Source organism: Atractosteus spatula, chromosome 5 (genome assembly GCF_055471065.1).
Source record: "Atractosteus spatula isolate fAtrSpa1 chromosome 5, fAtrSpa1.hap1, whole genome shotgun sequence".
NCBI lineage: Eukaryota > Metazoa > Chordata > Actinopteri > Semionotiformes > Lepisosteidae > Atractosteus > Atractosteus spatula.
Window position 1 is genome coordinate 7,841,260 of NC_142710.1, and position 69,348 is coordinate 7,910,607.

Sequence of the window (69,348 nt, forward strand, 5' to 3'; positions counted from 1 at the left end):
GGAGCCTGGATTGAATATGACACCCAGCTGCAGTATCCTCCACAAACAGGTTTACTTCAGTGGCTTTACAGCCCAGAAGCATGATGTCCTGTTGCACTTAAAAGAAGGACATTTTATACTTAACACCTGCTCTCATACAGAAAAGTGTCTAATAACACGTTGTCCACTCTCTGGTGGTGTTAATCTACAAATATCTACATTATTACTCTATTATATAATACAAATATCTATAGACACCAGTGAAACAATAATATTCAATAAATCAAATATTTTATCAGTGTCTTGTCCTTAAAAATATTTAATATATGTATATTTGGAAACCATATTGTGCCATTCTTAATTCTTCTCAATTACTCTTACTCTACTTTCTCTACTTTCCTGCTTATTAGCTTCGTCCCCTGTGCAATATCGATTAACTCCATCTGCACCAAAAACTGCGTTTTTAAAAAGTTATGCCTAATATAAAGTTATAAAGTTAGTCCGTATTAGGAATACAACTACGAAAATTAACTGGTTAAATGTTACCACTAAGAACACACTTTTCACTTTGAACAAGACACTCACGTAATAAACTTGTCATCTACAGTCGCCTTCCATCTTTATGCCTAATATCAGCCCGTGAGGATGTATTGTAATATGGGTGTACTGTATGTGCTGGCGTTGCAGGTCATCAACACAGCGAGATCGTCGAACACATTGAAACTTACCGCGATCTGCATTACAGCAATCATGACGTGAAAACTCATTGTGAAATTAAAACGCGTCACTGTGAAATCTGATCAACGGCATTTCATCACGCTTTAATACATATTATTTTCAAATTGAATTAAAGAGATTAACGGATCCGCTTTGCTGTAACTTTTTTTTTTATTCTTGTCAAGGTTATATTTTTATTGTCTCAGTTTAGACTGATGATACTGTACAAGAACAAATTGATCACGCAGCACATCCGGGCAGTCAAGCTATGTCACGTAATTTCACTCTCAACACCGCGTCCGAAACTTCAGCTTGTGAGAATGTTCTGGATTTCCTTACCTGCTCCTGATTGGCCCACAGGACAGCGCGCGTCTCAGGGCCTGTATATAAGCCCCAGCAGCAAAAGCGGTAGTTATTCTTTCTCTAGAAGTGTTTTTGAGTGAACAAGGGGAGAGGATTGGGTGTGATGGATTTCCTATTGCCTGGATTGTTAGCATGGCTCTGTGTTGCAGTGGCCCAAGCCCAGCTCAAGGATCCAGATGCTGTTTTTGGTGAAGAGGAAGGTTATGATGGTTTTGAGCCAAATGTGGGTAGTCCTGTATTCTGGGAGACCCCACCAGATGAAAATGATGGTTATTTTGCTGGAGAGATGAGAGGGGTGCCAAGTAGGGCAGAGCAGGACTTGATGGAAATGGGCTCTGATGCTGAGGGGGAAGAGCTGGATAAGGACTCTAGTGCTGATGTGCAGAGAGATGTGGCAGCAGTGACAACTGGTCCTTCTGGAGCAGATCCTCCTTCATCTGACCCTGGTAGGGAGTTTCTGCAAGTCTGTGGACTGAATACAAGTGCATGGTAGTAAAGTAGCTCTGCTGTATTTCCCTTAAAAGGAAGTCTGCAATGCATAGGAATGGTCATGACCAGTGGAATATCCACATAGTGCTTTCCATATGGCTGCTCCTTCTTTCCTTTAAGTGGGTTACAGCAGGAACTCCTTCTAGAAGATTCCTTCAGAGTGAAGTGTGTTCTTGTAGCTCTTCACAGGAACAAGTAAATGTTTATTCCATGCTGAATAGAGCCATTTCAGCTGTGGAGCCTTCACCTGAAGACGGTTCCACAGCTGGAACTGTTTTTCTTCTCTTCAGCATGGAAGAAACCTGTACTTGTTCCTTTGCTGATGCAGCTACCAACTTGAAGGTCTTGTACCCAGTAACACTTCTTGCTGTCCTCTCTTCCCTCCCAGAGTCTCAGGGTGACCCCGAGCAGCAGCAATCCCACAGCCGCCCCCTGCTGTCCTGTGGCAAGAGCAGCATGATGCTCAAGTTCTCTGTGAGGAGGTTCAGCCGAGTCTACCTGCTGAAGGGTGAGGTTCTGCCCTGCCTGTACTTGCACTAGCCCTATACATGGACAGGTTGTGCCATCCTCTGTTCAGGAGATCAAAACCTGTTCATGTGCCATCTGAGCTGTAAACCAAAGGATTGTGCTGCAGTGGTATCCCCAAATGTAGCAGGACAACCCCTCTAAACAATTGTCCCTGTACCTCAGTGGGTAGATAGACCTCCAGCACATTTTGCTTGTCTTTGAACATCGCACACTTTCATGGGAATGGGTAGGGAAATCTTGTCCCATACAGTGTATGGGGAAAGTTATAAGCTGAGGGCCTCAGTGGGTAAATACGCCTCCAGAACATTCTGCTAGTCTTTGAACATCACCAGCTGAGGACTAAATACTTCTGTGACTATCCCTCCTAATTCTACGAGGTGTACAGTGCCTCCAAATGTGCTTTTTGCTCCATGGGTTGTATGCCATGTAGTGGGTTACTTGCTCCATAGCTGTAACTATGAATGGAAGAGTTCCCACAGGAGATGGGGGAGGGTGTGAAATACAAGTGGAGAATAACCTCAACTTCATGATGGTTTGAGCTGTACCCTCACTAAATGGGTACATCTGTGCATGAGGTGCTTGAAACCAGACCATGTACCAGGGAGATGAGCTCTGCTAGGTTAGACCAATACTAATGCTTATGTTTCTATGACTTTTTTTTTGTGAGGACATGAGGAGTGTACCTTTGTGATAATTCTCCAGTTTATGATCTTTCAAATGTATCCATGGAAAACCTGCATGCATTCCAGATCAGTACCTTTTGATCAGTTAGATTGAGAGAAGAGCAGGCAAGTGTGGAGGACCAGAATTGGGGGCATGATGCAGTAGATGTCCCTTGCGAAGGGAAGATCTGTGCTTTCTTGATTTCTGGTGCTGTACAGAGCTGCTGTGAAAGACCACTTGCCTGTAAGCCTCTAACACTTCACCTTTGCCTTCTTCCAGGCAAAATGGCTCCTCTCTCGGTCAACAGCCTCCCAAAGCACTGTGGGCACAAGGTGTGGACCACCAGGAGCTGGCTGGTGCTGGTGGCTTCCTACAAAGGGTGTTACATCAGGACCTGGGTAAGGGCAGGCTTTGGGCTTGGACTGGCTGGGAACTTGTGTGAGCAGTAGTGCCTTAGTCAGTCCAAACAGCTCTACATCAGTGCTTTTAACCTGCAACCCTGTTCCCCACCACAGAGGAAGAACCAGCGGCAACACTACTCCCTGACAGTGAGATACTATGACAAACAGCAGAGGAAATGGGTGACTGGCACTGTGTCCTGCCATGTTCCAGTTGTCCCTCCACCCCCACCTCCCAGAGGCCTGACCATCTCCTGCAGTGAGGTGTGCATGACTGTGACCCTGCCTGCTGGCCCCCTGGAGGAGATCAAAGTTCAGAGTGAGTGACTGGGGAAGGGCTTTTACTGCTGGTCCCTGGTAATGCAGGAGGCTTTTACCTAGCAACAAGACTGCTGCTTGTTGGCCACTAATGGAACAGGGAGCTTGATGTGGTGTTTGGAGCAGTTCCAGGGTTCTCTAAATGTGCCTTGAAATTGTGGATGATAGCATTACCCTGTCCTGATAGCTATTTGGAGCTTTATGATGCAAGATGCACCTTGAAATGATACGGCTGCCTCTATTCAGTGTGCTGTAATCTATTGCTGAGTTTGCTTTTTGCACCTGCAATATATAAAATCCTACCAAAGACAAATTGGACTCTTGTGTACCCTGTGCAGGTTCTTCTGGCAGCCTGGTGTCTGTGCTGGACACTCCGTCCTGTGGATACTCTGTGACTGCAGGGCGGCACCTGAACACCCTGACCATCCTGTACACTGGCTGCCATGTTCGGCTTGTGGTGAGGCTGAGCTTGAGCTTTGTTTCCTGAGTATTATACATGCCTGAAAGTAAGACCTTGTCTAAACCAATGAGTATTGGTAGGATTGTAAGCCAGTGGTCTACAAGAAGTTGGTTCAGATGACCAGTGTTAATTTGGCCTGTCAAGTCCCCAAGAGTCAGACTAAATTAGAGGGCAACTAGAAAGTGACTGTTAAGCTAAATATGCACTCATCTTCTTAGATGACTAAACGGTAAGGCTAGTTTTAGTCATACTAGTGAAGTAGCTTAACTTTTATAGCTGTTAAGCACAAACCTCTGTGTAATCCCCAGGAAGGGCAAATCAATTACAAGATGAACCCTTTGCTGCACGGATCTTCCTAATCTCTTTTGGTACACACGTATGGAATTTTGTCAAGTTTCATTATTATAAATTTGAGGCTCCTATCAATACAGAGTTTGCTAATAACTGTAGTAGAATGACTGCTTGAGTTAGTTAAACCTATTAAAACTGGGCAGGTAACATCTGCATTCTTCACCTCAGTGGTATAATAGTTTTTCTGACAAATAACTAGCCCTTTTGACACTGCCAGTTCTCTTAACAGTGACGGGCCTGAGCTTCAGGTGTCACAGCTCTTTAAGCTCGTGTTATTAAGAAATGGGTGAATGCCAGCATGTGCTGAAAATGTTGGTGCCATGATCCTATTTCTCGCATAGCTTCACACCCAGCCACACAAGTATGTTGTCCTCTTTTCTAATGGTTATTTCATGCTGTGTGCACTCTACTTCTCCGAGCACTTTGTCCTGGTTCTTCATTTTGAGAAGATGAACAAAAACTGCGTTTTGATGGTGCCGTTAGAAAGCTGAAATGCAGAACATGTGGCATGTTAAACCAATATTCTTTAAGCATAGCTTCTTGCACTGATCTCCAGTCAAGACACTTGTTTATTCCTGCTTAGTCTTCTGGTTAACTTGAGCACAAGCAACAGTGCAGAAAGTGGATGTTTTAATACAAGTCTCTGCATGCTGTGCCTCAACAAGCACGTCAGTATCTTACAGGAGCCTTTCCTGCTTGGCTTGTCCTATATAAAGTACTGCCAGACTCCAGATTGCTTTCTTCCTGCTGAAAGCATGGAGCACCACGAGCATTGCTTCCTTCCGTGCCTTTTCATTTTGTAAATACGAAGGTGTTCTAGTTCTTAATTACTAGTGTAGATGCCGATCTAGGTACCAATCAATTAAGCAACCATAAGAACTCATGACGTGAGGTGTGGAACGGACTGGCTGGAATTGTTTATCTTGCAGCCAGCCTGCTATCTGTCAGACAAGAAGTAAATGTATTGTCGCATGAAGTGCACCATTCACACATTTCAGTAGGAGTTTTAGATGGAATGACCTGTTAGATGAGTCTGGGTTCACTCCAAGATGCAACTTCCTCTCGGTCATGCTCATTGTGGAATATTTTTGTGAGTATTTAGTCTTTAAAATAGGATGGGGTGGAGGGTGAATTAAGACTGCAGATCATTCACCTTCAGGATGTTGGTTACAATCGTGGCTGTAAACATGCCTTCTACTGTTCTACAGAACAGCTCTCCTGAAAGTTCCTGGGTACTTTCAGATCTGCCGATTGCCAACCCCACTTCCAGAGATTGCCATCACAAGTTCATCTGTCTTATCCTTTATTTTTGTTGCAGGACCAGCACTACACTGTGAAGGTGGTGTACCATCCCAATGATGGCCCAAGAGGGGAGATTGTGGTGTCCTGTCCCTATCGCCCCTACAAACCAAGGGAGGGTGAGTGTATAGGTTTGAGAGCTGGTAATTGGCTACACAACTGTGTTGATGGATCCAATCTGGTCTCTCCAGGATGTAAACTACCCAGGAGCCATCAGGTGGCCTGTGGTCCAGGGAGGATTTCTCCAGCCCACTGCGTGGCCAAGGGATGCTGTGTGGACCCAGAAACATCCTCTTGCTACTATCCACTGGAGGGTAGGCCCCTCCTTACCGATCCAGTCCCAGGCACCTTCCTGACCAGAATAATGAAGATCCTGACATGTTCCTCTCTCCCCAGAGTGCACTGCTGACAAGCACTTTGTCTTTGCTGTCCCTCGGACCATCTCTGTACCCCCTGTGGATCCTGCCAGCCTGGTGGTTGCTGGCAACGCATCCTGCACCCCTGTCATCTGTACCTCAGAGTTTGCCATCTTCAAATTCCCTGTCACTGGCTGTGGGACCCATGCTTTTGTGAGTACACTGATCCCTTTAAAATCAGTTCTCCTAATCCTCTATATAGGAGTGTCTAATTCCTTTATTAGAAGTAGGAGGGACCTGCTCAAGAGGCAGTTGCTGGTTACTGACCTTGCTCTCTGCTCAGGTGGTAGGAGAGACCACCATCTACTTGGCTGAGGTGGAGACACGGGCAAGACGCAATATGCAGAGCTATGGAGTCATTACCAGGGACAGCCCCTTCAGGTGAGCAGGGTTTTGATCATCGAGATCTATTGTGCTGGCCAGCTTACCACATGGAGGAATATGGCTTGGCTACGGCTTCCCCTCCTCCTGCTCTCCAGGCTGCTGGTGGAGTGCCGCTATGCTGAGGGGAACCTGGCCAGCACAGGCTACCTGGTGAAGAGCCCCTACCTGCCCTCTGCTGTCCTGTCCCACGGAGTGTTTGGGGTGCAGCTCCGGATTGCTACAGGTGAGCGGTTGATTATCAAACGGCTCCTCACGAGGGGAGTATTTAATGCAACGTGGCTTGAGGGGTAAGAAATGACTGTTCCAGAGTGAAACATTTCTGACTAGACTCCACTATGCAGTAGCTTTATGGTGCAGCTGCAGTATACAGCTCTACCCACCCCTTCTCCATCTTCTAGACGAGAGCTACACCAGGTTCTACCCTCAGTACCACCGGCCCCTCCGGCTCCTGCTGGGGAACCCAGTCTACCTGGAGGTGCGACTGCTGAACGCTCCAGACCCCAACCTGGTGCTGCTGGTGCACTACTGCGTTGCCTACCCCCGCTCTGGCCAGGCTGTCTGGGTGCTGCTCTATGATGGGTGAGGGGCTCCTGCTTGTGCAGCTCTAACCCTGGGCTGGTCAGTGGGTGGCAGGCAGGGTCCTGATCTTGGTGCCTCTCTGCAGCTGCCCCAACCCTCTGGACTACGGCCACACGTCCACCCTGCACATCCACTCCAAGCTGCCTCTGCCCAAGCACCACCGCCGCTTCCACATCCAGACCTTCCAGTTCCTGGACAGCACGTCCTACTCCTACATCAATGAGGAGGTGAGTCTTATGGGGATACAGGCTGTATAGATCACTGTAGAACAACATGTTAAGTTGTCGGTTATCCCCACTTTAAAATCCCTCTACCCATTCCCCTCTCCTCCAGATCTACTTCATGTGCTCCACAGAGCTGTGCCTACCGTCTGAGCGGCAGTGTGTGGAGGGCTGCTTTGATGGCCGCAGTGAGTCTCTATTTAAGCTCTTCTCTGTGTGTTCCTTCTGTCCATGCACATCCGATGCTTTGCAATAGTATTTTTACCTCGGGAGCCCACTATCTGATCTTCTCTTGCAGAAATCCCAGTGCTGGAGAACCCAGATGCTGACAGGCGCTGTGTCAGGACCCCCTGTCCAGGAAAGAATGAGGGCCCCAGGGACTGAGGGGTAGGTTGGGAGCGGGGGGGTACCAGTTTTGTTAAATTCCTATAGCACCCCCCAGAGCTGAGTCCTGATTCCCTTCTGTAACTTCTCTCCTGTTAGTGTCTCAAAGTCCTGTGTTTTTCCTGCACTTAAGGGGGCTTCAACCACTTTTTCAGGTTCCTGCATGCTGCTTCAGGGACCAGCAACCTGTGTCTGAAGAGCTGGTTCTGTTGGAGGAAGTCAGTCCTAATAAAGATGTTGAAAGTGATTCTGTGTTGTAGTGGTTTGATGGGTTTACTGAGACAATTATCAATTGTAGCAGTAATCACAAGGTTGTTCGTTGGGGCTTTTAGAAAATCAATCGTCAGAACAACTAACAACGCACACCCACGGGTTCAATACACGAGATACATTTATTAATATAAACTGTGCACCAAACATATATTAGTCTGCCTGGATACGAGCGGCAGACCTTACTGTGAGGGTTATCAATATACAAGGTATATAATCTCGAAGAGATGCAAACACAAAGAGATACACAACAGAGAATATATGTCAGTATATATCGTTCGGTTACCAAATCGCTAATCAGTGTTATTACCCACTGTTACTCTAAACTTGGAAGTAAATACATTACTCATGAATTAAATTGATAACAATTGTGTTGAGGTACAATTAAATTCTCGAGACGCAATGTAGAACATGGGGTTTACTTATCCACTGTGTCTGGATTTGGAATTTCCCGGCACGAACACCAAACCAGCTGACAGGCTCTGTTGCAGCCTCTGTTGCAGCGGTTGTCCAATGGGCGTTGTGTCGGCGTCCTTTGGCTACCGGCCAACCAGTCGAGGTGCAGCTCAGAGTAGGACGGGCGGAGGAATCTGACTGCGGCGCGCAGGGCAGTCGTTGCTCCGAGGGGATCTACCAGCAGTCCGGCTGGCTAGTAGAAAGTCTCTATGCACAGAGTGTGACCGCGAGTCCTCACAAGTCACTCTTTTGCCTGGGAAGAAACTGGTTCGTTCCCGGTCCAGCGCTGCTTCTGAATAAGCTATTCAGGTTGTCGACGAGGGTCCAACTGTAGGCTGCCGTTGATCAAGCGGAGCATTCACGTTGGTAGAATTCTGAGTACGTACGGGATCCTCGGCCTCGCGCTTAGAACAAAGTCCAAGTCCTTTTGCAGACAACAGCAGTTGTCACGTGATGTCTCTGAGGATGCGCGAAAATGGCCAAGGAGAGCCCAGAACTGAGCTTGCGCTCCCTTTTTGATCAAGACCCAGATGTGTGCTGATTGGTTGAGAGTTTGGCGGGCATTGGAGACCCACGTGGTATTACCAGTCCCTGATTGGTTGGTCAAGGTGAGATATAAGTCACTTACTCTTGACACTTAGGAATGCAGTCCAGATGTCCATTCGGCACTCCCTAGACTGATAGGCGCCAGTGGATGACCATTGATCATGATGGCCAGGCTTAGCTACTTGCATCCCCGTCTGGGAGCTTGCTTCTTATCAAAAGAAAAACATCTTAAATCAGCTTGCCTGAATTCTTTCTCTGTGGCTGCACCACAGAGATGGAGGGTGAGATGGGGCCTCCTTTAGGAGCATACCAACGCTTAATTCTGTCTTATTAACCAGCATTGCCGCTACATATCCCCCCTTTTTGAAGGTCATGAGGTCCTGAGGCGTTGTTGCCTTCAAAACAAAAACAGAGTTAAGTGATGTTTGTTGTACCACGGTGGATTCTACCACCCAATATTCACATTACCTCTCGAGAATTTGTACAGGAAATAGTGTTGGAAAGAACATTGCGTATACCTGCTCTCAGTTATAAGGTACCTAGGAATGAGGCATTGGGCATCATCATTAGCTCTAGACCTTAAACTTCCGGCAATTCACTATCAGTATCGGATAGCTCTGCAGCAGGCAGACGTTTGGGAGTGGTCACCTGATTTCGGTGATAAACCATTGCTCCCTTTGTCTCATTCAAACTACCCCGCAAGGCTTTGATACAAGAGAACAGCATCCAACACATTACCCCAGCCATGATCCAGCTACCCAGCAGCAGTGTCAAGATGACCACGTTTATTGTTCCTAGCGCCCCAGAGGATCCACAACGACTGTGCTTGGGACCTACCAGTGTAGTTTTTAAGTTTGTGTCGTTGAGAACAAATTCGACTAACTGTACACCCTCAAGACTTACTGTCTCTTGGATTCTCTCATCCAAGTCAACGCTGTGTCCTCTGAAAGCGTCCACATCTCGAGTTCCGTTTCATACAGTTCTGACTCCAGGTGATACAGTGCTAAATCGTTGAGATGCACTATAGCTCCTTCAGGAACTTGTAGAAAAACTGTTTGGTTGGGTAGCTGCACTTCGGTAGCTGTATCATGTCTGTCATAGGTTATTGTAACAGTTAACTGTGGTGTGCTGACCAGCCATTTCTTTCCCACCTGCTCAACCTGGGGTTCATTAACCTCACTTCTGCTCGTCACTGTGGCTTTACACTTTTCAGTGGCAGCCCCCTTTCTGATACCACACAACCTCTGAGTTGTGTCCCTAAGGAATGGCTTACTTGGGCATACCCAGTGGATATCCTTGGTTGATATACACAGTTCCAGGTTTGGAACAAGATACAAATTTGGATCATCCTCCTGGTAAGCTACGAGCGGTGGGGTGGTCAACTTCACATGCATGTCCCCCCTCCAGAAGCCAACGTTCGATATAGACTTGAGTCTATAGATATCCTTGCCACTCACGATGGGAAGGTTCACCAGGAAACCTATTTCCTTGGCTTCGGGGTTGACATGTATAGGAATGGCACTGCCTAGACTGTATGCAAGATGTACCTGTAATGGCTGCACCATCTCAGAAGTGGTTGTCCTAAGTACTTCTTCTACTAAGGACAGTGGAACCAAGTAAGTTGGAATCGGTCCCATGGCTAGGCTAGTTATCGTGGCACTAAGCTCCCTAAGCAAATCCTGCATCAGCATCTTGACCTGTTGCACGTAAGCATAATCCCACTGTAACACGTCGACAATCTTGCCCACGGTGTGGAGGGTGTTATTTAACACTGCTGCATGAAGGTTTACTGCTAATATTGTGCCCTGTAAGGTTTTACCTAGGCTTTCCAGCCGCTGCTGCTGTTGATACAGCCTGTCCTGAATTTCTGGCATTTCCTTACGTAACCCAGACACCTGCCTTCTCAGGGTGGTCAGGGTGACAGTGTTAGCAGCAAACAGACCAGCTGAAAATAGCGAGCCCACGGCGGAGGCCGCAGCAATCAGACCCCCCAAAAACCTTTTGGGGCGGCTGAGGCCTGTCATCTCCTCCTGGCTGACTGTTGCCTTCCTCAGCTGGCGGAGCATGTGTATAGTGTCTAGCTGGGCATGCCATACAACATCCTTAGCCCACTGCCTACCATGATGGGACACCCTACTGTTCATGTTGATGTGCTTCCGAAACACATCACTTGGGTCCAGCCGCACATACACTCGCTGAGTATATGTTCTGCAATTTGTTAACAACAATCCGGGAGCGTCCTGCAGGACTATGCCGGTAGGAGGACCGGGTTCCACAACTTCAAGGGGCTGTGTCGAGGCGATCCACAGCACTGTCAGGACCAGCCGTGGCAGTTTTAGGATTCCCATTCTGGAACACAGATGAGGCACATGGTACAGTTCCACTATAATTTTGAATATATTTTCCTAGGAGGACCTACACTACAGTACCTAACTACCTGCAGCTACAAAGGGGCACCCCCCTCTTGATCGGGTTTAGACTTTTAACCCTATTCTGTGTCCTCTGGCGCCATTTGAGGTGGGCGATACAACCGGAGGTGGTTGCGATGCACCCACTTGTAGACCAGAGATTGCCTTCCTTTTTCAATCCGAATTCGATAAGCTACCGGTGATACCTTATCGACAATCTCGTGGGGTCCTGTCCAACTGGGTAAGAACTTCCGGGCCACCCCTGTGGGTTTGGCAAATTGGAAGTACAGGACCTTGTCTCCTACTTGGAGTTCCTGGTTAACTGCCTTTCGGTCATAGTAAGCTTTCCTACCCTCTGCACTCCTTCCCAGATTGTTCTGGGCAAAAGCAAAGGTTGCCTGCAGATGTGCTCGCAGGTCTGACACATACTGATGGGCTGTAGCAGCCCCCGTCGTGCTCAGGTCCTCCACCCCATAAAGACAGTGTAGGGGAAGAGTCATCTTCCGACCTGTCATCATCTCAAAAGGTGGGACCCCCGTAGAGCAATGGGGCGTGGCTCGGATGGCCATCAGAACCAGGGGCAGCTTAATGTCCCAGTCCCTACTGCTGGTGGAGACAAACTTTTTGAGCATACTAACCACCGTTCGGTTTGCCCTTTCTGCCTGGCCTGAGGATTGAGGGTGGTAGGAGATATGCAACTGGGCCTTGACCCCAAGCATTTTCCACAGGGTTGCCATTACTGTAGCTGTGAAATGGGTTCCCCGATCCGAGTCCACGGTCAGGGGGAGTCCCCATCGACTGAACACATGGTTCACCAACAGCACTGCAGTTGTCTCTGCCGTGTCGTTGGGTGCTGGGAGGCACTCAATCCATTTTGTGAATGCACACGTAACAGTGAGGAAATATTTGTTCCCTCTGGATGACCTCACCAGCGGCCCCACCCAATCCATTTGTAGATTGGACCAGGGGAATATCATGCCCTTTTTCTGGAGTGGTGCACGGTGCAAGGGCCGTGATGGTTGGAACTGGCTACACGTCAGACACCCCTTTACATACGCGGCGATGTCTTGGCCCATGTGAGGCCAGAATGCGTACGTGGCCTTGATTCCCCGGTGGCCCCCACAGGGCTCGTCATGAGCGTGTTGGATCATGACCCCCCGATGGCAGCGGGGAACTACCCACTTTGGGACACCTTGTGCAACTGGTACACAAACCAACAACCCCTTTATAATTTTTAGGTTGTCTTTCACCTCTGCCAGCTCCTTCAGCTCCGGAGACTGGCTCAGCACCTGCTCCGAAAGAGGTTGACGCACTGGGTCAGCGATATGCTGATACATTTGCCCAATTGCTGGGTCCTGTTTCTGCATTTCCGCAAGATCAGTGTTAAAACCTTGTGACCCAAGCACTACAGATTGAGGGTCAGCTCCGACATCCTGTCTAGCCCTGCTTCGGGTGACCGCCTTGACCTCAGCCACGGTTTCTGGGGGTAGCCATTCCTGCTGGAACTGCCAGGGTTCCCCCTCTAAGGCGCCAGATTTGGCCAGCCGGTCGGCCTCATCATTCCCGTCTTTGTCAGGTCTCTTCACCTGGGAGTGTCCCTTCACCTTCCTCCAGTAAACCATCATTCCAGCCTCGGTCGTGAGCTTGTCACTGGCCAGGAACAACTCTTTGTTCTTTACTTCCTTGCCCCGGGCATTTTTCATGCCGTTACCCTTCCAATACGGAAGATGGGACACGAAGCTATGTCGGGCATAGTTCGAGTCACTACAGATGACAAATTGTTTAAGGCCATTTGTCAGGGCCTGCTGGAGGGTGAACAGCACCCCAGCTACTTCCGCATACTGACTAGTCTTTGGTCCTAGCTTATAGCGGGTCGGCCCACAGGGAGTATTGTCTTGCCAGACTACTCCTACCCCTGCTAGCACCTGCTGTTCGTGGCGAAAAGAGCAACCGTCAACATAGGCCATGGGTAAGCCCTGGCCCACGTTCTCATCGTAGTACCGATGATTGTTCGGTAGCTCAGCAGCGGGAATTGTTTCTGGAGCTTCCATGTCAGTGTCACAGCCGTGACACACTTGGCCCAAAGCCAGGCCCTGTCCCAGGTACATTTTCTTGCTCTGTGCATAACGTGCCTCTATCTCATAGCCTTGTAGGGCCATCATCCATGCCACAATCCTGCTGTTTGACACCCTGCCCGCTTTCAGTCTCTGGCTATGCAGGAATGTCACAGGTTGGTGGCAGGTTTTCGATGATGATCTTTTGTCACCCTACATAACTACGGAAGTGTTCTACCGACCAGACCGTAGACAACAGGGCCTTCTCGCAGTCCAAGAACTTTTGCTCCACTGGGCTCAGGGCTCGACTGGCATACGCCACCACCCTTCGTTCTTGGTCATATTCCTGACTCAGAGCAGCCCCAAGGCAGTGCTCTGAGAACCCTGCTTCAAGGTAGAAGACCTTATTTTTGTCAGGGTAGGCCAAGCACGGTGCACTACCGAGTCTGCGCTTCAGCTCCATCAAAGCCTGTTCTGAGGAAGGTCCCCACTCAAAGGGCACGTCTTTCTGCAACAGCTTGTGGAGGGGCCTTGCTATTTCAGCGTAATCCTCAATGAACTGCCGGGAATAATTACATACTCCCAGAAAGCTGCGCAGTTCAGACAGGTTAGTGGGCGACCTCATATTCTGGATAGCTTGGACTCTGCTGGACTGTGGCTGTATGCCTTGGGCTCCAACCAATAGTCCCACGTACTCCACTTGGGTCCTACACCACTGTCCCTTAGCCAGAGACAGTTTGGCCCCTGCACGGGAGAGCTGGGTCAACACATGCCTGATCTCAGCCATGTGTTCTTCCCAGGTCTGACTCCGCATCAGAATATCGTCCACATAGACCAGGTTGCCCCTGGCGGCTGCATCACTCATGGCTTTGTGCAGAAATATGTTGAACTCCGCTGGGGAGTTGGAATACCCAAAGGGGCATCGATTCCAGGTGAACTGCCTGTTCCCAAAGGAAAAGGCCAGTTTGTACTGGTCTGTCGATTCTACCTTAAGGGTCCAGAACCCATTGGCCACATCCACTGTGGTGAAATATTTCGCTGTTGTCACCTTGGCTAACTCCTGATCTAGGTAGATCATTGGCCATCGTGACAAAGGAACCTGTTTATTCAGCTGCCGGTAGTCAATGGTCAGACGCCACTTACCATTGGGTTTCAGCACCGGCCACAGTGGGGAGTTATAAGTGGAGTTACACTCCCTTATGATCTGACGCTCTAGTAGAGCATCCAACGTCTGCTTTATGGACTCGTATGCCGTGAGGGGAATGCGATACTGCCTGACATAGGTTGGGCGGGCGCCAGGGGCCGTAGGAATGCGCACTGTGTGCAAATCCGTCACCCCGCAGTCATAGGCGTCCCGTGCAAACACTTCCTGGTAATCCTGGAAGATCTGACGCAGCTGCTGACGCTGGCTTTCCGTTTCCAGGGCATCTGCCTTACCAACCTGTTCCTGTACTTGCTCTAGGAACCCCGCTTTTGACAGCATGGCGGTATCCCGGGTCGCACTCTCGGCTGAGTGGTCCGTAGGAACACCTGCGTGTACTGTATACACCATCTCATCCTTATCGCTAAGGTCCACTCTGCACACTTCCTCGTTGCAGAATCCCTCTATTGGCATAATTGCAATCATCCGTCGGGGGTAGGTGTAGTACACCTGCTCGGTTCCCCCCTCCCTGGCCAAGGGACCAGGGAGCTGCCCCAGTACTGGGATGGCCAGTTCGAAATCATAGAAACCATTGTCAATTACCAGTCCCATGTCAGTGCGAGCAGGGATTTTGACATCTTGTTTTGCTATGTTCTGCACCAACAGGCAGGTGGCTCGGCCATTCCGTTCCAGTCTGGGGGTACCACAGACTGCTAGGTTCAGTCTGATAAACTGAGCTGATGGTTGGAAGAAAACCATCTCAGCATCCATTCTCTGTCCCTTCTTTAGGGCAAGGCATACCGGAAACCCTGCTGTTGACGCAGGAACGATCACGTCCGATTCGTTTACTACCTGGCAGGCCTGAGGAATCGTCTGACCTGACCGAATGTTCTCGGGGTCGCCGCTTAGAGAGTGGGCATCTGGGTTCACCCGTGTCCACAGCACACTGTTTACTGTGTCCAGCTGGGCGCCCAGTCGAACCAACAGGTCTGCACCAATACAGACCGAGTGGGTCAGCTGAGGTGCTACCTGGAAGTAGTGAGCAAACTTCCTTTTTCCGATGGAGATGGAAGCTGCACAGCTTCCTTTGCTCCAAATGGACCTATGAGGTGGGGGTGCCCACCACAGAACCTGTGATTGCGTCACCAGGGTCACCTGACGGCTTCGGGACAGGTCCTCGAACAGACCTTCACTGATTATGGACTTCTCAGAGCTGAGGCTGAGAATTACATCATTAACCTGCACTTCTGCCACCTGGACCCCTCCCACCACCATGGGGTGGTAGTCCTGGTCCCCCTGAGGTACCAGGGCGCACAGAAAGGACTCCCATTCATTACCGGACAGGGAGATCCACTCTTCTTCAGGGATGAAAAAGGGGTGTGCTTTACCTGGCGGGTCAAGCAGCTGCTCGGAGCACTGCTCCTGTAGTTGGGAGACCGTGGGAGTGCTGGCCTGGGCAGGACTTCCCTGTAGTTTTGGAAAGCAAGAAGAGGCATTTATTTCTCGTCCAGAGGAACCAGGAGGATCCTCCAACTCAGCTATAGTGTTCAGTGGGCACTGTGTGATCACAGCATAACCACTGAACCCCCCTTTTTGCTGTACGACAGGCTTAGGGTTTTTGACCTGAGCCCACAATTTTCCACGCTGGCAGTCCACCAGAGGCTCCAGCCTGTCAAGCAGGTCTTGGCCAATGAGTAGTGGCTCTGTTTTAAACCTAGAGATGTAAACAGGATGCACCACGTTCATTGGCCCGAACCTAAGTGCCACCCACACTCGGTGTGTGATCCTGGCATGATCCTGGGTATAGCTGGAAATATCTATCTTACACGGTTCTACCTTAAGTCTGATGCCTTTTCCTTTCGCTACTCGTTTGAGCTCGCTGAGTAGATCGGCTGACATCAAACTAATTTCAGCCCCAGTGTCAATCAGTGCTTCTCTAAGACGTTTTCAAGAGAAACCTTGATATAAATACGCCTTGCTTTGCCTTTCTGGCTGAGATTCCCTAAGAATTGTTGGAAGCCTGCCTTTTCTTTGACTTCAGGGGCGGGGTCAGCGCCCAACTCAGAGTCACAGCCTTCTTCCAGGCAGGAACCCTCCCACCCAATCAGATAGACTGAGGGAGGGGTTTGGGATGGATCCCCGCCTCCTCTAGTGGGAGGGGGCGTGGTCCCCCTAAGCTCATTCACGCTTCCGGCATTCGGTGCGGAAGGTTTACCCTGTCCTGATCTCTCAAGCAGGGCTTGTTCAAGCCTGGCCAGGCGGGTTGCAGTCGACTCCCTTCGTCCAGCCTTATGATAGGCTCTGCCTGTGCCCTTGCCTTCCCCGTAGCGCTCACGGTGGCTCTGACGCTTAGTGCGGTCCTGCCTGCCTATTTTGCGCCGGGCCTTAGCGGGCTCAGGAACCTCAGCTCCCTCGAGCTGAGGCGAGTCGTCAACCCTGCTGGCTTTAGTGGCGAACACGGCCGTTTTAGCAGGTTTTCGCTCTGAGGACGCAGAGACTTCAGCTCCCCAGGCTTTTTGAGCCAACCTTCTAATGTCAGCCATTTTCATCGCTTTTGCATCAGTGTGCATCACAATCATTTTCCTGATTGAGGGATGCAGATTAGCAATGAATAAACCTTTGAAAGTCACGTTCTCTTCGCAACCCTCTTCATTCCGCCCTGCAAAATAAGTGCGCCTAAGCCTCTCATAATAGTCGCGAGGGGCTTCAGCTTTTTCGTGCTTAATATGGTGCGCAGCGGCCACGGCAGCTATGGGATCGATAAAAGCCGAAAATTCTCCGATCATTGCCTGACACAGCTCCTCAAAGCTATTACAGACCTCCGGTCCTTGTCTAGACATCCACTCGTGGACCGCTCGGCTAGTAGTTTTCCTTACTAACATAGCCTTTTCCTGTTCGGACGCTCCGGGCATAAACTGCAAAGTATATCTCAGCTCATCGATGTAGGTTTCCACATTATTCCCTGACACTGACGGGTCAAACCTTTCTACATCTTTGGCTAACTGCCTCAGGGAGTGGAGGTTAATTTTTACGGTTTCTCCGCGGGCAGGGGGACGGCCGTGATCAGGAGCAGGGGGTCCATGCCTGAATTGCATCGCCCTTGCGTCTCGCGCAGGGCTCGGCGATCTCCCCCATGCCGATCCGACCACAGACCCTGGCCGGGAGAAACCTCCTCCCGGCACGCTGGGTGAGCACTCCGGGCTGCTAGGTGGGCTGGCATGCAAGTGGAATCTAGCCTGTTTTGCTTCCAGTACGGCAGCATCTAACTCCTTTTGCCTTTTCTGGCTGAGCTCATTTAAACTCTCAATTTCTTTTTCTTTTTCTTTCAAGCTCGCTTCCAGGTCTCTCCTAGCTACCTCAGCCGCAGGTTCTCTAGCAGACAGGTCATCTAATTTACCTAAAACTTCCCTGAGTCTGTCTTCACTTTCCTCATTTTTCACTCTCTTTTCTCTGATTATATCCAACAACTCAACTCGCTCCGCCTTATATCTTTCTAGCTTTCCCTGAAGCTTTTGAAACTTTGTCAGCTCGGACAAAGACAGTTCCAGCTGTTTAGCTAGATTTAAGGCGAAACTCGATAGGACCTGAACTGCGTTCACGGACCCTCCTGTGTTAAGCTGGTTCGCTACCTTAGCTACTAAATCTACTTGCAGCTTCTCAATATCGTCAAAGTTCAACTTTTCGATACCGCTCCAGTAACCAGGATTGTCGTCGCTAGAAATAGTACTTATAAGCGACTCCACTTCAGACATTTTAGCAGCCATTGTCATTACGTCAGAGAAACTTTAAGAGTATTACTTTTTTTCTTTTACCAAAATAAAATATGGAATCTAAACACCCGAGCAGATGGATTTCCAATCAGCACACGTTACACTAAACGCTAGAAAACAGGGGGATTTCCTTACGCAGTTATCAGCACACCCGGTATTCGCGTATAGAAGCCGCGGTGCTGTGCTGAACTTGAACTCACAGCAATATCAGTTATTCTGTGCGATTGATTCTCATTTCATTCTAAACTCGCCCGCACAGGGACGCCAGTAAATGTAGTGGTTTGATGGGTTTACTGAGACAATTATCAATTGTAGCAGTAATCACAAGGTTGTTCGTTGGGGCTTTTAGAAAATCAATCGTCAGAACAACTAACAACGCACACACACGGGTTCAATACACGAGATACATTTATTAATATAAACTGTGCACCAAACATATATTAGTCTGCCTGGATACGAGCGGCAGACCTTACTGTGAGGGTTATCAATATACAAGGTATATAATCTCGAAGAGATGCAAACACAAAGAGATACACAACAGAGAATATATGTCAGTATATATCGTTCGGTTACCAAATCGCTAATCAGTGTTATTACCCACTGTTACTCTAAACTCGGAAGTAAATACATTACTCATGAATTAAATTGATAACAATTGTGTTGAGGTACAATTAAATTCTCGAGACGCAATGTAGAACATGGGGTTTACTTATCCACTGTGTTTGGATTTGGAATTTCCCGGCACGAACACCAAACCAGCTGACAGGCTCTGTTGCAGCCTCTGTTGCAGCGGTTGTCCAATGGGCGTTGTGTCGGCGTCCTCTGGCTACCGGCCAACCAGTCGAGGTGCAGCTCGGAGTAGGACGGGCGGAGGAATCTGACTGTGGCGCGCAGGGCAGTCGTTGCTCCGAGGGGATCTACCAGCAGTCCGGCTGGCTAGTAGAAAGTCTCTATGCACAGAGTGTGACCGCGAGTCCTCACAAGTCACTCTTTTGCCTGGGAAGAAACTGGTTCGTTCCCGGTCCAGCGCTGCTTCTGAATAAGCTATTCAGGTTGTCGACGAGGGTCCAACTGTAGGCTGCCGTTGATCAAGCGGAGCATTCACGTTGGTAGAATTCTGAGTACGTACGGGATCCTCGGCCTCGCGCTTAGAACAAAGTCCAAGTCCTTTTGCAGACAACAGCAGTTGTCACGTGATGTCTCTGAGGATGCGCGAAAATGGCCAAGGAGAGCCCAGAACTGAGCTTGCGCTCCCTTTTTGATCAAGACCCAGATGTGTGCTGATTGGTTGAGAGTTTGGCGGGCATTGGAGACCCACGTGGTATTACCAGTCCCTGATTGGTTGGTCAAGGTGAGATATAAGTCACTTACTCTTGACACTTAGGAATGCAGTCCAGATGTCCATTCGGCACTCCCTAGACTGATAGGCGCCAGTGGATGACCATTGATCATGATGGCCAGGCTTAGCTACTTGCATCCCCGTCTGGGAGCTTGCTTCTTATCAAAAGAAAAACATCTTAAATCAGCTTGCCTGAATTCTTTCTCTGTGGCTGCACCACAGAGATGGAGGGTGAGATGGGGCCTCCTTTAGGAGCATACCAACGCTTAATTCTGTCTTATTAACCAGCATTGCCGCTACAGTGTCCTGTGTGCCTTAACTGGAGGTGGGGGTAGTTGGGCTCTTGAGCAAGTAAAATGGGTGCGATTATCCATAGTCATGTTGGATTACCAACCTGTAAAGATCTAATGGTGTCCTTTCCTACTGCATTGTAGTTCCTGCAGGACAGACTCTCGCTGTTGGTCATATACTTGTATGACACAAAGTTCAGGTGTCTGTGAAGCAGAAGTCTTCATAACTTCATATGCATATGGAAGTCTGGCTTGCACCCACCAGACTTGAATAGCTAAAGATAGTCCTTTATACTTTATATCCAAGTTGCAGACTAGACCATAGTTGGTTCTTTTCGTGTGCTGGGCTTACAGCCAGCTTACCACATACATGTCCCTTATCTTACTGAGCAAGGACAAGCACAATTGTTATTTTTGGGCACAAAGCCAACCTCCAGCCACTAGACTGCATACAGTAGCTTGCAAAAATATTAAAACAGAAAATATCTCACTTCCCAGGTGTCTCCTATCTCTTCAATATTGTTACTTTCTCCAGCTTCACATCACCTGCATTAGAGAATGTTTGTGAAGCTCTACTCCATTGAGTGGGTTGTAGGCAGTGCAACCATTTCAAATGGTGACGCATCTCTCCATCCGGATCTCATTCCTGCACCTACATGGGATGGTTTGGCCAGAAGTACTCAAGTGGACTGGAGCAGTTCTTAAATACCTAGGGCATTTAAAAAAAAAGCTGCCATATACATGGGTGCAGTTGGAAGCTTTTCATGCCTAGTAATAGTACTGTACATGTTCAATTCCAAATGGCAAGAAAATATTTCCAGTCTAAAGCTCTGCTCTCCGAGTGACAGATACTCAAAGTCCTATTAATGGGCTTTTCTACCACAACATACAGTAGTGATGGCAGCAGTTCTATGTAGTTAGCATTTTCAAATTCATCCAGTGGGAGGGATGATACTCCTTTTGATGGCAGTTTCACTTAAGTGCAGGGCAAAATGCCAATATTGAACTTTAGATGAAGCCTTTAAAAGTAGCTTCTCAAACCACTTTACAGTAGTAAAAACCAAGCAAAGGAGGCAACTGAATTGCAGAAATGAAAAAAGGGGTTTGCAATAGAGTAGGACAATAAAACGGCAGACACAGAACCAGTCCCCTAAAAACCCTTCTGAAGAATGTTTGGATCACTTCTGCAAGCCCTGGTCCCGATACTGGCTGCTGAGTTCTGCACGTACCCATTTTGTTCCCTGTGAATGAAGGCACCCTGGTATGCCAAGAGTTGTAGTAATCAATTTCAAAGAAGATGAAAATGGTGACTAATTTGTAGCTACTGTTAGGGGTAAACATGGGGGATAGTCTGATATTTGAGGAGGAAGAAGGATGATTTTACAATATTTGCACATCTACTGTAGGTGCCTGGATCTAATATGAGCGGCAGGTGCAGTGTCCTCCACAGACAGGGATACTGCACTGGCTTTACATAGTTAATGGGAGGAGCCCAGAAGCAAGACTTCAGTCCTGTTGTGGTTAAAAGGAATTGTATGTACTTAACACTTGCTTTCATATAGAAAAGTGTCTGATTATGTATTGTCAGCTCTCTGGTGCTATTATTCTACAAATGTCTAGATTATTATTCTATCATACAATGCTAAAATATCCACAGACACCAGTGAAACAATCAATAAATCAATATTGTAACGCAACGGGGGCTCAGGCGGGCGCCCTTGCCGCATCTGGTCGGCCCAAAGTATAGGTGGCTCGAACCCGGGACTTCCGCGTCTCTCTGCAGCGACCCAGCCCCGTGAGCTAAAGAGAGATCTCCCTTTAGCTCACGGGGTTGAGTCGCTGCAGAGAGACGCGGAAGTCCCGGGTTCGAGCCACCTATACTTTGGGCCGATCAGATGCGGCAAGGGCGCCCGCTTGAGCCCCCGTTGCGTTACATTGGTGTCAGAAGCGGGGTGGGATAGCCCTTCGCCGGGGACGGCGATTTAAGCGGGGGAGAGTGTAACGCTTACGGCCGTCAGGTACTGTGTAAGAGCCGGCGTACCAGAGCAGGTGACGTCACCGCCCTTCCCTATGATAGCAGGACTACAGCTACTGGGCTGTGGAGAGATCTCTCTTTAGCTCACGGTGCTGGGTCGCTGCAGAGAGACGCGGAAGTCCCGGGTTCGAGCCACCTATACTTTGGGCCGACCAGATGCGGCAAGGGCGCCCGCCTGAGCCCCCGTTGCGTTACAATATTTACACATGGATATGTTGTGCCATTTTCTAATCTCAATCCTTGCTCAGCTATTTGTATTTTCCCCCTTATTAGCCTCGTCACCTAGTGTATGCAATACCGATGAACCCGACCACTGAAAACTGTTTTGAAGCTCCGTGAATTTGCCTCGCCCCCCACACACACCCTACAGACAGTACAAACGATGAAACCCTCCTCATTCCTTTGTGCCACGTTTGTGCCGTTTAAAGTAGCGCTTGTGCTGATGTCGTTTCCGAGATATAGTAACCCCGTCTGCCGAGTTCAAGCGCTCTGTTACCGGAGCGATTATTGGAATTCGGGCGGTGGTGTTTTTTGCACTTAATTCCAGTGCGTTTGAGTGAAGAGGAAAATTACATTTGTCACCAGTATCATACCCCAAACCAGAAGAGTTGCGGATGTGGCCTTAAAAGGCGAACATTAGCAAGCAGCTGCATGTTCTTACAAAGAGGCTTTAACTAGCACGTCTTCGTAGCTGTGTCCTTTTTGAAAAATCTGAAGAAGTAATCGGTTTCTCACTGTGTCCTTTTAAAATGAGTATGCAAATCAAGGGCCGTTTAAAGATTCATCTTTCAGCCACGTGTTTAAAAAAAAGTTAGGATTAGTAACTTCCTGTATCACAAGACCATTGTTTTCATACAATTTCATAGTATCGGCATACTGCACTACTTGGACATAATGTATTGCATACACCCTGGACACATCGCAGCTCTATTTATATTGAGCTCTGTCTGAGTTTATTTTATTCCATTTCTATTGCACTATTATCTATTATTATATAACCTTATTTTGTAACTTTAATTTTGTGATTTTGAGCTCGCAGAAAAAAAAAACATTTCATTGTCACCAGCTACTGCTGCACGGTGTGTTGTTATGGATTTGATTAATAAACTCCGATTGATTGATTAAGCAAAAAGAAAACATCTTAAATGTGAAAAAGAATCAGGACATTTTTAAGGGGGCACTATGCAACAAGTTAACCCATATAGTTCAGATTTTGACTGCAAAACAATCTGGAATCTGGAAAGTATTTTTATTTTCAGATAAAAATACCGAACATAGACTGTATCTACATGGAAGTTTAAAGGTACCAACACACTCGGTACTTTTAATTAATCGATGTGATTAAATCAACGGGTTTGCTTTCCGTGCAATTGGAGTTCGGTGGGGTGGATGTTTTGCATTTGAAAATAGCGCCTCCTTTTTCGAAGTATGACGCAAATACAGAAAGATCACGACCATCAGATCTTTTAATTGTGATCTTTGATAAGCTGAGCCCAGTGGCAGAGAGCTGAAATAGATTTTCTGCATCTCCACGAAGACCTCTCTGAAAGCTTCATTTGTCGAGAACGTTATAGTGATCGTGACACATGCTAGTGAAACTTGAAAAATATTGTTACAGTTGTGACTATAGATTACAATTGCAATTCGCGAGAAGAAGCTTTCACCGAAACAAATTGCACCCGTTGTTTTCATCACATCAAGTAGTTAAAAGTAGCGAGTGTGTTGGTACCTTTAAACTGGCTTGTACACAGTCACGGGATTACCCGAAAACACTAGGCGCTACAGTGTATCTTGGAAACAACAGCAGCAAAACGCTACTTTCAACGACACAGACGTAGCACTAACGAATGAGATGTATTTCATCGTTTGTGCTGTCTGTAGGGGGGGTCAATCTCAAGGAGATGCGTTTTTAAAAAGTTATGCCGACTCACACTCTGTCCGTATTAGGAACACAACTGAACGGAAATGAACTGGTTAAATGTTCCCGTTATGAACACACTTCTCACCTTGAACAAGACTCTCCTGTACTAAACTTGTTGTCACCTGCCTTCGCTTTCAACCTTCATGTCTAATATCGGCTCGTGAGAATGTATTGTCATACGGAGGTGTTTGCTGGCGTTTCAGTTTGCTCGGGTCATCAACACAGCGGGATCTTCGAACACAGTGAAAGTTACCGCGATCTGCATCACAGCTATAATATTAATATTATGAAGAATCATTGTGAAATTCAAACACATCACAGTGCAATTGGATCAACGGCATTTCATCGCGATTTTATAAGTTTATTTACAAGATGTTTACTGTTCCGCATTGCTGTAAGGCTGTATCTTTGTCAAGGTTATAATTTTATTGTTGAAGTTTAGACTGCTGATGCCGGCAGTCTCAGTTTAGACTGATGATACAAGAACAAGTTGATCACGCAGCGCATCCGGGCAGTCAAGCTATGTCACGTGATTTCACTCTCAACACCGCGTCCGAAACCTCAGCGTGTGAGAATGTTCTGGACTTCCTTACCTGCTCCTGATTGGCCCACAGCACAGCGCACGCCTCACTGTGCGTGTGTATAAACCCCAGCGGCAGGAGAGGTAGTTATTCTTTCTCTTGAAGTGTTTTTCTATGAAAAATGGGGAGAGGAGTGGCTGTGATGGATTTCCTTTTGCCTGGATTGTTAGCATGGCTCTGTGTTGCAGTGGCCCATGCCCAGCTCAAGGATCCAGATGCTGTTTTTGGTGAAGAGGAAGGTTATGATGGTTTTGAGCTAAATGTGGGTAGTCCTGTATTCCGGGAGACCCCACCAGATGAATATGATGGTTATTCTGCTGGAGAGATGGCAGGGGTGCCAAGTAGGGCAGAGCAGGACTTGATGGAAATGGGCTCTGATGCTGAGGGGGAAGAGCTGGATAAGGACTCTAGTGCTGATGTGCAGAGAGATGTGGCAGCAGTGACAACTGGTCCTTCTGGAGCAGATCCTCCTTCATCTGACCCTGGTAGGGAGTTTCTGCAAGTCTGTGGACTGAATACAAGTGCATGGTAGTAAGGTAGCTCTGCTGTATTTCCCTTAAAAGGAAGTCTGCAATGCATAGGAATGGTCATGACCAGTGGAATATCCACATAGTGCTTTTCATATGGCTGCTCCTTCTTTCCTTTAAGTGGGTTACAGCAGGAACTCCTTCTAGAAGATTCCTTCAGAGTGAAGTGTGTTCTTGTAGCTCTTCACAGGAACAAGTAAATGTTTATTCCATGCTGAAAAGAGCCATTTTAGCTGTGGAGCCTTCACCTGAAGATGGTTCCACAGCTGGAACTGTTTTTCTTCTCTTCAGCATGGAAGAAACCTGTACTTGCTCCTTTGCTGATGCAGCTACCAACTTGAAGGTCTTGTACCCAGTAACACTTCTTGCTGTCCTCTCTTCCCTCCCAGGGTCTCAGGGTGACCCCGAGCAGCAGCAATCCCACAGCCGCCCCCTGCTGTCCTGTGGCAAGAGCAGCATGATGCTCAAGTTCTCTGTGAGGAGGTTCAGCCGAGTCTACCTGCTGAAGGGTGAGGTTCTGCCCTGCCTGTACTTGCACTAGCCCTATACACGGACAGGTTGTGCCATCCTCTGTTCAGGAGATCAAAACCTGTTCATGTGCCATCTGAGCTGTAAACCAAAGGATTGTGCTGCAGTGGTATCCCCAAATGTAGCAGGACAACCCCTCTAAACAATTGTCCCTGTACCTCAGTGGGTAAATACACCTCCAGAACATTCTGCTAGTCTTTGAACGTCACCAGCTGAGGACTAAATACTTCTGTGACTATCCCTCCTAATTCTACGAGGTCTACAGTGCCTCCAAATGTGCTTTTTGCTCCATGGGTTGTATGCCATGTAGTGGGTTACTTGCTCCATAGCTGTAACTATGAATGGAAGAGTTCCCACAGGAGATGGGGGAGGGTGTGAAATACAAGTCGAGAATAACCTCAACTTCATGATGGTTTGAGCTGTACCCTCACTAAATGGGTACATCTGTGCATGAGGTGCTTGAAACCAGACCATGTACCAGGGAGATGAGCTGTGCTAGGTTAGACCAATACTAATGCTTATGTTTCTATGACTTTTTTTCTGTGAGGACATGAGGAGTGTACCTTTGTGATAATTCTCCAGTTTACGATCTTTCAAATGTATCCATGGAAAACCTGCATGCATTCCAGATCAGTTAGATTGAGAGAAGAGCAGGCAAGTGTGGAGGACCAGAATTGGGGGCATGATGCAGTAGATGTCCCTTGCGAAGGGAAGATCTGTGCTTTCTTGATTTCTGGTGCTGTACAGAGCTGCTGTGAAAGACCACTTGCCTGTAAGCCTCTAACACTTCACCTTTGCCTTCTTCCAGGCAAAATGGCTCCTCTCTCGGTCAACAGCCTCCCAAAGCACTGTGGGCACAAGGTGTGGACCACCAGGAGCTGGCTGGTGCTGGTGGCTTCCTACAAAGGGTGTTACATCAGGACCTGGGTAAGGGCAGGCTTTGGGCTTGGACTGGCTGGGAACTTGTGTGAGCAGTAGTGCCTTAGTCAGTCCAAACAGCTCTACATCAGTGCTTTTAACCTGCAACCCTGTTCCCCACCACAGAGGAAGAACCAGCGGCAACACTACTCCCTGACAGTGAGATACTATGACAAACAGCAGAGGAAATGGGTGACTGGCACTGTGTCCTGCCATGTTCCAGTTGTCCCTCCACCCCCACCTCCCAGAGGCCTGACCATCTCCTGCAGTGAGGTGTGCATGACTGTGACCCTGCCTGCTGGCCCCCTGGAGGAGATCAAGGTTCAGAGTGAGTGACTGGGGAAGGGCTTTTACTGCTGGTCCCTGGTAATGCAGGAGGCTTTTACCTAGCAACAAGACTGCTGCTTGTTGGCCACTAATGGAACAGGGAGCTTGATGTGGTGTTTGGAGCAGTTCCAGGGTTCTCTAAATGTGCCTTGAAATTGTGGATGATAGCATTACCCTGTCCTGATAGCTATTTGGAGCTTTATGATGCAAGATGCACCTTGAAATGATACGGCTGCCTCTATTCAGTGTGCTGTAATCTATTGCTGAGTTTGCTTTTTGCACCTGCAATATATAAAATCCTACCAAAGACAAATTGGACTCTTGTGTACCCTGTGCAGGTTCTTCTGGCAGCCTGGTGTCTGTGCTGGACACTCCGTCCTGTGGATACTCTGTGACTGCAGGGCGGCACCTGAACACCCTGACCATCCTGTACACTGGCTGCCATGTTCGGCTTGTGGTGAGGCTGAGCTTGAGCTTTGTTTCCTGAGTATTATACATGCCTGAAAGTAAGACCTTGTCTAAACCAATGAGTATTGGTAGGATTGTAAGCCAGTGGTCTACAAGAAGTTGGTTCAGATGACCAGTGTTAATTTGGCCTGTCAAGTCCCCAAGAGTCAGACTAAATTAGAGGGCAACTAGAAAGTGACTGTTAAGCTAAATATGCACTCATCTTCTTAGATGACTAAACGGTAAGGCTAGTTTTAGTCATACTAGTGAAGTAGCTTAACTTTTATAGCTGTTAAGCACAAACCTCTGTGTAATCCCCAGGAAGGGCAAATCAATTACAAGATGAACCCTTTGCTGCACGGATCTTCCTAATCTCTTTTGGTACACACGTATGGAATTTTGTCAAGTTTCATTATTATAAATTTGAGGCTCCTATCAATACAGAGTTTGCTAATAACTGTAGTAGAATGACTGCTTGAGTTACTTAAACCTATTAAAACTGGGCAGGTAACATCTGCATTCTTCACCTCAGTGGTATAATAGTTTTTCTGACAAATAACTAGCCCTTTTGACACTGCCAGTTCTCTTAACAGTGACGGGCCTGAGCTTCAGGTGTCACAGCTCTTTAAGCTCGTGTTATTAAGAAATGGGTGAATGCCAGCATGTGCAGAAAATGTTGGTGCCATGATCCTATTTCTCGCATAGCTTCACACCCAGCCACACAAGTATGTTGTCCTCTTTTCTAATGGTTATTTCATGCTGTGTGCACTCTACTTCTCCGAGCACTTTGTCCTGGTTCTTCATTTTGAGAAGATGAACAAAAACTGCGTTTTGATGGTGCCGTTAGAAAGCTGAAATGCAGAACATGTGGCATGTTAAACCAATATTCTTTAAGCATAGCTTCTTGCACTGATCTCCAGTCAAGACACTTGTTTAGTCCTGCTTAGTCTTCTGGTTAACTTGAGCACAAGCAGCAGTGCAGAAAATGGATGTTTTAATACAAGTCTCTGCATGCTGTGACTCAACAAGCACGTCAGTATCTTACAGGAGCCTTTCCTGCTTGGCTTGTCCTATATAAAGTACTGCCAGACTCCAGATTGCTTTCTTCCTGCTGAAAGCATGGAGCACCACGAGCATTGCTTCCTTCCGTGCCTTTTCATTTTGTAAATACGAAGGTGTTCTAGTTCTTAATTACTAGTGTAGATGCCGATCTAGGTACCAATCAATTAAGCAACCATAAGAACTCATGACGTGAGGTGTGGAACGGACTGGCTGGAATTGTTTATCTTGCAGCCAGCCTGCTATCTGTCAGACAAGAAGTAAATGTATTGTCGCATGAAGTGCACCATTCACACATTTCAGTAGGAGTTTTAGATGGAATGACCTGTTAGATGAGTCTGGGTTCACTCCAAGATGCAACTTCCTCTCGGTCATGCTCATTGTGGAATATTTTTGTGAGTATTTAGTCTTTAAAATAGGATGGGGTGGAGGGTGAATTAAGACTGCAGATCATTCACCTTCAGGATGTTGGTTACAATCTTGGCTGTAAACATGCCTTCTACTGTTCTACAGAACAGCTCTCCTGAAAGTTCCTGGGTACTTTCAGATCTGCCGATTGCCAACCCCACTTCCAGAGATTGCCATCACAAGTTCATCTGTCTTATCCTTTATTTTTGTTGCAGGACCAGCACTACACTGTGAAGGTGGTGTACCATCCCAATGATGGCCCAAGAGGGGAGATTGTGGTGTCCTGTCCCTATCGCCCCTACAAACCAAGGGAGGGTGAGTGTATAGGTTTGAGAGCTGGTAATTGGCTACACAACTGTGTTGATGGATCCAATCTGGTCTCTCCAGGATGTAAACTACCCAGGAGCCATCAGGTGGCCTGTGGTCCAGGGAGGATTTCTCCAGCCCACTGCGTGGCCAAGGGATGCTGTGTGGACCCAGAAACATCCTCTTGCTACTATCCACTGGAGGGTAGGCCCCTCCTTACTGATCCAGTCCCAGGCACCTTCCTGACCAGAATAATGAAGATCCTGACATGTTCCTCTCTCCCCAGAGTGCACTGCTGACAAGCACTTTGTCTTTGCTGTCCCTCGGACCATCTCTGTACCCCCTGTGGATCCTGCCAGCCTGGTGATTGCTGGCAACGCATCCTGCACCCCTGTCATCTGTACCTCAGAGTTTGCCATCTTCAAATTCCCTGTCACTGGCTGTGGGACCCATGCTTTTGTGAGTACACTGATCCCTTTAAAATCAGTTCTCCTAATCCTCTATATAGGAGTGTCTAATTCCTTTATTAGAAGTAGGAGGGACCTGCTCAAGAGGCAGTTGCTGGTTACTGACCTTGCTCTCTGCTCAGGTGGTAGGAGAGACCACCATCTACTTGGCTGAGGTGGAGACACGGGCAAGACGCAATATGCAGAGCTATGGAGTCATTACCAGGGACAGCCCCTTCAGGTGAGCAGGGTTTTGATCATCGAGATCTATTGTGCTGGCCAGCTTACCACATGGAGGAATATGGCTTGGCTACGGCTTCCCCTCCTCCTGCTCTCCAGGCTGCTGGTGGAGTGCCGCTATGCTGAGGGGAACCTGGCCAGCACAGGCTACCTGGTGAAGAGCCCCTACCTGCCCTCTGCTGTCCTGTCCCACGGAGTGTTTGGGGTGCAGCTCCGGATTGCTACAGGTGAGCGGTTGATTATCAAACGGCTCCTCACGAGGGGAGTATTCAATGCAACATGGCTTGAGGGGTAAGAAATGACTGTTCCAGAGTGAAACATTTCTGACTAGACTCCACTATGCAGTAGCTTTATGGTGCAGCTGCAGTATACAGCTCTACCCACCCCTTCTCCATCTTCTAGACGAGAGCTACACCAGGTTCTACCCTCAGTACCACCGGCCCCTCCGGCTCCTGCTGGGGAACCCAGTCTACCTGGAGGTGCGACTGCTGAACGCTCCAGACCCCAACCTGGTGCTGCTGGTGCACTACTGCGTTGCCTACCCCCGCTCTGGCCAGGCTGTCTGGGTGCTGCTCTATGATGGGTGAGGGGCTCCTGCTTGTGCAGCTCTAACCCTGGGCTGGTCAGTGGGTGGCAGGCAGGGTCCTGATCTTGGTGCCTCTCTGCAGCTGCCCCAACCCTCTGGACTACGGCCACACGTCCACCCTGCACATCCACTCCAAGCTGCCTCTGCCCAAGCACCACCGCCGCTTCCACATCCAGACCTTCCAGTTCCTGGACAGCACGTCCTACTCCTACATCAATGAGGAGGTGAGGCTTTTTGTGGTTGCAGACTCTGTAGCTCCATGTGGAATATCTATGGCAACTTGATATGCAAACCCTAATGTTAAAATCCCTCTTCCAGATCTACTTCATGTGCTCCACAGAGCTGTGCCTACCGTCTGAGCGGCAGTGTGTGGAGGGCTGCTTTGATGGCCGCAGTGAGTGTCTGTTAAGCACCTTCACTAAATTTAAACTTTTTACAACATGCTGACCTTAACATCTTCTGACTGCTTCCCCCTGTCTCAGAAATCCCTGTGCTGGAGAACCCAGATGCTGACAGGCGGTGTGTCAGGACTCCCTGCCCAGGAAAGGATGAGGGCCCCAGGGACTGAGAGGTAGGAGGGATTAGTGTTTCCAGTTGCTTGTTTTTCTTGTATGTAAATAAGGAACCCTCTTTGGGCATGTGCTTACTAGTTTCTGCTTAATGTCTTGTTCCTTTTATAGTGGGTTGAGGAGTAGTTTCAAAGGGTGCTCCAAGTTTATCTGGTCCTGTGGGGTGGGATTTACCTTCTCAATTCATTGTTTCTCTTCAGGCTGTTCCTGGTCTCCTGTGAGGAGAGCATTCTGCTGATGGAAGTCAATCCTAATAAAGATGTTGAACTGAACTTTCTGTGTGTGGTGTGTAACTGAAGGTGGGGTGGTGTTTCTAGTCTAAATATACTGTTTTGGGGGAATTTGCCAAATGAGATTTTTTACTCATGAATTTGAGTGTTACTAAGCTTTTTTTTTTTGTTGTTGTTGTCACTCATGAGTTGTGGCTTCAATGAAGTTGCAACCTGGTAACCTTTATGCTTGGAATGATCAAGATCCAACCTCCTCATCCTGCAGGCAGGAGAGGCTCAACTGAATCCACACCCACTTCTGTCCTCCCTTAATCTGCCATGAGACAAATACAGAACTGCTTGGTCAATCTGACAAGGGTCTTCAGCACTGCTATTGCATTTTAAGATCCCAGTTCTTGTCAATGAAGTTCCCTTTTAAAAGGCCCTTAAGTGGATGTGCGATATTACTTGAATGCCACTTCTCTAGAGTTGTTAGGCAATGCATGAAGGGAAGTAGGGGCATGATCTGTGTAGCAAACCAACTCTTAGGTGAGCTTTCATGAGGCTATGGAGCAGTAGGTAAGGTTTGGATGTGTAGTTGGAAGGGTGTGGGCTCAAATAGTACGAGTGACTAATTATACAGTATATATGAATAAGGCACTTCATTCAATTTGTGTAAAATGCACAGCAGTATAAAAGCATTATCAAATAAAAAGAACACACTTTTAAATGGGGACATTCTGCTCTCCTCTGCAGAATGTTACTTCTTAATCACAAGAGCTAGAAATGAGGTTTTGGCATAAGCCATCTTCTATGATGCAGCTCTCTATGGCTGTTAATTCAGCAGGGAGTTTGCACAATGCTTAGAATGTGTAGTTTCTCTTTATTGCCAAAAAAAGTAAAATGTTAAGTGGCACCACAGGGCTGGCAATGCACTGTAATAGGGTGGTGCTGCTAATGAGCCAGTGCCATTTAAAATGCAATACGCACAATGCTGCAACAAAGTGTTTTACACTAGGCAGGCCCTCTGACCTTTCACAACCTTGTTTTGTGAAGTTTTAAAATGCAATATTCCATTCATTTCATTAGTAATTGTTTTTATACATAATTTTGGGTAGTTAGGATAAGAGAACTAAAAAGATTTGTCTTCAGCTTTGATAAAGAAGCTGATACAGATGGGGCATCCTTAAGGTTTGGTAAGTCATTCCACAGTTTAAAGGCTGTGCGACTGTAAGCTCTGCCACCTGCATGTTTCTGTTACTTTGACGTTTTGAGACAGACCGCATCCTTCAACTGGAACAGTCTTACTGATGCTTACAAAAATAAAAGATCACTTAGGAGGCTAAGCTATCTTTGTATGCGAGTAAAAAGCCTTGAGATGTACATGGTATCGTATGGGAAGCCAGTGCAGTGAAGACGGGACTTGGATGATGTGGTTGTGTTTCTGTGTTCTAGTCGGAATATTGGAACAGTCGGATTCTTTGAGCTTTCTAATATGGCGTGGATATTCTTAGTTAGCTACAGTATGTTTCCAAGATGGGGAAAAGAAACTCTAGGCACCTGCTTTCAATGAAAATCAACATTAAGGTGTAGTGTGAAACAAATAACAAAGTTCAGGTGTCTGTGAAGCAGAAGTCCCTTTATTTTCATATGCATATGGAAGTCTGGCTTGCAACCACCAGACTTAAAAATAAGTAGCTGAAGATGGTCCTTTATACCTTAAAACAAAAAGACTGACATTCTAAACAAATGATAAGACAGCAACACATGCCAATTATCTGAGTTGCAGACTAGACAACAGTTAGTTGTTTTCATATTCTGGGCGTACAGCCAGCTTACCAAATACATGCCCCTAATCTTACTGACCAAGGGCAGGCAGCATCTTTATATATATATTTGAGCACAAAGCCTACTTCAAGCCACTAGACTGCATAGTTTGCAAAAATCTACAAAAACAAGAAATAATCTCACTTCCTGGGCAGCTCTCTTATCTTCTTCAAAGGTCAGGGTGAAACTTCACAGAGTTACTGTACAATATTTTTCACTCTTACTGTGATGTTAACGGTGTGATCATCCACATTGAAAAGGACTGTGACATTATGACTAACTTTTTTTGGCCCAATGATAAGGACTTCAGTTTTGTTTATCCGGCAATAGTTAATAAATGGGTTCCAGTAATTTCTGGGTTTCCTGTTTTATTTCTGATTCACATTGGTTCTGAAAGTTAACACTTATCCAAGACCTACTGTTTTTTGGGCATATTGAAACTGGTACTAAGGTTTCTTTCTGAGGGGAGTTATCCTGAGAAAACGTACTTTTCTTTCTTGTCTTCTCGATTTTCGAAACATAGCTATTATGCTATTCTGTGCAGTATGGGGTGGCTTTTTACTTATCAATAGTGCCAGGAATCTAAAACCATTAGAAGGGTTACAAACAGGCCCATCACTCAATCTAGCTAATGTAGCTGTTAATATATTAATCTGAGGACACTGAATTGCATACACATCTGATGAATACATGTTTCATCATCAAATCTGACCCATCTGATTCCTATTTTTGTGATGGTTGTGCATGCCCGTAATAAGGAATAAAACAACTCAAGATCTGATTTATCGATAAACCCTTGTTTCCTTTTTGTATTACTTTTGGATTCCTTTTCCCTAGTTTACAGAACCAATACTGCCTGCAGATAAACTTAGTCCTTCCCCTAAACTATGGAATCCTTTATTTCTAATCTATCACTACATTTCCTGCTTGCAAAACCCATCACAGTGATAGTGTTCATACCCTCATCAGACCAGGGTTTACAAAATGTACATATCTAGGTACCTGACAGAAAGGCTTCACAAACCAGAGCAAGGTTGTGAAAGGTCAGAGGGCCTGCCTAGTGTGAAACACTTGGTTGCAGCATTGTGAGTGTTGCATGTTAAATGGTATTGGCTCATTAAGAGCACTATGTGCTGTCATTTAAAAAATAATAATGCACATGTCTTTTGTTTGGTAGTGCTTTTATACAGCTGTGTATTTTACACAAATTGAATGAAGTGCCTTACTCACATATACAATTAGTCACTCCTAGTATTTGAGCCCCACACCCTTCCAACTACACATCCAAACCTTACCTACTGCTCCATAGCCTCATGAAAGCTCACCTAAGAGTTGGTTTGCTACACAGACCATGCCACTACTTCCCTTCAGCCATTGTCTAACGAGTCTGGAGAAGTGGCATTCAAGTAATACTGCACATACTGTAGACTTAAGGGCCTTTTAAAGGGGAACTTCATTGACAAGAACTGGGATCTTTAAATGCAACAGCAGTGCTGAAGACCCTTGTCAGATTGACCAAGCAGTTCTATATTTGTCCCATGGCAGATTAAAGGAGGACAGAAGTGGGTGTGGATTCAGTTGAGCTTCCCCTACATGCAGGGTGAGGTGGAATCTTGATTACAAGCATGAGTTACCAGGTTCCAACTTCATTAAAGTCAGAAATCTTGAATGACCCAGGAAGGACTAAGTAATATTCAAATTCAGGAGTGGTAACAAGATTTGGACAATTTCCCCCCAAAACACTATAGTTAGACTAGAAATACCAGCACCCCCCTTTCAGTTACACCCCACACACAGACAACGTTCAGTACAACATCTTTATTAGGATTGACTTCCATCAGCAGAAGGCTCTCTCCACACAGGATACCAGGGGGGAGCCTGAAGAGAAACAATGACAAAACTAAGAACTGAGATGTTACAACCCCACTACACACAAAGGACCAGATGTACTTGGAGCTCCCTTTGGAACAAGACATTAAGCAGAAACTGGTAAGCACATGCTCAAAGGGGGCTCCTTGTTTACATACAAAAGAAATGCAGGCAATTGGAAACACTGGTCCCTCCTACCTCTCAGTCCCTGGGGCCCTCATCCTTTCCTGGGCAGGGAGTCCTGACACACCGCCTGTCAGCATCTGGGTTCTCCAGCACAGGGATTTCTGAGACAGGGGGAAGCAGTCAGAAGATGTTAAGGTCAGCATGTTGTAAAAAGTTTAAATTTAGTGAAGGTGCTTAACAGACACTCACTGCGACCATCAAAGCAGCCCTCCACACACTGCCGCTCAGACGGTAGGCACAGCTCTGTGGAGCACATGAAGTAGATCTGGAGGAGGGATTTTAACATTAGGGTTTGCATATCAAGTTGCCATAGATATTCCACATGGAGCTACAGAGTCTGCAACCACAAAAAGCCTCACCTCCTCATTGATGTAGGAGTAGGACGTGCTGTCCAGGAACTGGAAGGTCTGGATGTGGAAGCGGCGGTGGTGCTTGGGCAGAGGCAGCTTGGAGTGGATGTGGAGGGCTGCTTTGATGGCGGCAGTAAGTGTTTTCATGATGTCCATTTGAAGTGTTTAAATTAGCACTTGTTCCTGCCAATAACAATCCTGCTGTCATGAGAAATTGAAACTTAGTTTTCTAAAGCATGATGCTATTTGTGTATGAGTCAATTGATGCTGAGTGAGTGTCCCTTTCCCAGAAATCCCAGTCCTGGAGAACCCAGATACTGACGGGCGCTGTGTCAGGACCCCCTGTCCAGAAAAGGATGAGGGCCCCAGGGACTGAGGGGTAGGTGTTGGTGGGAGAGATGTTCAGTTCTCATTCTCATTGTTACTCCTCCCGTTCCCTGGTTTTGCTCTAGACTTGAAAATTTTGCTTTTCTACAAGCAGAATTAACTTTTGCTTCCCTGTAAAGTGTCCTTTCAGGCATTTTAATCTTGCTTGAATGGGAAACATTTTGCCCTTTTCTCAGTTATGAGCTACTACCTTTTTGTCTCCTCAGGGTTCAGCTGCCGTGTCTGGAAAGCTTTTTGTGGGAGAAAGCTAGTCTTAAGAAAGATGATTTTGAACTTGTGTGTTGTGTAACTTGGATCCATTTGTCTCTTAATAGCTTGGGTAAAACGGCTCTTGTATCAATTACAGTAACTGCTCTGAAGACGAGGTTATCTTCACTGCTAGGTAAACTAAGGCATCTTGAAGGATGCTGGGGTACTAATTTACCAAAGCCAGTTGTGACTTCTTCCATAATATTACAACCCTCTAGATCCTTCAATTTAAAAAGTCATGATATTGCTTCTACGTCAAGACTTACTCCTCTCATTGATCATACTGAACTATATGTTGATCCCTGATTGTTATTGAGGGTGTTTAAATCTTGCACAGGTTTAGTTCCTTTGCATTGGTTTAAATTGCTTAAACCCTAAATGGGCCGTTGAGGGGGGCTTGTAGTTTCCAGAGAAATGGGTTAATTAAAACCTACTGATTCTCACTGGCTAACTGAGGATCAAACACCATATGGTGGTACCATTTCAGGATTTCTGAGCTATTCAGATACCCCTCCTGTCTCATGGTCACAGATATGACCTGTCAGTTCTCTTATTTTACAATATTCATATGCATGGATGGTTGCACAAATCCTTATTACAAGGGTTATAAGGAATGGTGGAAGTGTTTTCTATCTGCCAAAAAGCACCTAAATGCCAATGATTAAGGTTTTACAACAAGTTTTGTGCACTTCATTTACCTTGAACCAAGGCTTCAGAATTGCTAAGACTTCATTTTTTGTGCACAACTCACCTTAAATGCAGTGGATTGCATGCAGTGCCCTGCCTGCTAACTGGTCCTGCATACAAATCAGCTGAGATTTATAATTGAGTTTTCCCCGTCTTGCGGCGAGGGTCAGGGAGCATTGCACAAGATCTGAGCACTGGGTATTCGATGGCTGGGAGAGATTGGGCTCGGTCGCGGGGGGGTTGTAATTCTAGGAGTGCGTCAACTCCTATGCAGTCCGTAGAAATGAATGTTAACTGCATTAACCTGAGCTTAGCCAAGTTTCAGAACGGAAAGCAATTACTGTACGCCAACCTGCGTTCCCGTGGGTGGAAGAACCGTTTTTTTTATTTAAAAGAATTCTATTGCATCTCTTGCCTTTCGTTCCTACATGTTTACTTTGAACGATTTTTTTCTCAAGTTTCACCCCGGCACTTTTGTGCGCTCGTTTGCAAGCAGTACACCGTATTATGCATTTTCATCACTATACAATATAAATACACGTTCTTAAAATACATTTTAGGTTGGGTGTATGGTGGACGTTTCTGTGAATGGTGTTATGACATCATGCCTACAAAACTGGAGAGAAACATATCGTCGCAGGCAGAAAGTCAATAGACCTGAGTGTGAAGGAAAACTATTTTACTATGCTCTGTGTACTAGAACAAGCGAAGGGTTAAGTTTTCGGACTCTTTTTGTTATAAGCGCTAAAAGGCTGCAGTTTTTCCAAAGCTCCGCTTTCCTTTCCTACAGGAAGAGACTTTAATCTTAACGCTTGTGAAAGCTGCGAATCTGCGAGAGCTGATTTCGCACCGCATACAGTATGTACTGTATTCTATCAGGATCTTCTTCGGAACGAAATGGTGCATCTCAGTGGGGTTTTATCCCGTCAAACTTTGAAATATCGGCTTCCAGCTGGCAGCTCTCCGCTGTTGCCTGTTACATAGTTTCATTTTTCGCCAGCTGCCCTGCGGCGCGCTATCCTTCCCTGTGAAAGCAATCTAGAATAGAGGCGGCCGATTAACTGAATAATACGGATTTCTTTGCTGGCTTTTGCTCGTAACAGAGATGGCTCGGCCGCTCTTGAGTTTAAAAAAGTCCAACTCTGATGACATTTGATCCGAGCTCTTCAGGAGAGGGCTCTCTGATTAACACGTACGCAGTTGACACCGTACGTCTCCTGTCATATCAGCAACCTTGAAGGCGCAATTTGCGTCATCACAGGTTCATTTTATTTAATGGATTGTTAAATTCAAATCTTTGTATAAGTTTGGAATATTCGATTTACAGTCTATCGCGCTGTAATTTTAAAAGCGGGCTTGTTTATAAAACAATACAGCGTTTTATTGATAAGACTGTAGTTATTACTGCAACTCTGTATTATTGTCAGTCACACTTCGATCGGTTTAGCTTAGTCCGCTAAAAGGAACAAGTAGATCACGCACCTGTGTGAAGAAAGTGAGAGATCAACTTGTCACGTGATTTCGGTGTCAACACGCAAGCCAGACCTCAGCGCGTGAGTATGTTCTGGCCTCCTTCACCGCTGCTGATTGGCCCGTAAGGGAGCGCGCGCGCCACACTGAGCTTGTATATAAAGCCCAGTTGTGGTGTACATTGTTCCTCTTTCTGTGAATGTGTTTTTGTCTGAAAATGGGAAGGAGAGGGGGTGTGGTGGAGGCTTTCCTCTTGCCTGGGTTATTAGGGTGGCTCTGTGTCGGAGTGGCACAAGCTCAGCTTGATGGTGTGTGTGCGCGCTGTTTTTGATCAAGTTGTTTCAGGCTTTGAGTCAGGTTTTGGTTCACCTTCTGTTCCAGAGGATGAGTATGGTGGTAATTCGGATGCAGAAGAAGCCTCTTGAGTGAATGGCTTAAGTAAGGGATATCATGGTACTAGGAATGATGGGGAGTTTGATACACGGAGACTTCTTCCTGAAAGTTAACTGCTCCTGGAAGTGTTCTTTTAAAAACTACCCGATGGCTTGTATAATGGGGAGGACCTTATGGCTTCAATTGCCCTCTGCTGGCTGGAGTTGGGGGGGTAGGGGGGTAATCTATGTCTTTCTATGTAGGAAAGCCTAACTGGCAGGTTGAGTGCAGAGCATACAGGGGGTAGACTTAACCTACAGTTATAGTCAAGTTTCTGGGGCAATACAAGATTCACTTGTCTTCAGTGAGTTCTTAATTGTAGTAATACTTTTAACATAAAATGATTTACTTCCCTTCTCATTTGTGCCTTGTGATGAGCCTGTTTTTACTCTTCCTACTCTGACTCTCAAGGAGGCTCTGAGCAGCAGCAGCAGCAGCAGCAGCAGCAGCAATCCCACAACAGGCCCCTGGTCTACTGCCACAAGAGCAGCATGAGGCTCAAGTTTTTAGAGAGGAAGTACAGCCAGATCTCCCTGCTGGAGGGTGAGGTTCTACACTGTCGATGCTGGCAGCTGAATTATAGTTGTGTGCTTGTGTGGCGTACTCTGCCTCCAACTCTTAGCAGTACTAGTTCTATGGGAGAATTCTGAACAGTGCAGTACTACTATAAAGGGCTTCTTTTTGCTGTTTGGCTCTAATTCCTCTTTCACAGGCAGGATGGTGCCTCTCTCTGTCCGCAGCCTCCCAGAACACTGTGGGCATAAGGTGTGGACAGCCAGGGGCTGGCTGGTTCTGGAGGCTTCCTATGGAGGGTGCTACATCCAGTCCTCGGTAAGGGCCCAGTCTGGGGCTTGATATACCTTTACTTGTGCCTCGCTTGGCAAAGCTAATTTCCAGATGCATGGCTTGCAAGGAAACCTTTATCTTCACACTTTAAAAACACCTTGGTTTTGAAATGGGCATGTGTAATTTCATTGGAGGTAATGTATGATGTAAAGGCACTTTGATTTGCCTAACCTGTAACCCCCTTACTTGTCCCACTGCAGAGTAAGAATGGGGGGCAGCACTACTCTCTGACAGTGCGGTACTATGACCAAGAACAGATGAGATGGGTGACTGGCAATGTGTCCTGCTTTGTGGCACTTGCCCCTACACCGGCAGCCCCCGGAGGCCTGACCATCTCCTGCGGTGAGATGTGCATGACGGTGACTCTGCCTGCTGGCCCCCTGGAGGAGATCAAGGTTCAGAGTAAGTTGACTTTGTTTTTCCTCTGGGAAGCGCTTCAATACAGCATACTTGATGTCCCCTGGAACCCATAACTACACAAGATTCCTGCTAGTAACCAATAAGCTCTTGCTTATGTGCTTGTGCCTCCATTCAGTGTGCTATGAATGTGCTGCATAGGTTAGCATTGCCTGTGAGATGCAATATACTATTAATGTTCTCTTTGTGCAGATACCTCTGGCAGCTTTGTATCTGTGCTGGAGGGTGCATCCTGTGGAACCTCTGTGACCGCAGGGCAGCACCTGAACACCCTGACCATCCTGTACACTGGCTGCCATGTCCTCCTTGTGGTAAGGATCTTCCACTCCTATTGGAGTGTTACATGGTGTTGGTCATACCTGAAGTATGACCCGTGAACAACTTGTTCTTCCAAACACCCATCTAGTTCACCATTTGGGTAGTGATAATGGGTGTTCTGATGCAAGACTACTGGCTCTCAAGATCTTTGTGACCACAGATACAGTACCATGCAGCAGGAATTTTGCATGGAAAGCATGCTTCAGTTGACTGTAGTGGTTGAGCTTGTATTTGTAGAGCCTGATGGGGAAAGTGAAGACTTCCATCACCTGAGTGTCTGAGGTCGTATATATATTTATGGCTCTATTTAGAGGAGTATAAATTCTTCCTCAGGCTTAGAAACTTAAATAACACTCCCTTCCATCCAGTGGTTTGACTATGTACAGTTCTTCTTGTACCCAGCATGACTTATCACTTTGCGGCCCAATGTACTATCACCTATGTATGACCTCTGAAAATGATCTACCCCATCTCGGGTTTAGTAGTACGTGGAAGAACAGGCCATACAAGTCCAGCTTTCCTTTGCGTCACAGTAGTGCAAGACTGCAATTGTTCAGGGTTTCAATCCGTGATGGAATTAGGTGATTATCCAGGTGTTCTGATAGCTGGCTGTGGACTTCTAAGACAACTGCACATCTTGACCCGTTGGATGACTTTTGGGTTCACTGCTTTTTCATGCAGGACCTGGAGTACACTGTGAAGGTGGTGTACATTCCCAATGATGGCCCAAGAGGGGAGGTTGTGGTGTCCTGTCCTTATCGCCTCTACAAACCCAGGAAGGGTGAGTAAACAGCTTGCTTAAAAACCATCCATAGCAGATAGCAGTGCTGACATGTCAAATACGATTATCCCAGGCTGCAAGCTTCCCAGGAGCTATCGGGTGGCCTGTGGTCCAGAGAGCATTTCTCCAGCCCACTGCCTGGCCAAGGGATGCTGTGTGGACCCTGAAACATCCTCTTGCTACTATCCACTGGAGGGTAGGCCTCTCCTTACTGACCCACCTTCCTGACCAGAAACATGCAGATCCTGACGTGCCCTTCTCTTCCCAGAGTGCACTGCCGACAGGCACTTTGTCTTTGCTGTGCGTCGGGCCATCTCGGTACCCCCTGTGGATCCTGCCACCCTGGTGATTGCTGGCAACACATCCTGCACCCCTGTCATCTGTACGCCAGATATTGCCATCTTCAAATTCTCTGTCACTGGCTGTGGGACTCATGCCTTTGTGAGTAGATGGATTAAAGTGTCTCTAAACTAATTCCTTGCCCCTCTTTGGGCCTGTGATGATGAGGGCGAGTAGGTTAAGTATCTTGGAAAGACCAGCGAGTCCAATGGATAATTACCCCGTGTTGAGTGTGCCTTTCTTTAAGGTGGTGGGGGAGACTACCATCTACCTAGCTGAAGTGGAGTCCCTGGCTAGACGCAATTTCCAGAGCTATGGAGTAATTACTAGGGACAGCCCCTTAAGGTGAGCAGGGCTTTTAAGGTGGATGGTCCTCAATAGCTTGCCCAGGTTATACTTAACTCATAACTACCTTGTCACTCATACCTTGATTGCTGATCCATTGCTTGGATGGAACAAGCACAGAAGCATCAATTCTTCCTGTTGCTCTCCAGACTGCTGGTGGAGTGTCGCTATGCTGAGGAAAACCTGGCCAGCTCAGGCTACCTGGTGAAGATTTCCAACCCGCTCTCTACTGTCCTGTCCCGGGGAGTATTTGGGGTGCAGCTCCGGATTGCAACAGGTGATGCATGTTGTCTTATGCTTAACAGCCAGAAGAGAGAAAGTAGCCAAGAAGTTATGGTTTGGATTGTATAGTCAACATGATTCATACTGTACCTACAGTATAAAGCACTACACAAACTTATCCATCTAGATGAGAGCTACACCAGGTTCTACCCTCAGTACCACCGGCCCCTCCGGCTCCTGCTGGGGAACCCAGTCTACCTGGAGGTGCGACTGCTGAACGCTCCAGACCCCAACCTGGTGCTGCTGGTGCACTATTGCGTTGCCTACCCCCGCTCTGGCCAGGCTGTCTGGGTGCTGCTCTATGATGGGTGAGGGGCTCCTGTGTGTGCAGCTCTAACCCTGGGCTGGTCAGTGGGTGGCAGGCAGGGTACTGATCTTGGTGCCTCTCTGCAGCTGCCCCAACCCTCTGGACTACGGCCACACTTCCACCCTGAACTTCCACTCCAAGCTGCCTCTGCCCAAGCACCACCGCCGCTTCCACATCCAGACCTTCCAGTTCCTTAACAGCACCTCCTATTCCTACATCAATGAGGAGGTGAGGTATTTTGAGGATGCAGGCACTAGAGATGCATGTACTGTAAAACTACATGCTGAGTTCTGTTTATCCCTTCTTTAAAATCCCTCTTCCTGTCCTCCAGATCTACTTCATGTGCTCCACAGAGCTGTGCCTACCGTCTGAGCGGCAGTGTGTGGAGGGCTGCTTTGATGGCCGCAGTGAGTCAATGTGTTATGCTGTTTCTCTTGTTCTGATTTCTACAGCTGAATATAAGGCACTGATCCACAATGTCCCTTTTTTGTGATAGATTTTTTTGGGCATCTGTTTCACTTGTTTTTAATTACTTTTTTCATCTTCTAGCCTAACCCCTTGCTCATTTTATTATTCAGAAATCCCAATGCTGGAGAACCCAGATCCTGACAAGCACTGTGTCAAGATGCCCTGTCCAGCAAAAGATGTGAGCCCTAGAGACTGAGGGACGGGGGGGGGGGGGGTGCTGTTGTAAAAAGCTACCCTATCAAAACAAATTTTATAGCCCTGCAATATGGCTGTTGTCTTCCTTGATTATGCAGTTTTTCTGGAAGATGCTGTAGGTCACAGGTTTCTTATGAAAATTCATCTATAATGGATGAGACTGAGCCTCTATTAGCTTTCTGAAGCTCTTTCTCAAGACCCTTCTCTCTACAGACTGAGCCAGGACCTGGCAGTGTCTCTGGGAGAAAGTCAATCCTAATAAAGATGGTGCTCAACTTGCTTTTGGCTGCTGTGTGATTTGAAGTGGGGGTGGCAGCATTGAGGAGCTCATATGGAAGTCTCTCCTGTTCAATTGGGAATTAAGTCTTTTATATGCAAACTGTGCCACTACTACTGTGTGGGGGACACTTGTCCTAAAACAAGGGTATTGTCTTCTACCATCACCATCCATTATCTATCTGCTGAAATATCTCAGGCTTTACATTTCTCTATAGGGGGCTGGCTTTGTCCCTCTGACATGGTCCAATGGTGATCATTAATCTTCTATTAAAATAAGGTTGTTGTAAGAAATGGAGGGACTTTCACTAGTGTGGAAAGGGATTGTGAGAAGTTCTAGTGGGGGTTAGTGGCTGAAGCTTCTCTGTGCTTAGTTCATTTTTTTTTTCCTCCACCCACCTTTTAAGGTGGTTTTCTGTATCGCTGTTTAAAGCCATTATCAATCCCTGGGCCTGGAGGTTAATTTCCACCTTTCCACCATGTATCCCAACACCTGCCTCTATTGTGTTCATTAGCTTCAGATGGTGTATTTCTTTCTGTGCAGTGCCTGTTCACACTGCACTACTGTAGGTGCAAGGACTAAACCATTGCTGTTCAACTAGAAAAAGTCTGCCCGAACTTCTGGTGTCGGGTTTATTTAAAAACTTTACAAGTTGATGGAAGTAAGGTGAGTGCCCTTTTACATGAAAATGGGGAAACCTACCCCAAATTGTGCTCTAAACTTGCAACCATAAGCTTTCCAAGCTGTGCTGGGGTCTGTGAGGGGTTTCATGTAAGCACCTGTTTCATAATTGTCTAGCACCAGCAATTAAACGGGGCCTTTGTTGAGAGCAAAATGAAACAGTTTTATGAAATATCAAGAACTCCATTTCTTAGTAAAAGGAAGCTTTTTTTTCTTCCTGTACTTTACCACAAGTGAGATAGGACCTTACAACAGCCATCACTACTCTGGGCAGAGAAATATCTCTGCTAGGTGTGTGGGGGGGGGGAATCAGTGACCTCTGACCATTAGATATGTTATAGAGAGAAGGTGTAGAAACCACCCAATGATGACAAAAGCTGGCTGTAAACTGTGAATACAAAGACTAACCCTTCCACAGATCTCTTTCATTAGAAAGAGGACACCAGAGGAGTGGGGGGAAGATCCATTTCCATAATGGAGAAAATGGCCTGCACAGGTGGAGAAGAACTTCTTAGTATCCCTGAGGTTTTGGAGATGTGTATACTGTATATAAGTGGCTCTGCCCTGGAGTCCAGCTCTGCACTCCTCACTGGAGAGTGTATATTGTTTCAGAAGATGGACTGGATCCATTGTTGGATTTGTAAGTATAATTTATTATTTTTGTTTGCACATGAATATTTTTTTTTTTTTACTGTTGCTGTATACATGGATTTTGTAATGGTGAGGGGTTTGCGTTTACTGTCTGAGCCCTGCCAGCAAGCTGCTTTTCCTTAGCCAGGGAGTGAGCAGGGTGCTGGTGTGCAGTCGTAGCGTAAGGCAAGTCTTTCCACTAAAGTGAAAAATAAGTTTAGTAGCAGTTTTCCTGGAACACTGGTTCTGAGCTGGTTCAACCCCATCGATGATCTTGTGGGGATCTTAAATCGTAAACCTGATGAGCTTCGCTGTGTGGAGTAAGGAGTGCAGGGGGAGGTGTGCTCCACTGTCACAATTTTTCTATTGTCTTTAGAAAAGTAACAGGTAAAGGTTTATCTTGGGTTGAAAGGAAAGGTAAAGCAACATTGCAACTATTGTGATGTTTCAGCTATGTTAAGAGTATTGATGAAAATAGTGATAGTTAAATAGTCTGTGATGTAGAAAAACATCACACTTATATAATGTTGCATTTTTAGGTATTTTTTCAACCTTGGTGGAGCTCTTCACAGACCAGAGAGTTTCTTTGCTTGCCTGACAAAAATAAGACTTGGATTTTCTAGTCACAGGCAGTATCAGAGCAACCCTTTGTCTACAGAGCATTTGAAGCTGTAGCTCTGTCAATATACAAATGGAAATGGACAAGTAATAAGTTTATTCCATGCTGAAAAGAGAAGAAAGAAAACACGTTTTGGCTGTGGAGCCTTTTTCAGGGGTGTCATTTTTTCATTGTGCCAGCCAGATTGTCCTAATCCTCTGTAACCAAAATGTAATTCTTACTTTCATTTTATAATGGGATCAATAACCATACAGAAGTGTGGTAATAGAATTGCTCTTTTGATAGTCAAAAAAGCATAATTCCACTATTCTTAAAGACTGCAAGAAAAAAAAAGCCACTCCAATAGCATGGGAAGGGGGGGGGGGGTCCCAACTAACAGGTCAGGGTGGGAACATGAGACCAGCATAGGGAAACATGGGACAGCCACAAACCCCTGTCCTCATCCCCTCAGCTGGAGTCCCAGGAGTAAACAATATCCCTGATAGTTCCAAACTATCCCAAGCTTTTATCTATCCCAGCATGCTCGCCTGAGGCTGACATCACCAACCCCATTGCTTGTCTGCTCAGTGCAACATCACTGCCTGATGAGGGTGCTGCAATATTTTTGGTGTAAGTTTTTATTTTCAGTGAGGACACTGAAAAATCCCCCCCACCAGCTAGATTCCTGAAATCAGTCAGGAAAAAAGATCAGTTCCCACCATGTAACCTCACACATGCCTGCAGGGCCTGTTGTGCACAGGAGAGTGAGCACCCCCTCCCCCACAGGCACATACTGTACCCCAAGGACAGGTGGAGAAAGACAGGAGAACAAGAGGGGGATCTTTAATTCAGGTTCTATCCTGCAAGCAACCTCAGTGCTCAAGTAGACTCCACCACGACACGCACTGCCCTTCAACTTTACTAACTGTTTTTAGCACAAGTGTCTTGTAAAGCCTGTGCACAATCACAAATAAATGTGGTAGGAAAAAAAAGCCCAGTCGGGCAAGAAAAATGTGGGATCGATTGGCAGAGGGAGAGTTATCACTACCTGGGCATCTTGATTTTCATGGGGCATCTAACTGCTCACACTTTGAGAGACTACTGGAGACCCTGGGAGCCATACACTGTTGCTTTTTTAACAAAAAGATAAGGTCCAGGACAAGGAGTCTTCACATTAGTGCCCCTGCTGAAGATGAGGAAAATGATAAAGGAAGCTCAGCTGCATCAGACCCCTTCTTGATTCCCTGATCCTAGCCTGCCAGTCCTACTGCCACCCCCGACAACACATTTCAGTCGGAGAACGGAGGGTGGCCCCAAAGGGCAGGTTTGGTTTCAAGCTGTATGTGAAGTCAACCAACAAAATTGAGTTGTGTCCTTGCTGATGCCACAAACGGAGCCAGTTCCTAGTATAAGTGTTACCATCACCCTGCTCTCGTCCCCACCAGGAGCTGCTCAGGGCCAAGTGTACTGGCATACTATGGCTGCTGTCACATTATCCAGGTGGGGGCTGCACAGTGGTGGGGAGTCCCCCATCCCCTGTAACGTGCTTTGAGTTGTAGTCCAGAAAAACACTATACAGTAGACAGTAAGTGTAAACAATTATTTTATTATTATTTACAGCTTCAACATTTACACTGGGAAAACAGTCAGATACTGGGAAAGGGCCAAGTTACAACTCAGTCCTGGACTGAGGGGGTCAAACCTCAGCAAAGGGCATCACCTGTACATTAATGATTATTATACAAGCACTCCCCTTTTTTTCCCCCCATGACCTGTAAAGGACGGTGGATAGATTTGGAAAAGGTGGAGACGGGGAAAAAGCATTGTTAGAAAAGGGTGGGATTCAGTGGTTTAAAGCATTTGCATATAACAACACCTGATTAAATGTACTCAGATTCATGTACATTGTCTACCGTTAGCAAGTCCTTGCAACGCCCTTGGCAGATACAAAATTCTATACTGTATATGATTCTAGTTTTACAGTATTGGCAAATACTTGGCAATTTGGGGCATTTCAAAATCACCCAGAAAAAAAAACTATTTGATATAGTGCCTTTAAAAGCATGTTCTCAATATGCTTTATAGGAAAGGAACATCTTGTTTATTATTAACTACTTCTCACAGAAAATGCCCTGCCATTTACGTCCATGTGACAAGGAAAGAACTGGCTGACCATTTCAGAGAACATGTCAGCATCCATCCATTTCCTTACCACTTCTCCCCGATTGGGTCAAAGTGGAGCTGGATCCTATCTCGGCAAGCAATGGCCTCAAGGTGGGATACTGCACATGGATAGGACAGACCATGGAAACACAAAGATGCACACACTCACTCTGGGGCTAATGTGCCTAGAAACCAGTTAACCGATGAGCACATCTTTGGACTGCAGGAGGTAACTGAAGCACCTGGAGAAAACACACCAACATACAGAATAATCTGAGCCCACTGCTGTCCTGACCACTGTGCCATGGTGCCACCCCCACCAAGATGAAAGATCTCTTTAAGCTGGTGGGTCCTGACTTCACCTCTTCCACACATGCTTTCAGCGATCCGTCTCTAGGACTCTTATTCAAGAAGATCAGTAGCCAAGATTATCCTTAAACCAGGACCAGAATTTCTTCATGATTAAATTTCTTCTTTTTTCATTTACACATTCCATCTCCCTGCTCTGTCCTTTGAACTCATGTACTTAATATTCCTGCTACCTTCCTCTTTTTTGCACTCAAACATAGAAAAGGTTCAACAGCCAAAATCTCTATTTTTCCAGCATGCATAATTTCACTATTGCATTTTGCACTGCTACATAATTTCACTATTCCAGATGTGTAGGTGTGCTGTAGGACAAGATGAATACAAATTGGCCATGACACTTGGGTTGCAACAGGCTATCTGAAACAGAAGCGAAGTGCATTTTACTACAATAGATGCAGAGTGTAGACATCTTAGTAGTTTGAATCCTGTGCCTTTACTACACCAAATATAGATAGCAGGCCCAGCAATATTTATATAGTAGCCATGACCAAGACTCCCAAAACATTGTAGAAATTTGAGTTTATTCTATGCTGAAAATAGAAGAAGTCTCCCCAGCCAAAATGTTTTTCTGCTCTTTTCAGCATAGAATAAACCTTTACGTGTTCCTTTGCAGCCTATGCATGCTGACACAGCTATCCACTTGAACTATTACATAAATGAATACGCATAAATGTGAGACAATAAAAAGAAAGAAAACCTTGAACAATGCAATACTGACCATCTCACTTAACCACACAACTGCTTTTTGCTGTGAAACACTAAAGGCACACGATGGAATTGCTCAGAGAGGTTTACGTCTGGTTTATTAAAAGTAACACCTCTGAGATCAGAGTGCATAATAGCAGTAATGAATGCAAGTAAAAAGCTGTTTTTGCACTCAGAAAGTCCTATTACAGCACAACTTGATGAGGCTGACAGCTGCAGTCTAAAGAGAGATCCAAGGGCAGGGGCTGGGTGATCCTTGGCTGTCGGTGGCAAAAGCTAAGGTACAGGAACTCAGAGCCCGCTAGAACTAGTGGATCAGGAAATGAGTGGTTTCAGGCCTTCTGGTTACAGGTCTCAGGTTACTATTTTCAGAATTCTGAGTTCTCAGGCTGATGTGTTCCTTAGAGGAGAGAGTGTAGCACTTTCTGAAAAAGTACACAATGTCAGAGCAAGCAATATCTACAGGTATTTGTTCAAACATCCCTTGTTGTCTGAGGTTTATTGCAGTTGGTAATGTTTTGAGTATAACCAAGTGACTTCTTCATTTACTTATCAATAGAATGGTAAATCATGGTGTTCATTGTACATAGGATATACAGTATATGGATGATATTAATGTATGATTGCACAGTTCCTTGAAACCAAATCTTAAGTCTTTTCCTGCACTCCTTGTTAAACAGTGGCCCCAAATTAATTGCCTGGTTTCTAGTGTTGGTGAATCTTCTCTTGAGAAGACTATTCATAGCTAAGTGGTTTTATAGCTGTCTATGCAAAACTCATCTTTCCTTGCAAGTGTGGTTCACAGGTCTCAGCTTTGTGGCATCACAAGGAATAAACATGCAGAGATGTACTGTAGGCATACCAACTTCTTAGCAAGAAATGAATCCAAACACCCCAATATCAAATAGTATGACTTAATGTTTAGAGAATAACCTGTGCCATTTTAAACCCATTACAAACACTGTACTTCAATTCCTGCTGAAGCACTCAAGGCCACTTGTACACAAGATGAGTGGTCAGTTTCATCATAGGTAAGATTTCCACCATAACTTGAGAAATTCAGATTACACTATTTCTACACCTCTGCAAGCCAAAGCTTACAGTCCTCACTGGCCATAGAAACAGGTTGCATTTGCACATCAGTCAAGCATCTCCTAGAGTCATGAGGATTCAGTCAGATACTGTACATTAAGCATTGAGTGGGGGCAAGTGGTTACGACAATCTCATTTAGATCAAAATATTTAAACAATTTGCCTCTTGGCCAGTATGCCATCATTGAGGTTTCTTCTGCTGAAGAACTGCTTGCAGCACAACCTGCTTGAACTCCACCCACCTATTTCCTGGACCATGCTGCCAGCTAGCTCCTCAGCTTTGCTACTGACCAGCTGTATTATGCTAAACCCCTGTATTTCAGTCTTCCTTAGGAGCCCATCTTCCCCTGTCCAGCCCTGTTTGCAATGTCTTACCCTCAGTATTTGAGCAAGCCAACTCTAGTGCATACACTACTTGGCAATCTCTGCTCACCTTTGCCGCAATTTTTAGGCTCTCTGGCAGCTCTCCTATTTCTTCAAACCTTCTCTTGGATTCCTCAGCCCATACAGCAGACCTATAATGCTATAATTATAGCCACCCCTGCACATGGATATTGCAAGTGACACGGCTGCACTGAGGAACAAGAGATGTTGATCAGATTGAGCAGTTCAGAGCCAGACCTCAGCTTCCTGAACCAGTGCCTTCGCTTGATGAAGTAACACTAACCATGAGACCCAGAAAGGGGGAATTAACACTTCCACATCAGAATAAACAAAGGGTGAAGAGAAAACCCTTCCCTTTAGAATCTTAATGTTTGGGAAGCCATACCCATCCCCCACATCCTTTCAATTCATCAATACACAAAGTCAAGTTCGACACCATCATCTTATTAGGATTCAATTTAATTAACAGCCCTTTCTTCAGGCATAACTGCCACATCCCAGAAGAACCTAAGAAGGACAAGAACAGGAAGTCAGGCTCCTGCAACCTGACCAGTGGTCCAAACCCAGTGCCTGCAGACCGAGTTAACTAGTTGAAAACACCCTAGAGTACAAAAACTCCTACACTCATTTGATGGCCCTTATCTAGAAAGTTTTAGATATTCCAGATTCCATCCTGGTTTATAATGGCATATTTCCTTCTAAGCTGACAGTAAGACAGGTTTTTGTTTTTTGCTCAGATGATCCAAAGTGTTAAGTCAACTGGCTAGTGCACCTGTCTCAGTCCCTGGGGCCCTCATCCTTTCCTGGGCAGGGAGTCCTGACACAGCGCCTGTCGGCATCAGGGCTCTCCAGCACCGGGATTTCTGTAAGAGAAGAGCGATTACTGAATACCAGTGAAAAGAATTGAACCCTACCTTCTCTTAAATAAGCAATTCTCTTAAAGATGCCACTCATATCCACTATCTAGGCCACTGTCCGACTTTCACGAGTGCTGGAAGTTAAACTCACTGCGGCCATCAAAGCAGCCCTCCACACACTGGCGCTCAGATGGTAGACACACCTCTGTGGAGCACATGAAGTAGATCTGGAGGAGAGGGAAAACCATTAAAACTCAGCATGTGGCTCCACATGGATCCTCTATTGAGACTACATTTCCAAAAGTGCCTCACCTCTTCATTGATGTAGGAGTAGGAGGTGCTGTCCAGGAACTGGAAGGTCTGGATGTGGAAGCGGCGGTGGTGCTTGGGCAGAGGCAGCTTGGAGTGGATGTGCAGGGTGGACGTGTGGCCATAGTCCAGAGGGTTGGGGCAGCTGCAGAGAGGCACCAAGATCAGGACCCTGCCTGCCACCCACTGACCAGCCCAGGGTTAGAGCTGCACAAGCAGGAGCCCCTCACCCATCATAGAGCAGCACCCAGACAGCCTGGCCAGAGCGAGGGTAGGCAACGCAGTAGTGCACCAGCAGCACCAGGTTGGGGTCTGGAGCGTTCAGCAGTCGCAGCTCCAGGTAGACTGGGTTCCCCAGCAGGAGCCGGAGGGGCCGGTGGTACTGAGGGTAGAACCTGGAGTAGCTCTCATCTAGAGGAACATGGAGAAGGTGGGTATCATTGAATACTGCGTATACAGCATAAAGTGTGCACATTCCCCATCACCATGATTCAATACATCTCTGGAACTCAAACCATGGTGTATTGGTTTCCATTCTTAAAAGCCAGCAGAAGGACAAGCAAGAAATATCACCTGTAGCAATCCGGAGCTGCACCCCAAACACCCCCTGTGACAGAACAGCAGAGGGCAGATGGGGGCTCTTCACCAGGTAGCCTGAGCTGGCGAGTCTCCCCTCAGCATAGCGACACTCCACCAGCAGTCTGCAGAGTAAGCATGTAGAGGAGGGGGGGGGGGAAAATCAGTGTAAATAGTCATTTCAGCAATTATGACCATTGTTTGAAGCAATGGGGTAGAAAATCCTAAGCAGTTCATCAATCTGCAGTCTGCACTCACAATAGCACTGGTACAACTGCAATATCATTCTGAATTCCAAATAATGCTGCTCACCTGAATGGGCTGTCCCTGGTAACAACCCCATAGCTCAGTATGCTTTGTCTGGCCAGACTCTCCACCTCCGCTAGGTAGATGGTGGTCTCTCCTACCACCTGGGTAAAGTGGTGAGGAAGCTAGGTTGTTTCTAGGGCTTCAGTGGTTATGAAGCAAATAGGCAGGATTTGTCATACCACACGATTCATTGCTTCCAACAGAAAGGGAGGGGTGATCAAGTCTTGCATACCATTCAAAGAACCTAAAAATGGTCCTCCCACCCCAGTACTCACAAAAGCATGGGTCCTACAGCCAGTGATGGGGAATTTGAAGATGGCAAATTCTGGGGTACAAATGACAGGGGTGCAGGATGCATTGCCAGCAATCACCAGGCTGGCAGGATCCACAGGGGGTACAGAGATGGTCCGATGGACAGCAAAGACAAAGTGCCCATCGGCAGTACACTCTGGGGAGGGAATGGCACTTCAGTACAAGCCAGAAGTTCCCTAGATGTGCTGGACTGGCATAGTAAGCAGACCTACCCTCCAGTGGATAGTAGCAGGAAGAAGTTTCAGGATCCACACAGCATCCCTTTGCTAGGCACTGGTATGGGTGGATCCTCTCTGGACCACAGGAGACATGCTGACTTCTGGGAATCTTGCAGCCTAGCGAGATCAAGTTAGATAAATCAACTTGACCATAAATGTTTCAGCAGAACAGAAAGACATTTCACTCACCCTCCTTTGGTCTGTAGGGGTGATAGGGACAGGACACCACTATCTCTCCTCTTAGGCCATGAGAGGGGACATACACCACCCTGACAGTGTAGTGCTGGTCCTGTATAAAGAGAATATTTAAGTCCATGTTAGCGTCCAACAAAAAGTAATTGGAAGGAGAATCTTCGTGCAAAAACCACCACTGGTGCCAAAGCTGCAGAAGCTAGACCAGCATCTTGACACCTTAACATAGCAGTGCAATTATATACATTGCAAATGCATCTAGACATTCCCACACTCATCTTGAACACCAGAGTAACAGCCTTCTTTCATTATTCTCTGCCAAAGCTGAATACTGGAGCTTACCACAAGCCTGACATGGCAGGCAGAGTTGGAAATGGTCAGGGTGTTCAGGTGCTGCCCTTCAACCACAGAGTATCCACAAGATGTAGCCTCCAGCACAGACACCAGGCTGCCCGAGGCTCCTGAAGAAGGAATAGCAGTAAGCATTTGATACTGCTGTAAAGTATGGAGGACATCCTTCTTCTGGGACAAAAGCCTTATACATTCCAGTGTTGCAATGCCAAGGACACTTATCTTGCTAAGGCAGTATTCCTTACCCTCCACCTTGATCTCCTCCAGGGGGCCAGCAGGCAGGGTCACAGTCATGCACACCTCACTGCAGGAGATGGTCAGGCCTCTGGGAGGTGGGGGTGGAGGGGCAACTGGAACATGGCAGGACACCGTGCCAGTCACCCATTTCCTCTGCTGTTTGTCATAGTATCTCACTGTCATGGAGTAGTGTTGCCTCTGCTTCTTCCTCTGTAGTAGGGAACAGGAAGATAGGTTACACATTTAAGGAGCAACATTACAAAACCCAATTTCAGCTGTCACCCCACAGATTGCATCCCCCCCAAAACTGGGCTTCAGAAATAATTGCTAGCATTGCTATGGTTACCAGATGACACGGCAAGTTAAGCATGGCAGCTGCTCAGTTGGGGTAACCGATTGCCACACTATCCCCTTTCCCCACAGAAGGGTCTAGTCCCAGTTTGGCCTCTTACCCAGGTCCTGACGTAACACCCTTTATAGGAAACCACCAGCACCAGCCAGCTCCTGGTGGACCACACCTTGTGGCCACATCTCTTTGGGAGACTGTTGACCGAGAGAGGAGCCATTTTGTCTAAGGAAAATAAGTGGCCAATCAGAGTTGCCCAGCAAGGCAGTCCTTTATAATTCTATACACAAGCAAGAAAAATTCCTTCAGCACGTTACATTCCTCCACTCACCCCAATGTAAGGTGGGATGAGAACAGTTTCCTTTCACTTAATGGTATTTAAGGGATTAAGTGTCTGTGCATCATTTTCAAAATCCATACCAACAGGATTGGGTACTTTTGGAAAGTCACTCAAGATGATCCACCCAGTGGGATTGGAACTGAAGGCCAGGTCAGGAACAGTAGATCTAGTCCCGCACACTTATTTCCTCCAATAATATACATAAACTATCTTAATCTAGTGAACAGTTTGTAGCCTCAGTCAAGTAAACTGAATGATAGCACACTAAAGAGAATAAGCCCAAGTTCCCAGCTCTGCTGGAATGAAAGCAAATGATTTTTGGTCTTAAGCTACGAGTATATGCACAGGTACCTACAGAGTAGTGGGAGTACAGGCAGTGCAGAACCTCACCCTTCAGCAGGTAGACTCGGCTGAACCTCCTCACAGAGAACTTGAACATCATGCTGCTCTTGCCACAGGACAGCAGGGGGCGGCTGTGGGATTGCTGCTGCTCGGGGTCACCCTGAGAGTCTGAGAAGGCAAGAGGAAAGGGAAAGAGCTGTGGGGGGTCTAGAAGCCTACAATTACAGTACCTAGATATCAAAAGGAACAAAGGTTTCTTTTCAGCATGGTATAAGCCTTTCAAGACACCTGAAGAAGGCTCCACACCTGAAATGTTCATTTTTCCCCCCAGTATGGAATAAAGCTTTACTTGCTCCTTTTCAGCCTACACATGCTAACAGCTATATGCTCCAACTATCTAGATATCAAGGCTACTCTACAACATGCCCTTAGAGATTACCCTTTATTTCAGTGAGCATTTTCATTACTGCTCTTTAAACTAGGATAAAAATGACTTCTATAGGCAAAGCAGTAGCTCAAGGTGTATAGATCCTCCCTTAGTTATTATTCATTAACCCACATTGCACAGAAGGCTACAACACAATACTAATTGGGTGCTTTTATTCAGCACTCCCCTACCCACTCCAGATGATCGGTCCTCAACTCTAGAGGGGCCAGTTGTCATACCTCTCTGCACATCAGTGTTGGAATCATCATCATCCATTTCAGCTTCCTCAGCATCAGAATCTACTGCCATCAATCCCTGCTGGTTTTGTGCCACTGAACCCCCACTGACACCTTTCACCTCTGCAGCAGTACCCACTTCGGTAAAATAACTATCATAGCCGCCTCCTGGGGTCTCCCAGAACAGAGGACTACCGAAACCTGACTGAAAACCTTTGTCCCCAACAGCATCTTCATCCTTGAGCTGGGCTTGAGTCACCCCACTACATAGCCACCCTAATAAACCAGGTGAGAACAAAGCTACTACACTCACACCTCTAAACATTCTCAGAAACTCCAAAACACACACACAAAACACAAAGAATACCTATAAGCGCTGCTGCCGGGGTTTATATACCCGCCCAGCGTCGCGCGCTGTCTTGTGGCCCAATCAGCGTCGCGTAAGGAGGACGGAACATTCTCACGCGCTGAGGGTTGGAACGCTAGACCGGGAAGAGAACGTCACGTGACACGAGCTGACGGAGCACTTAAGCACCGGACAGCGCTGCACGATTCGCTTGTTCCTGAATCAGCGGACTAATTTAAACCAAAAAAAAAAAAAAGTCTAGCTTTGACAAAGATAGCAAATTACAATACAGAGTGTATTGAGCCGTCAGCCTCGTTAATACTATTGTTAATACCATTATTAAAGCTTGCTAAAAGTCCGTTTACCTTTTAACCGTCTCATCGAAGCGTTGGAGTTGTATACTGCATTACTCAAAATGACTCTTGCGACGCAGGTACTGTATGATCTCACTATGCTCGAAGATCACGCTCGGGATATCGCCCGAGCTCTTTGCAAAGCCAGCAAACAAATTCGTATTATTTATTGATCGCCTGCACCCGACCAAAGCCTAAGAACGTTTGAGAACAGGAATGCTTTAAAGCACAAAATTACAGCGAATTCCGGTTCTGTGTAGTCACGACGATTTTCTTTCACTGGGCTATGAAGGCGCTGGAAGTGACTTTATTAGTTATAACGAAACTAAGCTCCTTCGTAACACTATGACGTCTTCAATAAGAAATGTGTTACTGTTTAATGAAGGCAGTGGGCGAGAAGAGCTTGGAACGCTTTGTAAATCTGAATATAGTTTAAAACGAACACAGCAGGTGGGGAGCAGCGCTACGCCATTTTAAAACGTGTCAAAATCACAGCGGTGACCTTTCTAAACACCACGAACCAGAGTCCGCTGTATGTAATATGTAATGAAATTTTATTTCTAAAAAAAATCAAAGCCCTGGGCATCCACAGGCGCCACTTTGCCCGCCTACATGTCTGAGCAGCGAAAAATAAAGTTTGGCTCCAGCAGACGTCTTCAACAGAAGAAGAGTAAGAACTTACTACTGCAGCCCTTGAATCATTTCTGCTGAGTCATACAGGCAGGGCTGGTCCTAGCGTTTTGGGGGCCCTAGGTAAGATCTTGGAAAGGGGCCCCTCCAGATCATAATTTGCACAGACACTACTACTATCAGCTCCCAACAGAACCTAATTTTACTATTTAAAACGATTAAATAAACAAATCGTGTCACTCAAAAACTTAACCAACTTTGAAGAACATATACTGTACAGTATGTTACAAACAAGAACAAGAAGCACAAGTTTTACAAGGATACTGTATTTTAATATTGAAAGTTACAAACAAACATTAATAACAATAAACAATGATACATGGGATCTCTGTTACTTCAAAGTTACTGCAAATCCTCACATATTACTGTGTTGAAACACCTGTAGAAAGGAATTGAAGAAATAAATGCACTAACAAGGGTGCCGAGATTAGTAAGTCAGAGCAGATGGGAATATTTTATTAAAAAAAACATTTAAGAAATGAAATTGCCTACATTTCTGTAGCGGCGTTGCTTGGGCAGAGGCAGCTTGGAGTGGATGTGGAGGGTGGAAGTGTGGCCGTAGTCCAGAGGATTGGGGCAGCTGCAGAGAGGCACCATGATCAGTACCCTGCCTGCAACCCACTGACCAGCCCAGGGATAGAGCTGCACACGTAGGAGCCCCTCACCCATCATAGAGCAGCACCCAGACAGCCTGGCCAGAGCGGGGGTAGGCAACACAGTAGTGCACCAGCAGCACCAGGTTGGGGTCTGGAGAGTTCAGCAGTCGCACCTCCAGGTAGACTGGGTTCCCCAGCAGGAGCCGGAGGGGACAGTGGTACTGAGGGTAGAACCTGGAGTAGCTCTCGTCTAGAGGAAGATGGAGAAGGGGTGGGTAGAGCTGTATACTGTGGCCATATCATAAAACCATGGCCTTGTGAAGTCTAGTATAGCCAGTGTTATTTCACTCATGTATAGTCATTTCTTTTAACCCTCAAACCATGGTGTCTCGTACACACCCCTCTTGAGGAGCTGTTTGATTGTAAACAGCTCTCGCCTGTAGCAATCTGGAGCTGCACCCCAAACACTCCCTCCGACAGGACAGCAAAGGGCAGGTAGGGGCTCTTCACCAAGTAGCCAGAACTGGCCAGGTTGCCCTCAGAACAGCGGCACTCCACTGGCAGTCTGGAGAGCAGGAGGAGAGGAAGCAGTAGCCAAGCCATATTCCTCCATGTGGTAAGCTGGCCAGCACAATAGATCTCGATGATCAAAACCCTGCTCACCTGAAGGGGCTGTCCCTGGTAATGACTCCATAGCTCTGCATATTGCGTCTTGCCCGTGTCTCCACCTCAGCCAAGTAGATGGTGGTCTCTCCTACCACCTGAGCAGAGAGCAAGGTCAGTACCCATCAACTGCCTCTTGAGCGGGTCCCTCCTACTTCTAATAAAGGAATTAGACACTCCTATATAGAGGATTAGGAGAACTGATTTTAAAGTGATCAGTGTACTCACAAAAGCATGGGTCCCACAGCCAGTGACAGGGAATTTGAAGATGGCAAACTCTGAGGTACAGATGACAGGGGTGCAGGATGTGTTGCCAGCAATCACCAGGCTGGCAGGATCCACAGGGGGTACAGAGATGGTCCGAGGGACAGCAAAGACAAAGTGCTTGTCAGCAGTGCACTCTGGGGAGAGAGGAACATGTCAGGATCTTCATTGTTCTGGTCAGGAAGGTGCCTGGGACTGGATCGGTAAGGAGAGGCCTACCCTCCAGTGGATAGTAGCAAGAGGATGTTTCTGGGTCCACACAGCATCCCTTGGCCACGCAGTGGGCTGGAGAAGTCCTCCCTGGACCGCAGGCCAACCGATGGCTCCTGGGTAGTTTACATCCTGGAGAGACCAGATTGGACCCATCAACACAGTTGTGTAGCCAATTACCAGCTCTCAAAACTATACACTCACCCTCCCTTGGTTTGTAGGGGCGATAGGGACAGGACACCACAATCTCCCCTCTTGGGCCATCATTGGGATGGTACACCACCTTCACAGTGTAGTGCTGGTCCTGCAAAAAAATAAAGGATAAGACAGATGAAGTTGTGATGGCAATCTCTGGAAGTGGGCTTGGCAATCGGCAGATCTGAAAGTACCCAGGAACTTTCAGGAGAGCTGTTCTGTAGAACAGTAGAAGGCATGTTTACAGCCAAGATTGTAACCAACATCCTGAAGGTGAATGATCTGCAGTCTTAATTCACCCTCCACCCCATCCTATTTTAAAGACTAAATACTCACAAAAATATTCCACAATGAGCATGACCGAGAGGAAATTGCATCTTGGAGTGAACCCAGACTCATCTAACAGGTCATTCCATCTAAAACTCCTACTGAAATGTGTGAATGGTGAACTTCATGCGACAATACATTTACTTCTTGTCTGACGGATAGCAGGCTGGCTGCAAGATAAACAATTCCAGCCAGTCCGTTCCACACCTCACGTCATGAGTTCTTATGGTTGCTTAATTGATTGGTACCTAGATCAGCATCTACACTAGTAATTAAGAACTAGAACACCTTCGTATTTACAAAATGAAAAGGCACGGAAGGAAGCAATGCTCGTGGTGCTCCATGCTTTCAGCAGGAAGAAAGCAATCTGGAGTCTGGCAGTACTTTATATAGGACAAGCCAAGCAGGAAAGGCTCCTGTAAGATACTGACGTGCTTGTTGAGTCACAGCATGCAGAGACTTGTATTAAAACATCCACTTTCTGCACTGTTGCTTGTGCTCAAGTTAACCAGAAGACTAAGCAGGAATAAACAAGTGTCTTGACTGGAGATCAGTGCAAGAAGCTATGCTTAAAGAATATTGGTTTAACATGCCACATGTTCTGCATTTCAGCTTTCTAACGGCACCATCAAAACACAGTTTTTGTTCATCTTCTCAAAATGAAGAACCAGGACAAAGTGCTCGGAGAAGTAGAGTGCACACAGCATGAAATAACCATTAGAAAAGAGGACAACATACTTGTGTGGCTGGGTGTGAAGCTATGCGAGAAATAGGATCATGGCACCAACATTTTTCAGCACATGCTGGCATTCACCCATTTCTTAATAACATGAGCTTAAAGAGCTGTGACACCTGAAGCTCAGGCCTGTCACTGTTAAGAGCACAAAGTCATTAACACCTAAACTATGGTAGGTGTTCTGACAAATATTAACTAGCCCTTTTGACACCATATTATACCAGTGAGGAAAAGAACACAGATGTTACCTGCCCAATTTGAATAGGTTTAATTAACTCAAGCATTAATTCCACTATAGTTATTAGCAAACTCAGTATTGTCAGGAGCCTCAAATGTATAATGTTTTGAAACATCACAAAACAGTTCCATACATATGTACCAAAATAGATGAGGAAGGATTCGGAAGATCTCCGCAGCAAAGGGTTAATACTGTACATCTTGTACACAAATTTCTTGCACTTGATTTGCCCTTTCTGGGGATCGTGACACAAAGGCTTATGCTTTTTAACTACATAAGTAAACTGCTTGACTAGAATGATTAAAACTAACCTTGCTTTTAGTCAACTAAAACAATTGGTGCACATGTACTGTAGTTTAGCAGACCAATTTAGAAGTGGGCAACTAGAAAGTGACTTGACAGGTCAAATTAACACTGGCCATCTGAACCAACTTCTTGTAGACCACTGTCTTACAATCCTACCAATACCCATTTGTTCAGACAAGGGCTTACTTTCAAGTATACTGTAAAGTTGGAAATGGAAGAACATGTCAATTGCTCATATTACAGGCAGGTATGCTAGATACTCAAGAAAAGCAAAACCTCAAGCTCAGCCTCACCACAAGCCGGACATGGCAGCCAGTGTACAGGATGGTCAGGGTGTTCAGGTACAGCCCTGCAGTCACAGAGTATCCACAGGATGGAGTGTCCAGTGCAGACACCAGGCTGCCAGAGGAACCTGCACAAGAACCCAATTTTCTTTGGTAGAATCTCATGTTTGTAGGTACAAAAAGCAAATCAGCAATAGATGCAGTGCATGCATTATAGCACATGGCATAGAGGCAGCTATGTCATTTTAAGATGCATCTCACATCATAAGGAAGCTCCAAACATCAATCAGCACTGTGTAATGCTGTAACCCACAATTTCAAGGCACAATTAGGGAACACTGGAACTGCTCAAAATGCCACATCAAGCTCCCTGTTCCATTTGTGGCCAACAAGCAGCAGTCTTGTTGGGTAACAGCCTCCTGCATTACCAGGGACCAGCAGTAAAACCCCTTGCCCAGTCACTCACTCCGAACCTTAATCTCCACCAGGGGGCCAGTCCAAGCCCAGAACTTCCCCTTACCCATTCCTGATGTAACACCCTTTGTAGGAAGCCACCAGCATCAGCCAGCTCCTGGTGGTCCACAGCTTGTGCCCACAGTGCTTTGGGAGACTGGTGACTGAGAAAGGTGCAATTTTGCCTGGGAGAAGGTGGAATGTTAGAGGCTTACAGGTAAGTGGCCTTTCACAGCAGCTCTGTACAGCACCAGAAACCAAGAAAACACAGAGATCTTCCCTTTGCAAGGGACATCTACTGCATCATGTCCCTAAGTCTGGTCCTCCACACTTGCCTGCTCTTTTCTCAATCTAATTGATCAAAAGGTACTGAACTGGAATGCATACAGGTTCTCTTTGGTTACATTTGAAACATTGTAAACTGGAGAATTGTCACAAAGGTATACTCCTCATGTCTTCATAAAAAGTCCTAGATACATAAGCATTAGTATTGTTCTAACCTAGAAGAGAACATCTCCCTGGTAAATGGTCTGGTTTCAAGCACCTCATGCACAGATGCACCCATTTAGCAAGCCACCATGAGGTTGAGGTTATTTTACATTTGTATATCACACCCTCCCCCATCTCTAGTTTAAAATCTTATATTCATAATTACAACTATGGAGCAAGTAACCCACTGCATGACATACATTCCATGGAGCAAAAAGCACATTTGGATGCACTGTAGACCTCATAGAATTAGGAGGGATAGTCACAGAAGTATTTAGCCCTCAGCTTGTATTTCCCTACCCATCCCAATGAAAGGGTGTGATGTTCAAAGTCAAACAAAATACTCTGGAGGTGTATTTACCCACTGAGGTACAGGGACAATTGTTTGGAGAGGCTGTCCTGCTACTTTTGGGGATACCACTTCAGCACAATCCTTTGTTTTACAGCTCAGATGGCACATGAACAGGTTTTGATCTCCGAAACAGAGGATGGCACAACCTGTCCGTGTATAGGACTAGTGCAAGTACAAGTAGGGCAAAATCTCACCCTTCAGCAGGTAGACTCAGCTGAACCTCAGAACAGAGAACTTGAGCATCATGCTGCTCTTGCCACAGGACAGCACGGGGCGGCTGTGGGATTGCTGCTGCTCCGAGTCACACTGAGACTCTGGGAGGGAAGAGAGGACAGCAAGAAGTGTTACTGGGTACAAGACCTTCAAGTTGGTAGCTGCATCAGCAAAGGATCAAGTAAAGGTTTATTCCATGATGAAAAAAGTTCCAGCCAATACCTTTCCTTTCAACATGGAATGAACCTCATTATTTATTACACCTGAAGACTTCACAGCCAAACATGTTTTCTCTTCTCAGCATGGAATAAACCTTTACTTGTTCCTGTGAAGAGCTACAAGAATGCACTTCACTCTAGATGACAAAAATTCCTTCACAGGGAATTTCTGCTGTAACCTACTTTCCTTCCAGCATGAGCAGCCATATTCAAAGCAGTCATGTAGATATTCCACTGGCCATGACCATTCCTATGCATCCAGACTTCCCTTCAGAGGAAATACAGCAGAACTACTTTACCACTATGCAGTTGTATTCAGTCCATGGATGGGAAGAAGCTCCCTACCAGGGTCAGATGAGGGAAGATCTGCTCCAGAGGGACCTGTTGTCACTGCTGCCACATCTCTCTGCACATCAGCACTCGAGTCCTTATCCATCTCTTCCCCCTCAGCATCAGAGCCCATTTCCATCAAGTCCTGCTCGTCCCTACTTAGCACCCCTCTCATCTCTCTAGCAGATGAACCATTAGATCCATCTGGTAGGGTCTCCCGGAATACAGGACAACCCAAATTTGTCTCAAAGCCACCATAACCTTCCTCTTCACCAAAAACAGCAACTTGACCCTTGTGCTGGGCTTGGGCCACTACAACACAGAGCCATGCTAACAATCCAGGATAAAAGGAAATCCATCACACCCACTCCTCTCCCTATTTTCACACAGAAGCACTTCAAGAGAAAGAACAACTATTGGTCCTCCTGTTGGGGTTTACATACAGTACACGCACTGTCCTGTGGGCCAATCGGGAGCAGGTAAGGAACTCCAGAACATTCTCACGCGCTGAGGGTTGGGACACAGTGTTGAGAGTGAAATCACGTGACACAGGTTGACTGCCCGGGTACGCTGCGTGATCAGCTTGTTCTTGTATCATCAGTCTAAACTGAAACAATAGAAATATAACCTTGACAAGGATCAAAAAAGCGAAAAAGGACAGCAAAGCGGAACAGTAAATCTCATTAATATAACTTGTAACAATATTTATTAAATCGTGATGAATGCCGTAGATCGAATTTCAATGTGAAGTGTTTAGATTTCACAATGATTTTTTCTCAACATGATAGCTGCAATGCAGATTGCAGTAACTTTCACTGTGTTGGAAGATCCCGCTGTGTTGATGACCTGAGGAAATCGAAACGCCAGCAAACACCTCCATATTACAATACATTCTCAGCAGCTGATATTAGGCATGACGTTGAAAGCGAAGGCAGGTGACACGTGTGACAACACGTTTAATACGTGAGACTCTTGTTCAAAGTGGAAAGTGTGTTCATAGCAGGAGCATTTAACCAGTTAATTTCCGTCCAGTTGTATTCCTAATACAGAGACAGCGTGAGTAGGCCTAATTTTAAAAACTCAGTTTTTAGTGCAGATGGCGTTCATCGATGTTTCACAGGGGACGAAGTTAATAAGCAGGAAAATACAGAAAGTCGAGTAAGAAGAATTGAGATCAGAATGGCACATGGTTTCCAAATATACATATATATTAAATATTTTTTTAAGGAGAAGACAGATAAAAAAAATGATTTATTGAATATTGTTTCACTGGTGTCTATAGACATTGTATTATTGTATAATTGAATAATAATCTAGATATTTGTAGAACAACACCAGAGAGCTGACAACATAGAATTAGATGCTTTTCTATAGGATGGCAAGTGTTAAGTACACAATTTCCTTCTTTTAAACCGCAACAGGACTAAAGTCATGACGCTGGGCTCCTCCTTAGTAATATTATGTCCTATGTTGGTCACCATTTTCATCTTCTCTGAAATGGATTACTGCAATACCCTGCTCACCAGGGTGTCTACCTCCACAGTGGACAAATCTGGGTATGTCCAGAAGTCAGCAGCCAGAATCCTGCCCAGGGGTTGAGCAAGTGATCAATCAAAACATTCTTTAGAGGGGTTCCGTGCCTACCTTTTTATTGTCCTACTGCATTCCAAACCCCTTTTTACATTTCTGTAATTCTGCTACTGTAAAGTGGCTTGAGAAGCCACTTAACAGGTTCAATAATGTTCTTTATAATAGACACTTTGACCATTTCTGAACCGTGAAAAAAAAAAGCTTAAGTGAAACAGGTCTTCCAGAAGAACAGTTAGTGCTACAGCTGTCCAATTCCATGTGTCTTGCAACCCCTCCCAGTAGATGATTTGTAAATGAAAAAAGTTAAGTATACAAAGAACTGCTACCACAAAACAATAGTGACAGTAGCAGCAAAGACTGCTGTAAAAGCTAATTAACATTTAAAAACTAACATTGATTACAGCTGAGTATCTTTCTCTCGCCAGAGAAGTAAGAGCACCAACTAGATTAGAAAGATCACTGCTATTTGGAATTGGAAAATCAAATCAAATCAAAGTTTATTTATCAAATGCACGACAATACAGCGTGCAGCAGTAGTTGCTGGCAATGAAATCACAAAATTCACAAAAACACAAAAATCACAAAATTGAGGTTACAAAAATCAGGTTACATAATAATAGATGTAATAGAAATTGAATAAAACTCAATATGAGTAGAGCTGCTATGTGTCCATGGTGTGTGCAATATATACAAGTAGTGCAGTTATGCTGAATACAGTGAAAACCGTGTGTCCATGTAGTCATTACAGGTGATTTGCTAAAGGAGCTGCAGGTTGGCTATTTAGCAGTCTTATTGCTTGGAGGTAGAAGCTGTTCTGTAGTCTGTTGGACTTGGACCGAATGCTTCGGTACCGTTTACCGGATGGTAGGAGGGAAAACAGTTTGTGACTGGGATGACTGGGATCCTTGAGAATGGACCTGGCCTTCTTCAGACATCTAGCTGAGTAGATATCCTGGATGTTTGGTAGCTCACAGCCGGTAATGAGCTGCGCTGACTTCACCACCCTCTGCAGTACTTTGCGATCCCGGGTGGAGCAGTTCCCAAACCAGGCAGTGATGCAACCAGTCAGGATGCTCTCAATAGTGCACCTGTAGAAGTTGGCCTGGATATGTGATGGCATGCCAAACGTCTTTAGCCTACGGAGAAAGAATAGGCGCTGCCATGCTGTTTTGACCACGGTGTTGGTGTGGTGGATCCAGGTTAAGTCCTCTGAGATGTTAACTCCCAGGGACTTAAAACTGCTGACCCTCTCCACTGCAGTCCCATTGATGTAGATAGGTGTGTGATCTACTCCCTGGTGTTTCCTATAGTCCACAATCATCTCCTTAGTCTTACTGATGTTCAGAAAGAGGTTGTTCTTCTGGCACCATGCTGCCAGGGTTTCAACCTCCTCCCTGTACGCAGACTCTTCACCATCTGTGATCAGGCCGATGACCAGACACATGTAGTTTAAGGCAATTCAGCTTTCAACTACACTTATTTATACAGCAGCATTTTTAGATGGAAGACCTTAGGTGCAAGAAGACCCTCACATTTAGGGGCAGAAATGAGGTCTGGATGGAGAGATGCAGCTCCAATTTTACATGGTTACATCTAAATCCCACTCAATGCTTTACTAACATTTCAGTAATGTAATTAGGCTGAAAACCCCAGCTGATGTGAAGCTTGAGAAGGTAATGCTGTTTAATAGCACCAAAAATTGCAGTAACCTAAAATTACTAGACACATACTGCACTATACTGTATATGTATATTTGGTAACCATGTTGTGCCATTTTCTGATCTCAGTTCTTGCTCAGCTATTTGGTGGATGCTGCACATTGGTGGTGGTATCTGGACTGCATTCCTAAGTGTCAGGAGTAAGTGACTCATATCTCACCTTGATCAACCAATCAGGGACTGGTAGGGCTGAGTAACCCACGTGGGTCTCTGATGCCCATGAAACTTTCAGCCAATGAACGAGCTGAAGTTCCTCCAGGTAAAAACAGGCAACACAGAGAGCATGAGGAGACTATTCTGGAGACTATTCTAAAGAGAATTCTAAGGAGAATTCCAGGGGTGCGAGACAATTCCAGGGCAGGACGGTCCAGGAGCAGAAAGGCTCCCAAGGGCAGGACATTCTCGCAGCGCACCTCCTGACCATCCTGAGACTCAGCCCGGACAACCACGGAACGGCCAGTGTGTCCGAGTGCCAGAACTTTCCTTTGTTCTAAGAGTCGAGAGCGGAGGTTGCCAGAGAGTAACCAGAGGATCCACCCGAGGTTTGCATCAGCAGCAAGCCTCGTGAACAGGTCGGAACTGTGGACAGCTGAATCACTATTCAGAACTAGCGCTTCATCAGGAACGAACCGGTCCTCTTCCTGACCTGCTGGGACCCACAGTCATCTTTTCTCCTGTGCACAAACTCTTCCTAGTTTCAGCCAAAACTAACTAGCCGGTCTTCAGAGAGCATCAGCAGCGCACCGTCGCAAGCCGAACAGCACAGCCTGGCACGGGGCCAGAGAGCCCACAGGAGATCTGAATCCCCAAAGATTGGATGAGTATTCAACTTCACTGCATTACTGCTCGAGAATTCAATTGTTATCCCAACCAGTTGATATCAATTTAATTCCTAAGAGTTATGTACTTGTTTTGAGTATCTTATGTAGCAGTTATAACCAAGTTCATTTACGAAACGAATGATGGTCTAAATGAATGATATACTGAACGTATGTCCTCTTGATATGTGTAACTCTTCATAACTGGATGAATATATACCTTTTGTATTCTGATAACCCTCACGATAAGATCTGTTAGGTTCACATGCATATTCTATGTATTAATAAATGTATCCTCGTGTATTAGTACCTGTGTGTGTGCGTTGTTTGAGTTATATCGCATGGTTGGATTCTAAGGCCATTAAAAGAATCAATTTTGTGATTTACTGCTACAATTAATAATTGTCCCAGTAAATGCCCAAACCCCTACAGAACTGGTGCCTCGTGAGAGCACACTACACCATTAACATTCTGTTGACTGGAATTCCATTACCCTCCTTATTGCAGGACCAGCGCTACACTGTGAAGGTGGTGTACATTCCCAGGGATGGCCCAAGAGGGGAGATTGTGATGTCCTGCCCATATCGCCCCTACAGCCCAAGGGAGGGTGAGTGAATAGGTTTGAGAGTTGGTAATTGGCTCCATAGTTGTGCTGATGGATCCAGTCTGGTTTTCCCAGGATGTAAACTACCCAGGAGCCATCGGGTGGCCTGCTCTCCAGAGCGCATTTCTCCAGCCCACTGCCTGGTCAAGGGATGCTGTGTGGACCCAGAAACATCCTCCTGCTACTATCCACTGGAGGGTAGGCCTCTCCTTACTGAGCCAGTCCAGGGCACCTTCCTGACGAGAAACATACAGATCCTGAAGTGCCGTTCTCTCCCCAGAGTGCACTGCCGACAGGCACTTTGTCTTTGCTGTCCCTCGGACCATCTCTATACCCCCTGTGGATCCTGCCAGCCTGGTGATTGCTAGCAATACATCCTGCTCCCCTGTCATCTGTACCCCTGAACTTGCCATCTTCAAATTCCCCGTCACTGGCTGTGGGACCCATGCCTTTGTGAGTACAGTGAGGAACAGACCTGTCTAGAAGCAGTGAAATTGTAGTTGCGTGAGATCTGAACTTCTGATTAGGATAAGCTTGGATAAATCTTTGGTTCACTAACTTGCCTGCTTAGGTGGTGGGAGAGACCACCATCTACCTGGCTGAGGTGGAGACTCTGGCCAGACAGAACAGCCAGAACTATGGAGTCATCACCAGGGACAGCCCCTTCAGGTGAGCAGGACAATCTTGCAAAATAGTTCAGACCCCCAGCTCTTGCCAAGCAGATTTGTACTAAGCCATTGGCAGAACATGGCACAGGTGAATTAAGGGTTGCTTGCTCTCCAGACTGCTGGTGGAGTGTCGCTATGCTGAGAGAAACCTGGCCAGCACAGGCTACCTGGTGAAGAGCCCCTACCTGCCCTCTGCTGTCCTGTCTCGGGGTGTGTTTGGGGTGCAGCTTCGGATTGCTACAGGTGAGGGTTGTTCATGGTATTCTGGCAGGTACCCTCAAGGGGGTATTATATGCCATGACTTTAGGGCTAATTGGTGTACGGTACATAAGGATATTTGTTCTTGATCCAGTCGTGAAACAGCTCTGGCTATACTAGACTCCACAATGCCATGACTTCATAATCTGGCCTCGGTATACAGCTCTACCCAACCCTTCTCCATCTTCCCCTAGATGAGAGCTACTCCAGGTTCTACCCCCAGTACCACCGGCCTCTCCAGCTCCTGCTTGGGAACCCCGTCTACCTGGAGGTGCGACTGCTGAATGCTCCAGACCCCAACCTGGTGCTGCTGGTGCACTACTGTGTTGCCTACCCCCGCTCTGGCCAGGCTGTCTGGGTGCTGCTCTATGATGGGTGAGGGGCTCCTGCTTGTGCAGCTCTAACCCTGGGCTGGTCAGTGGGTTGCAGGCAGGATCCTGATCTTGTTGCCTCTCTGCAGCTGCCCCAACCCTCTGGACTATGGCCACACGTCCACCCTGCACATCCACTCCAAGCTGCCTCTGCCCAAGCACCACCGCCGCTTCCACATCCAGACCTTCCAGTTCCTGGACAGCACGTCCTACTCCTACATCAATGAGGAGGTAAGGTATTTTGAGGATGCAGGCACTAGAGATGCATGTAAAACTACATGCTGAGTTTTCATTTATCCTTACTTTAAAATCCCTATTCCCGTTCTCCTCTCCTCCAGATCTACTTCATGTGCTCCACAGAGCTGTGTCTACCCTCTGACCGGCAGTGTGTGGAGGGCTGCTTTGATGCCCGCAGTGAGTTTTTCCTGTTCTTAAGCTTTTCTCCACCACTTGTTTCTCTTCCAGTGCACATCTGATGTCTTGGGCCATACAACTCTTTTACCCGACTACTCCTCTCTTGCAGAAATCCCAGTGCTGGAGAGCCCTGATGCCGACGGGCGCTGTGTCAGGACCCCCTGTCTAGGAAAGGATGAGGGCTCCAGGGACTGAGGGGTAGGTTGCAGGGTACCAATGTCTCTAAATGTAGCTAACCCTTGCTTGCTAGCAGTGCTGGGTACCATGCGAACTAGCTCCAATTGCAGATTCCTAAACTGCACCCCTTTGTGCATGGAGGCTTTTTCTTTCAGGAGCTAATTCTTTTCTGTGATTACAACAGGAGAGAAATCTTATTCCTGCACTCAGTGGGTTTTAACCTCTTTTTCAGGTTCCTGCCTACTGCTTGTTCCTCCAGGAACCAGCGGCTTGTGTGTGAAGAGATGGTTCTGTTGGAGAAAGTCAGTCCTAATAAAGACATTGAAAGTGACTGGGTGTCCTGGGTAACTGATTGGGTGGCTGGGCTCTTGAGTGAGTAAAATGGGTTTAATTATCCACAGTCGTGCATGGGCTTTTAAACCTGGAAGGGTCTAATGGCGTCCTTTGCCACTGCGTTGGAGTTCCTGAAGGATGGGGTCTTGCTACCTTGGTTAATTGAGGTTACTACCTCGTTCTGTGGCAAAGTCTGCTTCCACCATGACGTGTTAACCTGACTCCTAGATTTCAGAGTGGGTGTTGGCAAAATGGTGTACAGATGCAGCCATTCAAAATGAGCCGGGTGCGCTGCGGTATAACGTGGTGGGCGTGTCGCATCAAAATGTGTCAATTGTGTCATACTGCATTATACCATATGCGAATTAGCTTATGTTAATAGGATCTGGAATCACCTTGTAAAACTGATAAGCTAATAAAGCTTCTCTCATGTACAGCATTTGAGCTGTCACCTGAAAACACGTGGTTTTGAATCCTGATCACTGGTGAGGGACAATC

At 46.4% G+C, this 69,348-nt stretch overlaps 5 protein-coding genes across 5 annotated transcripts; 4 read left to right on the top strand and 1 right to left on the bottom strand.

The window, feature by feature from the left end:
* The first annotated feature begins 1,150 nt into the window (after positions 1-1,150).
* LOC148833935 (zona pellucida sperm-binding protein 4-like) lies at positions 1,151-7,549 on the top strand. The gene is made up of 14 exons (XM_088917151.1): positions 1,151-1,505; positions 1,937-2,056; positions 3,019-3,137; positions 3,255-3,456; positions 3,794-3,912; positions 5,585-5,684; positions 5,757-5,879; positions 5,962-6,134; positions 6,265-6,362; positions 6,461-6,588; positions 6,764-6,944; positions 7,030-7,171; positions 7,278-7,353; positions 7,464-7,549. The coding sequence occupies exons 1-14, from the start codon at positions 1,163-1,165 to the stop codon at positions 7,547-7,549; spliced, it is 2,010 nt and encodes a 669-aa protein (XP_088773277.1). The 5' UTR covers positions 1,151-1,162.
* Positions 7,550-24,481: 16,932 nt separating this feature from the next.
* Positions 24,482-30,720, top strand: LOC148833936 (zona pellucida sperm-binding protein 4-like). Its single transcript, XM_088917199.1, has 14 exons — positions 24,482-24,845; positions 25,277-25,396; positions 26,224-26,342; positions 26,460-26,661; positions 26,999-27,117; positions 28,790-28,889; positions 28,962-29,084; positions 29,167-29,339; positions 29,470-29,567; positions 29,666-29,793; positions 29,969-30,149; positions 30,235-30,376; positions 30,471-30,546; positions 30,635-30,720. The coding sequence occupies exons 1-14, from the start codon at positions 24,482-24,484 to the stop codon at positions 30,718-30,720; spliced, it is 2,031 nt and encodes a 676-aa protein (XP_088773325.1).
* A 7,452-nt stretch (positions 30,721-38,172) lies between these two features.
* Positions 38,173-42,686, top strand: LOC148833937 (zona pellucida sperm-binding protein 4-like). The gene is made up of 14 exons (XM_088917217.1): positions 38,173-38,265; positions 38,819-38,930; positions 39,100-39,218; positions 39,434-39,635; positions 39,843-39,961; positions 40,650-40,749; positions 40,823-40,945; positions 41,018-41,190; positions 41,336-41,433; positions 41,583-41,710; positions 41,843-42,023; positions 42,109-42,250; positions 42,354-42,429; positions 42,601-42,686. The coding sequence occupies exons 1-14, from the start codon at positions 38,173-38,175 to the stop codon at positions 42,684-42,686; spliced, it is 1,752 nt and encodes a 583-aa protein (XP_088773343.1).
* A 7,675-nt stretch (positions 42,687-50,361) lies between these two features.
* On the bottom strand, positions 50,362-54,961 carry LOC148833938 (zona pellucida sperm-binding protein 4-like). The gene is made up of 14 exons (XM_088917127.1): positions 54,592-54,961; positions 54,022-54,141; positions 53,398-53,516; positions 52,954-53,155; positions 52,700-52,818; positions 52,355-52,454; positions 52,160-52,282; positions 51,911-52,083; positions 51,639-51,736; positions 51,324-51,451; positions 50,981-51,161; positions 50,754-50,895; positions 50,593-50,668; positions 50,362-50,447 (listed from the first exon to the last, which is right to left on the bottom strand). Exons 1-14 carry the CDS (start codon positions 54,959-54,961, stop codon positions 50,362-50,364), a joined length of 2,037 nt encoding a protein of 678 aa, XP_088773253.1.
* An 11,478-nt stretch (positions 54,962-66,439) lies between these two features.
* Positions 66,440-68,535, top strand: LOC148833939 (zona pellucida sperm-binding protein 4-like). The gene is made up of 9 exons (XM_088915708.1): positions 66,440-66,632; positions 66,705-66,827; positions 66,910-67,082; positions 67,201-67,298; positions 67,413-67,540; positions 67,750-67,930; positions 68,016-68,157; positions 68,265-68,340; positions 68,450-68,535. The coding sequence occupies exons 1-9, from the start codon at positions 66,440-66,442 to the stop codon at positions 68,533-68,535; spliced, it is 1,200 nt and encodes a 399-aa protein (XP_088771834.1).
* Positions 68,536-69,348: the final 813 nt, after the last annotated feature.

Excerpts from the sequence above, each read along its gene's own strand:
- LOC148833935 (XM_088917151.1), top strand. The coding sequence starts at position 1,163 with ATGGATTTCCTATTGCCTGGATTGTTAGCATGGCTCTGTGTTGCAGTG. Across the intron at positions 1,506-1,936 it reads TCCTCCTTCATCTGACCCTG|AGTCTCAGGGTGACCCCGAG; the intron begins GTAGGGAGTTTC and ends CTTCCCTCCCAG. Across the intron at positions 6,945-7,029 it reads TGGGTGCTGCTCTATGATGG|CTGCCCCAACCCTCTGGACT; the intron begins GTGAGGGGCTCC and ends GCCTCTCTGCAG.
- LOC148833936 (XM_088917199.1), top strand. The coding sequence starts at position 24,482 with ATGGGGAGAGGAGTGGCTGTGATGGATTTCCTTTTGCCTGGATTGTTA. Across the intron at positions 25,397-26,223 it reads CCGAGTCTACCTGCTGAAGG|GCAAAATGGCTCCTCTCTCG; the intron begins GTGAGGTTCTGC and ends GCCTTCTTCCAG. Across the intron at positions 30,150-30,234 it reads TGGGTGCTGCTCTATGATGG|CTGCCCCAACCCTCTGGACT; the intron begins GTGAGGGGCTCC and ends GCCTCTCTGCAG.
- LOC148833937 (XM_088917217.1), top strand. The coding sequence starts at position 38,173 with ATGGGAAGGAGAGGGGGTGTGGTGGAGGCTTTCCTCTTGCCTGGGTTA. Across the intron at positions 40,750-40,822 it reads CCTCTACAAACCCAGGAAGG|GCTGCAAGCTTCCCAGGAGC; the intron begins GTGAGTAAACAG and ends CGATTATCCCAG. Across the intron at positions 42,251-42,353 it reads ATTCCTACATCAATGAGGAG|ATCTACTTCATGTGCTCCAC; the intron begins GTGAGGTATTTT and ends CCTGTCCTCCAG.
- LOC148833938 (XM_088917127.1), bottom strand. The coding sequence starts at position 54,961 with ATGTTTAGAGGTGTGAGTGTAGTAGCTTTGTTCTCACCTGGTTTATTA. Across the intron at positions 51,162-51,323 it reads GCAGCTCCGGATTGCTACAG|ATGAGAGCTACTCCAGGTTC; the intron begins GTGATATTTCTT and ends ATGTTCCTCTAG. Across the intron at positions 50,896-50,980 it reads TGGGTGCTGCTCTATGATGG|CTGCCCCAACCCTCTGGACT; the intron begins GTGAGGGGCTCC and ends GCCTCTCTGCAG.
- LOC148833939 (XM_088915708.1), top strand. The coding sequence starts at position 66,440 with ATGCCCAAACCCCTACAGAACTGGTGCCTCGTGAGAGCACACTACACC. Across the intron at positions 67,083-67,200 it reads GCTGTGGGACCCATGCCTTT|GTGGTGGGAGAGACCACCAT; the intron begins GTGAGTACAGTG and ends TTGCCTGCTTAG. Across the intron at positions 67,541-67,749 it reads GCAGCTTCGGATTGCTACAG|ATGAGAGCTACTCCAGGTTC; the intron begins GTGAGGGTTGTT and ends ATCTTCCCCTAG.